This window comes from Anastrepha obliqua, chromosome 1, assembly GCF_027943255.1.
Source record: "Anastrepha obliqua isolate idAnaObli1 chromosome 1, idAnaObli1_1.0, whole genome shotgun sequence".
Classification (NCBI taxonomy): Eukaryota; Metazoa; Arthropoda; class Insecta; order Diptera; family Tephritidae; genus Anastrepha; species Anastrepha obliqua.
Window position 1 is genome coordinate 50226561 of NC_072892.1, and position 72089 is coordinate 50298649.

Here is a 72089-nt window from a genome sequence, read left to right on the forward strand (position 1 = left end):
CGGCATATCGACATTTCAGTTGGCTCATGCCATGCAATATTTTCCGAAATTTTAGGCATGAAGCGTGTGATAGCGAAGTTAGTGCAAAAATTGCTGAATTTTGACCAACAACAACGTCGCATGAGCATCGCTCAGGGATTGTTGAAGACGTCAACAATAATACAGATTCGCTTAAAAAGGTCATAACTGGTGGCGAACGAGAGGCATATGGTTATGACTCTAAAACCAATGCCCAATCGTCCCAATGGAAGAGTCCAAGAAAGCCAACACCAAATAAAGCACGCCAAGTTCAATCAAATGTCGAGGTTTTACTTACTATTTTCTTCGATTACCGTGGCCTAATGCATTAGGAGTTCTTACCACAAGGTCGTACGGCAAATAAGGAATATAATGAATTGTGGAAAAAAATGGCTTTTGCATCGTGATGATGCACCTGCTCACTCATCTCTCAATATTGAGGAGATAAAAACCAAATCGCTGAGAGAGGTCAAGGACATACCAAAAAGAACATATCATAACTACTTCGAGGATTAGAAAAAACGCTGGCACAAGTGTTTTATACCTGAGGGGGACTACTTTGAAGGAGATAAAATAGAAATTGATGAATAAGTAAATATTTTTTAAGAAAAATGAAAATTCACCTCTTGAACATACCTCGTAAATAATTATATATATATATATACATATATATATAAATGGCACGTACACCCTTTTTGTGTGTTTCACCGAGCTCCTCCTCCTACTTGTGGCGTGCGTCTTGATGTTGTTCCACAAATGGAGGGACCTATAGTTTCAAGCCGACTCCGGACGGCAGATATTTTTTTATGAAGAGCTTTTTCATGGCAGAAATACACTCGGAGATTTGCCATTGCCTGCCGAGAGGCGACCGCTATTAGAAAAATGTTTTTCTTAATTTTGGTGTTTGCACCGAGATTCGAACCGACGTTCTCTCTGTGAATTCGGAATGGTAGCCACGCTAATTTATTAGAGCCTTTTATTTTGGGATTTACTCTGTAAGCTCAATGTTGATCAAATACAGCGGAAATGTTATTTCTAAATGCATAAATCGAAGGACTAAGTCAAAATCAAAACGAAAGGCAAAGTGAAGTGTAAAAAGAACTTATATGAGGGTTGCCTTTCATACAGTAAAATAATAATAAAAATGACTTTATTTTTTTTCAAAATATTCTCCTTGGAAGTCAATACACTTCCTCTCAGAAGTGGATACCTCCAAAAAGAGGTGTTAGAAAGACTTCAACAGATTCCGCAAGCATTTACTAAGGTTGACCTCGCACTTTATTTTTTAATTTCCATCAATTCAATCATTAGGTGCCAAATCAAGGCTCTAAGGAGGACGACCCCTTAATTCGATCTTCTGAGTGCTCAAAAACTCTTTTGTGTGAGCCGATGCTCGCATTGCCTAGGTGAAGGATAATTAGCATTCGGCGGTTGTGAACCACTTAGAGTTGGCTGTTTTAAGTTTCTGTAGTGGCACAGTTGGGGCATAACCGGTTTTCTTGAAACAACAGGCGACCATTTGTTTTGAGGTGCGCGATAACAACCTATTTTGGATTAAGCTCGTTTTGAAGTACCCATACTGTTGATTTTTGTGTTGTTTCCAACTCATTTGCATAGATCTAAGACTCGCCACATGATGAATTTCTTCAACATTTCTTTACACCAATCCTTATTTGGGCGATTGTCAAATTATGCGGTATCCAACGAGAATAAATCTTCTTAACGACCAAATGTCCATACAATATTGAATGTTCACGAATATATGCTGGTTTGACTATTGCCTCTATCTCACGATATATCATATGATGATCTTGCCTTATCAATAGACGCGCAGTATCGATGCTTCTGGCTCAACAACCGATTTTGGTAGTCGACGGCCATGTTGCAGCATTTCAGAGTGGTTAAGTGCTTTACTTCACCGCCAAAATTCGAAGTGAGTTGATCAATGCGCTCTTGTCTCGATAATCCATGCCGAAAATCATAATAAATCATCGCACGGAAATTTTCATGTGTTAATTTAATATTTTAGGCGATATGAACTTTTCAACTCACCGAAACAGGAAGTGAAGAAATATCAGACTTTTCGATAAAAATATCGAATTAAATGCAAAGGCGCAAAATATACTTATAAGGCAACCCCCTTACTTTTTTCTCTATCCCCGGCTTTTTAGAGAAACAAATGCACTCCATTCGCAATCTAGCCACGTAAACGCCAATGTCCAATACTCTCTGTAAGCAGCGGTTAGTTCGACTTTTTTTTCTGTTCATAACTAAACAGATTTAAACATCTTTGGTACACCCAGACGACCACAAGCTTCTTAAGACATTTTGGAACTTGATAATAGCGCAGCAGAGGTGCAATGCTGAATATACTGGCCTTAAGTGTTAATTTGGTAATCCATACACATAAACATTTTACTGTTTTCATAGCTTTACTAATTTGTAATACTCACATGGAAATATTTTTATTGATTGTAATGTACAGGGGTGAACGATGTGAAGTGTTACCAACTTCACACTGCTTGTATCTGTAAAACAGCTCATGACATCAACGTAAAAATTGTTCTAATGACAGTTCAATATATTGTTTACCTATAAGCCATCAAAAGCATTTGCGTCTCAGTTTTGTTTAATTTTTTTTTTCTGGGATGGAATTCAAACGTAATAGTGTGATTGCGTTATATTTCAGTCACCTCAAAGTGAATAAAATGTTTTTGATACTGGTAGCATTGCAAAACGCTATGGAGGTGGGTAAAAAAAAAACCGCAGCAACGCCAGAAATGGTTCGGAAAGTGAAGGCTCGACTTGAACGAAATCCACGTCGAAGTGGAAGAAAAATGGCCAAAGAACTGAAAAAATCGCAAGGCAGCATTCGACGCATATTGAAAAATTAGCTCAAGATCAAGGCTTACAAGTTCCGGGCCGCAGTGACCGCTGATGGACGCTCCCCAATCGTTTTTATCGAGCCTGGTGTCAAAATGAATGCGAAATATTATCGGGAAAATGTTTTAGAAGTTGCTTTAGAGCTGTGAATATGCAAACATTTCGGTCGTAGACCATGGACGTTCCAACAGGACTCGGCACCATCTCATAAAGCTCGTGTGAACCAAGAATTGTTAAAAATCATGTTCCACACTTCATTTCGTCCACACAATGGCTTTCGAATTCGCCAGACGCAAATCCGATGGATCCATTGGTCCATTTTGGAGAGCGAGGTGAGGACTAAAAAATATGCCAGTATGGATGCGCTGAAAAAAGCGATTATACGAGAGTGGGCCAAAATACCTCAAGATCACATTCGTGCAGCATGCAACTCATTTTTTGACCGTTTGAAGGCTATAGTCAAGGCAAAAGGTGGTGATATCGAGCTAAAGTGAATATATGTTAAAATTGTAATCATTTTTGAACAATTTTGTCTTTCAAGTCAATAAAAACTAGTTTCTCACAAAAAAGTTATGGCGTTTTGAATAGGTAACACTTCATATCGTTCACCCTGTAGACTAAACGATAGTGAATATCTGAGCTACACGCCAGGTCAGTGCACTTTAAATAAGTGAAAGAACCATTCTTACAGAAAATTTCTTCAGACATTTTCCGCTAAAAACTTTTCAACAAAATTTCACACAATATGTGGGTACCACTCGCAGAAGTAGATGTTGGTGAGTAAGCATCTAAGTATCTATGCAAACTTACTTAAGTTTAAATACGCAAAAATCGGAAATAAGTACGTAAAAATCAATCGATAGCAGTCGTAAATGCTTGCACGTAAATACAAAAACAAATACTTATCCCAATTGAAGCATTGCTTGGATTTGATCACCAGCATCCCCACACACGCAAGAGTTCACAGCACTCTAAGGGGAGACTACTATAGAACTCGTCCTACCACGGCATCACTCGTATTTATTTCGTTCGCTTCCTCTGCCACTTCCTACAAGTGGTTTTCGCTACTCTTCTGCGGCACTAGCGGCGGGAAGGTATTTTGAAAGTTTGGCTAATGGTTTGGGCCATAAATAATGTCCGTTTGTACTTTTAAACGACTTCCTTTCATTTGTTGTTTTGCTGCTTTTTACAGCCATTACCATTGTTATTTCTTTTATTTGCTCTTTTTTATTTCTTCTTTTTATTTATTCTTACTTCGATTACTTTTTTCCTTGTTAAATTGTTTCAACGCCAATACATAATAGCGGACACTCCCCACTTCACTGCGTTGTATGAAAAAACAAAAACTAAGGGTGCAGGCTACCAGGCTTTGGCGAGCGCCACAACCGCCAGTCAACAGCCGTCAAAGATAGCAATCTTCGATTTCTTATGCGAGTCTTTACTTTTTTTACAATTTATTTAGCGCGCCAACTAGCGCTCACACCTCAAGTAGTCGCTGCAATTTCCTCAACAGTTGCGTGTTGGTATTTTTGTAAATCACTTGTCGTATTGATGTTCTAGGATATCGCCTGCGTAATCGAAATCCTGCAAAATGTCTTGTTTTTTCTTGCACTTTATTGTAATGTGGAAATCGGAATATAAATCGTTTTGTATTAAGACACGAGTACGCTGCAGTGGTGGTTTGCTTATTGCGCGGGGGGATGAAAGGTTAGTTAGTTGCTTCGTTGGTTGGCCGATTGCATCGATTGGGTATTAGCTTGTCGGTTTGGCTGGTGACTGGTGGATTTTTGGTTGACTAAAGACGTGTCATGCCAGAGGCATTGGCGCCTGATATGCTGTCGCTTGAGGTAGCGCCAAGATAAATGGCTCACTTAAGAGCGCAGTAGTCGCAGTGGCAAGTAAGTACAAATATGTAGCTGCTGGTGAATAAGACGCTGGAATTGGTGACAAAGCCGAAGCCTCTTAATAGGCGTGCGGTTTAATGCACCGGGTCATTAGTCAAACTTTGCTAAAACGCTGTTAAAATAAAGAAAAATATGATGATGGCAAAAGCAATTTATTTTCAATGATTAACGTTCCATTCTTTTATTTAATATCTTAGTGGATTGATGGTTGATTCTAAGGTGAAAATGTTACTAAGTGCAATATATAAGTAAAGGGTTTTCCAATAAGAGGTGGTTCAAAGAAAAATTTATTTTTTAATATAAATGGTCGGATGTTTATTTCATTATTAAGAGGAAGGTATGCCGTTAATAGTGGCAAATAACATCAGGCAAATGAGCAACATGACCACCTTACAGGACAATATCCTTTTCATGAAATTTTCCATAACCGAATTGCAAAGTGGCTGCCCTATGTCCTCGATAGCCTCACGAATTCCATCTTTGAGGTCTTGAATCGACCCTAGACTGTTGATGTAGACCTTCTCTTTCACGTGGCCCCAAAGAAAAAAGACACAAGGTGTTAAATCACAAGATCTCGTTGGTCAATATTGATCACCTCTTCGAGAGATAACACGGTCTGGAGACTTTTCCCGTAAAAGATCAATGGTTTCGTTGCTTGTGTGGCACGTAGCGCCATCTTGTTGAAAACAAACGTTGTCCAGATCAATACCATCCAATTCCGGCCATGAAAAATCGTTAATCATCTCTTGATAGCGCAATCCATTCACCTGTAATACCTGTTATTGGAAAACCCTTTAGCACTCTTATTAAGATAACTATTGAAAATATTACAATATAAATTATAAATCTTCCTTCAGAGAAAAATATTAGGTTGGGGGAAAATAAATCCATTATATGTGAGTAAATTTTTTGCGCAAATGGTTTGAAACTGTTTTATGGTCGATCTTTAGCTCTTCGACTTATTCTGTGATTTTTTCGACATTTTCGACGACGGGCCTGCCTGATTTCAGAAATGACTGAACGAAATCGACGAAACCTAAATTGCACGTAATTAGCAGTTACAGTATCGGCACTATAAACACCAATCAAAGGAAAACTGTAAAACGTACAGAATTTTCTCTTTGTCGAGTTCCATTGTTAACACCCTGTAAATCACAATAAATGTAATGGACCAAACAAAAAAACAGCACAATCGTTTTTTTCGTGTGAAATGTCACCTTGACAACGAGTATAAACTTTAAATTTTTCAACCGATATTTTACGAGATATCGATCACTCAGCCATCTACCTAGAAAATAATGGATGGTACTCTAAAATATAGTTTTATATGTACTTTTATGTGATTGATGTTAGTTAGTTAAAAGTTGAAAAAGTTCATATCCTTTCCGGATATAAAATTGATTACCAGCTGTCAGGGCCGTAGAGAGCATATTCGGACCCCGGGGGAAAATTGCAAATGTGAAAAAATCCCCCGATTTTCCTAATAGCGGTCGCCCCTCGGCAGGCAATGTCAAACCTTCGAGTGTATTTCTGCCATGAAAAAGTTCCTCATACAAATATCTGCCGTTCGGAGTCGGCTTGAAACTGTAGGTCCCTCCATTTGTGGAACAACATCAAGACGCACACCACAAATAGGAGGAGAAGCTCGGCCAAACACCCAAAACGGGTATACGCACCAATTATATATATATATAATATATATATATAGAAGGGAGTCTACCAAACCGCCAATGACCGGTGACACAAGCAACGATATTCGAGATGTTCTCTCTTGAGAGGTTAAAGCCATTCTTTTGATATTTTCTTATCTTTTTACGGCCAACGTATTTCTCAGGAACACGCAGAAAAGATGGAGCTCCATTTCTTCATGTGCTATTTCGAAAAAGTTTTGGCCCGAGTACGATATACGAAGAACTCAGAAAGTCCTTTGGACTCCTCGCTATTCAATTTCCAAACTCGTAGCTGTGTTTACCGGTCACTGGACGATCGGCACACTCGCGGAAAAGCTATGGTTGCCATTTAACCCCCATTGCAGAAGCTGTGGAGACCTTTCAGAGAAGGAGACTGTTGAGGACTTTCTCTGTAAATGTCCGGGTTTGGAAGCTAGATGACTAAGGTCACTGGGCGCTCCTTTCTTCGACAGCCTGGGGCAGTGCGCCAACCTAAATCCAATCAATCTCCTCCATTATATCAACAGCTCTGGCTGGCTGTAGATATCTGCGTGTTGGATGTCTCAAAATGGTATCAAAACGACGCTTTAGTGCTACTTGAGGAGTGTCAGACCGGCACTTCAACCATTTCACCTACCTACGGCCAAATTAGCCTGGTTGTAACACAATTATTTTCTCTCTCCATGACCTCCTGGAGAATATAATTGTTTATTCTTAATTTGCAAGTTGACATAGGAATTCCAACATTGTCTCTGTTTTCAAGCAGTGGAAGATTAGCACCTTTTTTGGCTAGCTCATTGGCTTTGCAAGTTCCCTCAATCTCTCTATGTCTTGACCTACTTTATCGCTAAGACTTCTGCCTGGTAGACGCTACAGTAGTCCGGAAGACGGACAGATAATTCTAATCCTAATAATTATCTCTTTACATCTGGTTTAATTTTAAGGCTTCCACAAATTGATGACAAATTCAAAGATCTTGTGGGTATTAAATAAAGTACTCGTACATTCATACAAGTACTTCTGTCCAGCTCACTAAAATATTCGCAGATTCGTAGATTAACTCCCTGCCCATTCCTCGCCATTGACTTCATTACCTCATTTCAGTGTTGCTTCATATGCCAACGCTGCACCGCCTACAACCATTTTGGTGTTAAAACTGCTGACAGCGGTCGGTTTTACTGACGACAGGCTGAGCGTTTTTTATATGGTCCTTTTTTTATGTCGTCGCCACCGCTGCCAATTTCTCGCCTTGTGTCGTCTGGTGGTCAGCAGCTTCTCATTGTATTTGTCTACTTGTTTTGGGCTTGGTAAATGTTAATCTGTAATGAGGGTGATTTCAGTTGTATTCGTATTTGTGGTAGATTTGTCCACTTAGTATGTGGCATACCACTGTGGACTTGTATCACATTTTTATCACTGCCAACAGTCGGGATAAAATGGACATCCCAACAAGCAGAGTGCAAACTCATAGTACTGGCACGCAGTGGATTTAGTAAAACGCTTTCACTTGTACTACATCCCAGCTGATGTCCCTTGATGAGGCTTATGTTAATGGTAGTGGCGATGTTGAAAATCATTTGTACATTTTCACAGTGGATTTTCGGCTTTCTCCTACCGCCTTAGTCGCTTACGGCACTTAGATAGAAGCGGTGGGCGGACGAAAGTTTGGGATAGCCGGGATATGAGCTAATACAACGCATGCTGTGCAGAATATGATAATGTTAATAATTCTGCATGTTTGCCATTACCCATTTTGCACTGATGCTGAATTATTGTCTGTGCATAAGTTGCACTTTTTCATGATTTGCTTGTGTTATTTTTTCTTTACATTTCTTTCTTTTTTTTTCGTCTACGCTAATGTGTAATTTGCAAATTTGCGAAATGTGATACTGGACCATTTGTTTTGGGTTTTTCTCGTTTTTTTTTTGTTGAGTATGTGTGAATTATTATGATACGTGCATTTGATTTATTCCGCCTGGACATCGTGCATGTGAGTGACAGTGACAATCTCGATTTCGATTTTGTGCTAATGAGGTAGTACTATTTTTCATTTCGCACTCATTCTGCCTTGGTTTTTTTTTCTATATGTTTTTTGTTTGGCCTTTTTAGTGTGGCAAATCATTGCATATTTATAAGCTTCCGCATAAAACCACTAATGAGTTGCGCTTGTCAGTTGATTTTACATTCTTTTCCCTTTGCATTGTTGTTATCGAAATTCCTCAAAGTCCATTTGTCGAAGATTTTAATAAAATGACTTTCCTTTGTCACCCCAATTTCCGCTTAGCTACACTGTCAGTCGCCAGTGCCAATCGCCATTCAACAGCTGTCCGGTTGCTTGCCTTGTTGTTGTACGCAATTTTATATTCAAATGGTTAAAATTAAAATCTGTGACAGTTTATTTGAACAATTTAGACTTACCGCCATTACTATCTTCACCATTGTTGCCCCCGCCCCCTATAACCTTCGCCCTCCACAAGCATCACTTCGACTTGTCGCTCGCTCATCTCTTTGCTTGCACGCATTGTTCTCATCCACTTTAGTGTTTAGCCCAAGTCTCGCCACTTCATTTTAATTTTCACTCTCATTTCCATTCTAGTTAAAATTTTCATTATATTCCATTTGCTGCTCAAGTGCGGTCCACTTTGTTTAAATATATGGCAAAAGTATGTAGGTATATATTTTTTTATTTTATTGTGCACTCTTCAGCTGTCTTATAAAATCAAAATGAAAATGTGGTTGAAAAATCGGCTACATCCGCTTCGGTTTCCTTCAGAGGCTACCTCTTTCCCCAACCAATTGGTCTTACCTTTTTGCCACCCACTTCTTTATCTGTATATTCACACTTAGTTGGCGTATTGAAAGTGTCATTTCACTGTTGGGTGGATCGCTGTGCCGCTCTCACTGCTCAATTGAGTTCGGTGGGTCGAATTTGAGTTGAGTTCTTTGGGTACGCTGCGATTGACAGTGTGGCAGATTTCGTTTGTGCGCATTGTGTTGTGGATTTCAATAGGAATTTTATTTTATATTTGAATTTTAAAATCCCTTTCCGGACAGGAAAATGGACAATTTGTGTTTGTGGCAATTGATTGGCAAATATTGGCAGCTTGTTGGCGTAGTGCTTGGAAAAAGCTTGATTAATATGCAGCATGGAAAAAAAGGAGATGACCTATTCGCGCAGGTTGATTAAAATATTTATTGAGGGTGGTTTATTTTTAAAATTCTATAAAAAACCGACGTGCATACGTTTCAATGATTTTGGTTTTATTAAAAAGAACCAAACTTCCGATTAAATGTGGAGTATAACTTTATTCCAAGAATGATGGAATAGAAGATTGCGCCCATCAGAGAAGATTTTTGAGAGTAATTTTTGCGTTGTACCGCAATAGTGCAGTTGTGTCGAAGAAATATGAAAACTGAAACAAGAATGCAATAGGAAAAAGGAATTACAAAAATAACAGACGCATAATTTGCCATGTTTACAATTACGAATTGCGTTGAGGATGATAGAATACAAGGTTGTGCTTTTCGAATTCGCTGTGTCGTCATGAATAAGCAAAGAAAAGGAAAAAGAAAAGTAGGCGAAAGCAATAGAAACTAAATACTAAGCTCAAGAAATTATACACACGCGCACAGACATTCTTGCCACTGCGTCATCAGCATAAAAACGGTAAAAAACTGCATATGGAGGCTTTATTTTAATTTATGCTTTCAGAATTTAACATGCGGCACTTCGTTTTCACTAGTTTGTTTAGTTAAGAAAGCTCAAATCACAATATTACCAAGCCATTCACTGAATTTTCACAAGCATACAAGTTTACAAGCTTTGTATTGGAAAGGAGTATGACGTCACACTTATAAAAATCCCGAAAAATAAAGTAACTGTTTTGGGAAGACGTCACCTTCAGTAATCAATTTGCCTTGTCTCGAACTTGAGACGTATAAACATATTAGCCAATAAGAATCACCTTGTGACAAGTAGCAAGTAAGGACTATCCAGTGAAGAAAAAGACGACTGAACAATAATCAAAAACGGGAATAAAGATTCATTCGATTTGAGCAGCCCGCTCTGCATTTTTTTTCTCATATTAAGTTTAAACTTTGCGTTTTTCAAAGGTTTGGTTCAGACTTTACTGATTCCCCTACGTTGAAGGTACTATACACTTCCCTCGTTAGGTATATGGTGGCATATGCAGTCTTTATATGAAAGCCATATCACGATATTATTAAAAGGCTTGAGCGAACTCAAAAGACCTTTGTTTGTAGATCCTTGAAACTTGAGTATTCAATTCCTTCTTAAACTTTAGGTGCTTACTAATTGATTTAAAGTTCTTATTTCATTTCATTTATTTTCATATTCCTCAAAACAAGCTTCTAAGCAACGATATTTTCTTTCTAGAGTGAGTTAAAACTATTTATGCTTCTATAGGGTGATCAATCATGAGGTGCTTTTTTCAATAGTTAAAAAAAAACACAAATGTAAATTATGTTCAAAACCTTTATTTATCATTTGAAAGGACATTCTTTGACAGTTACTTTTTGAATATGACTTCATTCAAATGTTGGCCGCAACTACGCTTAAGGTGGTCCATTCTGAAGGTCCAATTTTCAATCACTCGTTCGAGCATTTCGTGAATAACACGCGTAATGTTGGCTTCCAGAGCTTCAATCGTAGCTGGTTTATCAGCCGTTGTTTTCTCTGGGTGTAAAGGTAGCTCTTGAACCTGTTCTGGTTGCTCTTCATCCCAAATACGGCAATTTTGTTTATTGACGTAACCATTGAGCCAGAAATGCGCCTCATCGCTGAACAAAATTTTGCTCGAAAACAGCGGATCTTCTTCAAACGCTGATTTTCATAATACAGTTGAACAATTTGTAGACGTTGTTGCGGTGTGAGTCTTTCCATGATGAAATGCCAAACGCTGTTCAACAAATTCACGATGACAGTTTGCCACAACTCGCGCGCGATCTGTAAAAAAAACGCAAATGAAAAAAACTCCTCTTAATTGATCACCCTATATATAGAGAGCTTTAAAGGACGCTGACTTATTCTCAAATTTTTTGGCTTTCGATTTTTCATCTTCTAAACCTAGTTTTAATTTTTGTTACGATTAAATGAAATGCTTACGTAACTTTTAGTTGTATGGCTCGATGTGATTCGAAGTTCATAATCTGTAAGAAATGTGTGTATTTCTAGAGTATTACTTCAATAAACAAATTGTGCGTTTTGATTAATATTCAACGCGCTCGTGACAGTACCTATGATGCCAATTTTAAAATCGATAGGTTTCCAATTCATTATTTTGAAAACCAGATTTTGATATGAAATTTCTGTTTTCCAATTTTTAGCTAACAGAGTTTCAGCTTTGTATCACAATGTTCCTTTTATAAATATTTTGTATTATTTTTTTTAAATTTTTTTACTAAATCTGGAAGGTGAAGTCAAAATAAACAAGACTGCCGTCATAACAATATTTTTGATGGCTCCATCTTTTTAATAAGTAAGTGCGTTGGAAGTTACATCCTTAGCTGATTTCCACTGAAAGATTGGTGTCCTTCAATGGAAGCGAAGTTATTGCCTCCAAAGAGTTTCGAACAAAGAGCTAATATAAAATTTTGTTTTAAAATCGGTAAAATGTGTACCGAAACATTTTAATGGATAGAAAAGTTTATGGCGATGATTGTTTATCTCGTGCCTGAGTTCATGAGTGGTTTATACATTTCAGAAATGGTTGTGAGCACATAAATGGCAATGAACATACGGGCCACCCAAAAACAGTAATCACCGAAAACTCTATCGAAAGTGTTCGTAAATTTATCAAAAATGAACCGAAATCATCGTTGAAATTCATGGAATCGGAGTTGAATATCTCTAAAACATCGATTTATCGCATTTTAACTTATCATTTCGACTTTCAAAAGGTCTGTGCACGTTTCATTCCGCACAAGTTAACTGAGGAGCAAAAATTGCTCATAATTCGAAATTCGAAAGACCTCATTAAAGAGGCGAGAAAAGACGAGAACTTCCTTCACAACATTGTGACTGGTGATGAAACGTGGTGCTTTCAACATGAATTTGAAACTAAGCGTGAAAGTGCCGAATGGAAGGCCCCAGACGAGCTATCACCCAAAAAATCGCGTTTGGAGAAGTCAAGTTGATGCTCATTTGTTTTTACGATTCTAAGGGAAGGAGTTCATTACATTTTCATATCGATATATCATCGGCTTACCTTGCGGACTACAAGCATACAATTTTACTTGCAAAGATCAGAAGGAGAAGGAGTCTACGGGCGCGCTTTGTAAAACTTGGCCAATATTGGTTAAATCAATAAGAAGAAGAAGAGAATATAAATGTTAGAGAATAGAAAGTATCAGTATAGAGCATCAATGGAAGAAGAGATCTTGTTTAGGAGCATTGCAGGCATAATTGGTTCTGGACCTACTCAAATAAAATGAATGTTGGTCGAAAAGTAAATCATTTCTAAAAAAGGGGAACAGTCAAATTTACATTTGATAATATTAAACAAAAGAGACAGCGACTAAATCGATCTTATAGTCGTACGTTCGTTGTAGTTGTTTAAGATTAATTAGAAGTAGGCGAGATTTATATGATGGGACAGAATCAGAGAAATTTAGGGAAGAGAGAGCATACTTAAGAAAGAGCATCAATAATAAAGAATATAAGAATATCTATTACATAAGAAAGCTCGCAGCCAATATAGAAAATCTGAGTGAAAACCCAGAAATAGAAGTTTAAAAGTAGATGTTGGAGGTGAAACATCAAAATTTCTTTATCTTTTTTTGAGATTTTATTATACTCTAAAAGTACTCTGGTTAAAAGTACATGAGACTACTGAGGGTCTGCAAGTTAAATTCATTGCCGCTATTAGGTTGAAGGAGATTGGCCTCTAGAGGCAACTTTCGGTAGGACATGGTAGCATCTTGAAGCAGATCTCCTCTTCCTTTTTTGTACTTTGCACTAATCTCTCCATCCGCAAAGTGGGTTTTGATGGTTGTGCTCGGGCTATTTTTCCGAGCAGTCAAGATTGAAAAGAGGGGAGAGTCGACACGGATATATGTAGGTACGTCTGTTTTCACTGACGCACCCAAGATGGAACCTGGAGTGGTAGCGGGGGTTTTCTCTAAATCAGCCAACATTTTGGTCTCCTTTAAACTGCCGGAAACGAGCAGCGTTTTTCAAGCAGAGGTCTTCGCAACCCTGTAAGCATGCAACATGCTTAGGGATCGCTGTTGGAAGTGAGACATAAATATTTTTTCCGATAGTCAAACTGCGATCAAGGCCCTGTCGTTGCCGTATTGCAACTCTCTTCTCGTAAACTCCTGTAAGGAGGAACGCAAACGTCTCGAACGTACAGGAAACATTTCTCTTATCTGGGTTCTTGGGCAAAGGTATATAGAGTGGAATGAAATTGCCGATGAGCTGGCCAGGAAGAGGTCGACAGAACTGGTTTCAGTTGTGCCTTTCTCAGACATCGGTGTCCCCTTGACCGTTGTTAAAGGGAAACTACACAATTTCTGCTACAATAAGTGCTACTTGTAGTGTACTTGGATATAAAATGGATTTTGAACACGAAGACTTTCAATAAAACTAATCATAGTGGATTATATTTCTATAAGCGGGCTCTCCAAATTGTATCGATTGGAGTACAAAACGATCTTGCGTTGCACCCTTTCTATTCTAGTAACTTGCCAATTATAGATCAGGTTCCATATAATAGAGACATACTCGAGTTTTGAACGAACTAAAGAGTTATAGAAAAGCTCCCTGATATACGGATCTTTGAAATCCTTTGAGCAGCGGCGGAAAAATGCTAGGTTAGTAGGTAAGATTCATAAAATTAGTATACCTTTGAAAGGACATAACATGCATAATTTTTGAACGTAAAATCTTTATCGAACACAATTAAAAAATCAACAAAATCTACTGCAATAAGTTGGTGATTCAAGGCAGTACAACACAATTACTGAACCACAATAAACCTAGAAAACATTTGTTAATATTAAACGATAGTTTATTCCTGCGAAACCAATCGCCAAGTTTTAAGTGTAGTTTAGAAATATATGGCAAGAAATTATAACAAATACTTCAGAGTGATAACTAATATAAAGCTTTCTTCAAATCTAATTTATTTTTTATTAAGTAATTTAAATCTTAATAATTTTAAATATTAGTAATTTCAAAGGTAAGTGACTCTAGTTTTGTGGAAAGAAAAATTGCAATTGCTAAACTTAAGGGCGTATTCTGGTCTAGCCCCCTTAGTTTTTACTATCCATTTTTTTAAGGTTTTTATTAATATTGGAAAATTATAAAAAAAAAATAAAAAAAAAGAAAAATATCGTAGAATTACAGGACGGCGGAGTGAGGTCTACATAAAAAACGGTGGTCCATGGTTGACATGATTCCAACCCTTGTAGTGATCTAAAACAAACAAATTTAAAAAATTCTTCATTAGTTAGGATGTCGCTATCGGATAACGCCAAAACAAAGAAAAAAAAATTCACAAAATGGTGTCAACTTGAAAAAAAAAAAATTTACTCTCTTTTTTCCCCCTTTTCAAATCTTTTAAAAATACTTGAAACTTAAATTTTTCAAAATCCGAGGCAGGCGCGATAGACAGTTGTATAATCAAAAATTCTTATCAAACTTCAAAAGCGATCGATCGGTCAAGTAGAACTTGAGATATCATGACGACCACCTCGAAAAAAGTAGTTTTGAGAAAATTGCGTTTGAAGTTTGAGCAACAATTCCAATAGAATAACTTAGATCATAATATTTGCTATTCACTCTGGATTAATCGGAGATATATTTCAAGGTATATATTATTGAAGTATAAAGTATATATATATGTATAGAATAAATACAGGTTGTGTGGGATACAAAAGATCTTCTGGAGAGAACGACTCCTCAAGTCGTCCGGTAACATCTGCCGTTCATTGTGTGATTCGCTCCACTCGGCCTGCTTAGATTAAACAAGGAGACGCTCGCAATAACCGAAATAAATCTAAATGGGACTATATACAACAAGCCGATCCAGCTTTGTGCATATGCAAATGATATACTTATTATGGCGTAAGGCAGAAGTGAATTAAAGAGTGCGTTCTAAGAACTAACACAGAGAAAACGAAGTTTATGGTCCGAACCAGCTCCGGCTTAGGGCATGATGACCTGCTGATCGGAGACTATGCATTCGAGAGTGTACAAGAATTTACGTATCTGGGTATGAAAATATCGAATATTGATACATCATTTACAAGTAGAGTTTTAGCAGCAAATAAGTCTTAATTTTCTAATTTGAAGCTGTTTAAGTCAAAATTATTATCTCGCGACAAAAACTTGAGGATATACCCCTAATCCACCCTATGCTTAGGTTGCGCATTCTGCCTACTGACATTAATCCGCTAATGGTATTTGAAAGAAAAATATTGTGGAAAATATATGGACATGTAAGACTGCAAGACAGTACCTATCGAATTAGATATAATCATGAGCTGAATTTGTTAGCAAAAACCGAAACTTTGATAAGATTTTCAAAATCTCAGAGGATAAGATGGCTCGGACAAGTGTTTAGAACGCCCAAGGAGAGAACAACTCGCAATTGAATTACGTCCTGTTGGAGGTCGAAGAGGAGAACGCCCCAGAAAGAGATGGCTCGAAGACGTAGAAGTTGACCTTGAAAAGGTAAATGTGCGGTGGTGGAAGGAGGTAGCCTTAGATAGAGACAGATGGCGCAAGGTTGTGAATGAGACAATGGATCACCAAGGACTGGGATGCTAAGAAGAAGAAGAAGAAGAAGAAGAAAAATTTCACCTAATGAAATATATTTAATCATTGTTCTATGACCATTCTTCAGAAATAAATGTTAGCGTGCAGTACATATGCATGTACTTAATAAATTTTGCCAGTTCTACTTGGAGCATGTGCCGTTTTCCAAATATCTTATAAGATACATATATGTATGTAAATATACTATAATAAAAATAATCATTGCTCATCGGTATTATAGGAACATGCTACATGGATTATTACCATATAAGTTCACTTGAATAATGCAAAAAAGCCGAAAAATATGGGCATACCAAACGATTATGTTTTATTGAGATATCTCACCAATTCCTTCGCACACGCATACTTGTACAACTATATATCCATGTAGGGAAAACCTACCCCATCAGAATAAATTTCTAAACCGGATCCACTGGGTTTTTGCTAAATGCAAACCACACAGATTCTTCAATATGTTTTCTTGTTGACATTTATTCAAAAGCAGATGACACTAAACCCCAAACCGGTGCGAATTTGGCTGATATATAATACTTTTTTTAATAAATTATATAATTATTTCACATTTTGATTAAACATTTTCCTTCCTGATCAAAAACGGTATTTTGGTTATTTTAGAAGCTAAATTAAATTCTTATAAAGGGTGGTTAAGTTTCAAGGGCCGGTGCTGATTTTGAATAAAATACAATTTTTTTTAAGAAATTATTCTCTTGTTTATGATAATATTGGTATGGTTCAATTACGCATGGAACAAAATATCGGCCGAACGGCCGCCGCGGCCTCGGCGGCACACCTCCATCCGATGGTCCAAATTTTCGATGACGCTGAGGCATAATTGCCGTTAACGTGCCGAATTATCTCATCCTTTAGCTCTTGAACTATTGCTGGCTTATCGACGTACACCTTTTCTTTCAAATAACCCAAAAGAAAGAAATCCAATGGTGTCAAATCACTTATCTGGGCGGCCAATTGACATCGCCGCGACGTGAGATTATTCGGCATCAAATTTTTCACGCAAAATAGCCATTGTTTCGTTAGCTGTGTGACAAGTGGCACCGTCCTGTTGAAGCCACATATCATCCACATCCATATCTTCCAATTCGGGCCATAGAAAGTTCGTTATCATCATACGATAGCGAACACTATTCACAATAACTGCCTGACCGGCCTCATTTTGGAAAAAATACGGCCCAATGATGCCGCCGGCTCATAAACCGCACTAAACTGTCACTCTTGTGGGTGCATTGGTTTTTTGGCAATCACTCTTGGATTATCATTCGCCCAAATGCGGCAATTCTGCTTATTGATGAATCCACTGAGGTGAAAATGTTCCTCATCACTGAAATCACGAAGTGCGCGATATGCATTTTGATTTTAACGCCCGTTTTCATAATAAGCCTGAATAACTTTAATGCGTTGCTCGATTGTGTATTTTTCCATGGTTCAAATTGAGTTAGTCTGAAATCGAAAAATGTCAAATGAAATGCAGAAAAAAACTTGACGTTTAGGTGTGGTTCTCACCACTCCACCCTTTATACATATATACTTTAATTATTGTTGGGGCATTTGGCAATTTCGTATTACTTGTATAGGATAGAAAGATCTAAATTTATTACATGTTCTGAATTCACTATAAATACACCAGTTCTGTGCGAAGGAGTTTCCCTGCAGGGATAATACATGCGCGTAACCTTACATCAATGGAATTCCCTTAGCAACTGTATAATAGCACTTCTCACGTCATTCGCTCGGAATTTTTCCTAGCATACTTTTAGTGTTTTTGTTTTTTTGTACTGTTATTGCTTGTCTCTCAGGCGACTACAAGTCAATTCAATGGTTGTGTATGTTTTTGTTTTTTTTGTAATATACCTTCCAACTTTGTATTCCCAAGATCCTACTAGTAAGCATATGTACATATCAAGCATGTGTTGAATGTGTTAGGAAGAGGAAGAATATGTAAATCAATTGCGCCTGGGATGAGTAAAAAGCCAACATACAATCCGTAACTTGTAAAACGGCAATAGGAAAAGGAGTAAAATAATCATAAAAAATGTCAATGACAACGACAGAATCCTGAATTGAATTTTTATATGCAAAATTTCACATTTCTTTTCACTCACCCTTGAGTGGCAATAAAATAACATTGTCAGTTGCTTATTGTTTCTTTGTATGCCTATTTATTTATATGATAATGTGCAGGCAGCAAAAACATGAATATTTGTTGTGTCAAAGCGTCGTATTAGTACGAGTGCTTACTTACTACTCGTGTGCTCGTATAGTGTGATTATTGTTGCTATTATTATCCATGTGTTTATTTGTAGCGGTTTATTTATTTTATATGACTGCAGAGAGGCAATATTCGCAAATCACTAGAATGGCACGCATTGAGGTCCGTTATTTCTTTAAACACATTTTGTATTATAAGGCACCCCCACCACCACCCACACCGCGCCACCTCTTCTCTTCTAAAACAAATCATTTTTATTGCTTATTTTTCTATTTATTTTGCGTGAATTCATGCGGTTACGCAGTTATAATGAGTATGTGCGCACATGCACACTCTTACAAACACATCATGCGAATTTTACATTCTCGCTTATCTTTTGAAGTTTAGTGTTGGAGTCTATTTTATTTTTTGTCTTTTCAGTTCACATGACACACTTTAATTTGATTTAAATAATTTTTATAGTTTTTTTAATTTTGAAATTTTATGTTTAAAAAAGTTCGTTCGGGCTCAACCGGGATTTGAACCCGGGACCTCTCGCACCCAAAGCGAGAATCATACCCCTAGACCATTGAGCCGCTTGCACTGAGGCATCTGTTTAGCGCTTATAAGCAGATGATGAACTAATTTAAAAAAATTGTTAATTTTTTCTTCTCTTTTTCTTTGTTATTTTAATAATTTTATACCATTGAGGCGTTGAAGCTTTAATTAAAATAGGAAAACTAAAAACAATTTTATGATAGAAAGTGAAACGTAAAGTTGTATGCACTGTTGGGAGATAAAAACTCTATCTCTATTGGTTGCTAAATTATCTTACATTGTTTTTTACTCACTGAATATATGTATGTACATACATACATACTTTAACAAAATGCACATACGCTTATAAACATTTTTTTTTTTTTAATTTTACGAGTGCAGCCGACAATTTGAAGTTCGGGCGAAAGTAATTTTACATTAACTGTTTTTAGATACAAAGTCGTCGCAGTGTGTTTTTGGTTGGATTTTAAGAATTCACAAAAAAGCAATTGCCAGACAAATGCTACTGAGGGTCAGTGAGTATTTTGGTAGCGATTGTAAAAAGCATACATCCATACGTAAACATACATTAGGGTGCCTCACCATAAAAAGGTGCGACTTTTCCAACGGAATTACAAGATTTATTTTATGTCTTTTAGTCCTTCGCAAAAATACTTCGGAAAGTATTAAGATTCAGATCAGCTGGGGCGATTTGAAAATTCCTCAAAAATTCGCGTTTTTTAAGTAAAACCACTTAGGCGTCGATGGACGAGCGTGAATGGAGAGTAAAATTTTCAAGGCATGCAACGTTTTGGGTATTTTAGATCCGCGAGAGAAAAAAAAAGTGTAACGTAGAGGAAAAGGAGAGAGAGAGCTATACCTTATATATATATCTTAGATACACTTTAGGCTATTTTTCCTGGGTTTTCCTTGTGATTGCTAATTCTAGTGAGAAATAACACTGCCTACTTTTTGGCGCTGGTTTGTTGGTGCAAACTTATAAGAAATATATTTTTGGTGCCTACTTTTCGGCGTTATATTTACTTGGTGCCTACTGTTTGGGGCGTTTTTTGGTCCCAAGTTTTTTGGAATTTTTGTTTTTTTGGTGCCTACTTTTTGGCACTTATTTCCGTTTCCTGGCTAGTGCTTGTGCGTACTATAAAGTGCTATCCATTACGGCGTCGGATTTATTGGTATTGCTTTCATGTGCTATTAAGGATTTCATTTTGCGTAAACCAAAACCAAGAAAATGCCTAATAAATATTATGGCGACTCTGTACCACCAATTTCAGTTGTTATGAAGTGAATTACTGAATTCCGTTGTAGTCATAGTCAAACGTTCACGACGCTCTAAAAGAAGTCATCACGCCAGAAACCGTCGATAAGATCCATAGAATGGTATTGGACGATAGGTTAATTAAAGTGCGTGACTGAGCTGCAAATGTACACATACCAACTGAGCATTTACATCAAAACTTACTCGCATATTTGAACATGAAGAAGCAATCCACGCGATGGATGCAGCAATTGCTTAGGCTTAGTCGTGTGACTAATTCTAAGTAGTGTTTAGCCCCGCTCAAATGTAATCCGGATGAGTTTCTGCGCCGTTTCGTAACGGGGGACAAAACGTGGATCCATCACCATATACCGAAGATAGAGCAACAATTAAGACAGTGGGTTCCTTCGGTGAACATGTCCCAAAGAAAGCTAAGGTGTGTATGTCGGCCAACAAAGTCATGGCGTTTTTTGGGATGCAAGCGGTGTTATACACATATTTGGATTATCTTGAAGAGGGTAAAGTGATCACCGGCAGTTTACAGCAAAAACGACCACACTTGGCAAAAAAACAAAATTATGCTTCATCAAGACAATGTCCATAAGTACACTTATACCTGCAAAATCCGAGCCCATGCAGCATATTATCCAGGTTTAACCGCCTGCGACTATTTTCCATTTCCCAATCTGAAGAAATGGCTGCGTTGTAAGAAATATAATTCAAATGAAAAGGGCATCCCTCAAACAAATGCCTATTTTGACGCTATTAAAAAAATGTATTATTTGGAAGGGAAAAAAATTTCGAAAAACGCTGAACGAACTGTTAAAAAGAGCTAAATGGAGAGTATGGGCGAAATAAAATGCATTTTTGTCTAAAAACTATATTTTATTCAAAAGTAACGAATTTATCAAACTACCCTCGTGTAATAATATTTGTAATTCCAATGGAGCAACATCATCAATTTTTAGAGTGGTACACCCTAATATACATACATACATACATATGCACAAGAAAATGTTTTTCGAAGTAAATATAGCTATCACTAAAACTAAGCTATCAATCATAAAAACTGGTTTACCCATTGAAAGAAAACCACCGCAATAATTTGTTTTTTGTGTCATGCGAGATCTTGAATTTTTCGACTACCTGTATATGTACACGCATAGAGGCATCCACAAGTATCCACACATAATGCAAACACACCCTGCAGGAAAAGACCAAGCTAGTATCGTTTTCAGATACTGGTATTTAATAGAGGAAATCAAACCAGACCGTTATTGACTAGAATATTACCAGTAGTCAAATTATCAATTTGTCTGCAAATTAATTATTTTTTTTTTTTTAGAAAATAAGTCTACTTATGTATAAGTAGATACTGAGGAATACCCTATTTTCAAAAAGTACCGGTAATGTTTAAGTAAAACAAAATAGGGTTAAACTTCAGGCACATTTTTTTTCTCTTCTTCAAAATTTGACCCGTCTAAAGCAACACACATGTGCCAACGTTTAACCCAGTCCTCCAGGGATGACCTTCAGCTCCTTCGTCACATTCTCTTTGATCTCTTCAATTCACTGAAATCTCTTTCCACGAAGTGGTAACTTCTACATGGGAAAAGAAAAGAAGTCGCATGGGGCCATATCAGGTGAATACGGTGCTTGCACGATGGTATTTACTTGGTGTTTGGTCAAATAATCCAGCATAATTTGGGCTCGGTGCGATGGCTCTTTATCATCATGCAAAATCCAAGAATTGTGTGCCCACATTTTCGGCCGTTTGCGACGTACAGCATCTCTTAAACGCTTCAAAACGGATAAATAATATTATTTATTGACTGTCTGGCCCGATGGAAGGTACTACGCGCGCGACTCGTTTAAATTAAACATTCCCGGTAATTTTTGATCATAGGGTCCCCTACTTCCAAGTCTATCAAATAAGCAAGTCTTTAAGATTAGAGGAACAGATTCAAATTTTTACACTAGCTCAGTTTAAGCTTTAAAACTTCAAATTATATAATTATTTCGCACCATTTACGTATGAACTATTTCATACACTTACATAACAACGCAATATTCACTAGTTTTGTGACAACTAAATTTTTTTTGCAAACACTCGAATCAATTTTATTCGCTAGTAATAGAAATTTGAGTAGAAAAATGCTCGCAGTAACTGGACACTTAAAATATGAATCCGTAATTTAATTAACATTATTTTTATTCATATTCCTAAAATCAAGACTTAAAATTTTACTTATTTATTATGATTTTTTTTTAAGAATTTGTTATAATTTTTTTAGTACTTCGTTAGGGTTTCCCTTATAGGGTAAGCTTGAACCAATTTTTGAATTTTTTTACTGGAGCTGAAAGAAGTTTGTTTTAATTTTAGGAAAAACATATTCTGAGTACATACACTTTTAAAGTGAAATAGAAAATTTTAAAACATTGCAGTGGAATCGAATAGATGCTATTTTTTATTATATTTTAACTGGTCAAAACTGGTTATATACATGACAGACTAGATTTTTGTGGCTAGTATGAACTGGTAGCCGGCGTAGCCGTTGGTTGATGCGTGATTACCTTTTGGAAGTGCAGGGGGGCAAATCGTCGCACATGAAACACCAAATGATGAAAAAAGTGTTTTCTAACAGCGGTCACCCCTCAGCACGCAATGTCAAACTTCCGAGTGTATTTCTGTCAAGAAGAAGCTCCTCATAAAAAACCATCTGCTGTTTGGAGGCGACACAAAATTGTAGGTCCCTTCCTTTTTTGGAAAAACATAACTACTAGCATCACAATACAATACGCCTTTAAAAGGGTGAGAGGCGCCAATTATTTATATATGAAGTGATATTTTTGTGATGCATGTCAGACATCTCTGTGTTGAAAATATCACTTGCTTATATTGATAAAATATATAACATGGTTGAGCGGAAAAATTGGAATCTGAACAGCAAAATTTGCAAGTATTTTTTCCTACAGGGTACATACATGTAAATATTTGTACGTACGCCTTCATATAAGTTTGTGTAGCATTCAGCTAAAATATTTAATGCGTCCATTGATTTCTACAATAACACAATAACTTTTTGTTGCTAATTCAGTATCGATATGTGACGAAGTAGAGCGCTCGCTTAGCATGTGAGAGGTACGGGGATCGATGCCCCGCATCTCCACTACAGTTCGAAGAACGGAATTTTTGTTAAGTTTTTAATCGTTTTTTTTTAAGGATTTGTTTTTTTTTATACCAATTCAAATTCGTGATGTTATTTTTGAGAATGACTTTCTTGTTATTTTTATAAACATTAGTACATGTACAGTCGCACAGAAAATTTACGTAAATAATGTGTTTGATTTTATTAAAAAAACTGAATACTCCAACGCAATACTAAAGAACACAAATATTTATGCCGATAATAAAATTTAAAATTAAATATTTTGAAATTATATAAAAAAACGAAAAAATAATTAATTCACAGCACAGAAACTCTTGCTCTATAAAAAAATACTCTTACTCTATAAAAAAATTATTTAAATCTAATAATAATAAATGCAAATGTTTTAGTTAGTACCTAACTAGATGAGCTTCCCTTTTGCTTGAAAAAAACTAGTTTCTTTATTGTTTCGGATGCTATTTGATTCCATTCGCGCTCCAGACCATCCTTCAGTTCTTGTTTGTTGCTATATGCTCTTTTGCATATCCGGCGTTCTAATTCGTGCTGTAAATGTTCTATAGGACTGAGGTCCAGTGATTGGGGTAGCGAATGGAGTTTGTTTGGTACGTTATAAAGTAGCCAATACTTTATTATATGGGATGTGTGCTTCGAGTTGTTGTCCAGTTGGAAATACCATCACTCACTCAGACCAAATTTGCTTGCTGATTCTTTCAAATTACTTTTCAGAATGTCTAAATACGCAAAGACGGTCCATAATTATTTCAACAAACTGCAACTTATGAACCCCATTCACTGACATATATGTATGTATGTAGCTCTATACCATCACCGTACCCCTGACATGCTTCACAGTTGGGATATGATTTTTCGGTTGCAGCTCTGCATTCTAGTCCAGTCAAAAGAGACGAAAAAAATAGCCAACTTCATAATTTTAGGAGGATGCGAGTTTATGGTTTTATTATGTAAAGCCCATCACTGTGAACTTAAATTTGAGTTTTCGGGGTCGGGGGTTGTGTCCCGCGGCCGCCATCTTGGAAATAAGGGTGCAACTAGTTTTTGCGATTATCTCGTGAATTTCGAAAGTTACGAAAATTTTGTAAAATACTTTTTTGTAGATAATAATATTATCTACAACTTTCATTCAAAACTTTTTTTTGTAAAATTAATAATAAAAAAGTTATAAACAAAATTACGCGAAAAATTAAGGGATCAATTGTTTTAAAGCGTAATAACTTCTTTTTTATAGATTTTATGGAAAATATACTTTAGAGCTTTTTTATAGAGCATTCTTTTGTGAACATTTTTGTCTATAAGTTTTTTCCGCTATCTTTATTTAGTCGTATGATTTTGAGCTGCTAAGCGGAGCAACCAACACATTAGCGAAGCGCGTACATGATTACACAGGCCGACAAAATTTAACCAACATTCAGACCCAGAAACCAGACTATATATTTCCGAAGGTTTATGATGCGCTGAATCCAAATCTGGCCTCAGAATTGCTCTATCTGCTCTGGTTTTCGAGATATCCTAACCTAAAAGGGCAAAAAACTCCATTTTTGCCCATATTTGAGGTTATGTACCCTTGCAGATGTTTTCTTTTACCAAAATTAAAGGATGGCATCTTTAAATACAAGCCTTCTTTTTTCAAATGGCGTTTTGTTTGCTCAAATATCATTTTTTTTCGCAGAGATATCGCATTTTGAAATTTTCATGTTTCGAAATTTTCCTACACCTGAAAATCGATTGAGATAACATAGACATGATATAGTCGATTACTAATTTTCTTGGGCTTGAGGGCCTGATATATATGGATTAATAGTATGTAAATTTGGAGTTTGTGGGTAAGCCTGCTTGCGGTTAAGTGGGTTAGCCTGCTCGCGGTATGATAGGGGTGGTTTCTAGGGGTTAGGGCTGTGTGTGACACACTTATGGTGTGAGACAAAATTTTAAGAAAAATAAGACTCAATTCAAGAAAATTAGTAATCGACTGTATCATGTCTATGTTATCTTAATCGATTTTCAGGTGTAGGAAAATTTCGAAACATGAAAATTTCAAAATGCGATATCTCTGCGAAAAAAAATGATATTTGAGCAAACAAAACGCCATTTGAAAAAAGAAGGCTTGTATTTAAAGATGCCATCCTTTAATTTTGGTAAAAGAAAACATCTGCAAGGGTACATAACCTCAAATATGGGCAAAAATGGAGTTTTTTGCACTTTTAGGTTGGGATATCTCGAAAACCAGAGCAGATAGAGCAATTCTGAGGCCAGATTTGGATTCAGCGCATCATAAACCTTCGGAAATATATAGTCTGGTTTCTGGGTCTGAATGTTGGTTAAATTTTGTCGGCCTGTGTAATCATGTACGCGCTTCGCTAATGTGTTGGTTGCTCCGCTTAGCAGCTCAAAATCATACGACTAAATAAAGATAGCGGAAAAAACTTATAGACAAAAATGTTCACAAAAGAATGCTCTATAAAAAAGCTCTAAAGTATATTTTCCATAAAATCTATAAAAAAGAAGTTATTACGCTTTAAAACAATTGATCCCTTAATTTTTCGCGTAATTTTGTTTATAACTTTTTTATTATTAATTTTACAAAAAAAAGTTTTGAATGAAAGTTGTAGATAATATTATTATCTACAAAAAAGTATTTTACAAAATTTTCGTAACTTTCGAAATTCACGAGATAATCGCAAAAACTAGTTGCACCCTTATTTCCAAGATGGCGGCCGCGGGACACAACCACCGACCCCGAAAACTCAAATTTAAGTTCACAGTGATGGGCTTTACATAATAAAACCATAAACTCGCATCCTCCTAAAATTATGAAGTTAAATGCTCTTTTGACTGGACTATTCGTTTTGCGAATAAATTGAATTTAGGCTCATCACTAACCAACACATTCGTCCAGATATCAGTCGATTTGTCGGCATACAGTATTTTCTCTCATATGTTTTGAACATTCGGTTATATTTTTTGAACATTAATATTGTGATCGATTTCCAATGTATTCCGAATTTCTACGACTTTCTTCAAACTTTTACAGACCACCACTACTCAAAATGTTTGTTTAATAATTTCGAACCATAATAAAAATTTAAACCTTAAACCAATGCGATATTGTAAAAATAATTAAGGGTGAATTTAGGGTATATTTAGATTGAAAATGCGCTGCTTTATTAATTTAATTATTACTATTTTTCATTTTATTATGTCCAGCCAGTGCTTCTTCAGTTATTTTGTGGAGTGTCAAATCAAAACTGTGCCCTTTTTATGCCCATGCCCACCATGTCTTCCTTACTGAAATCCTAAATTTTATTTTAAATACATCAATTCATAGTTTAAAGAAGGCGTTTCTCGACTTGCTTTTTAATTTTCTATTATTTCAAATTCTTTATTAATATTTCGAACCCTTATCATTTTGAAAATCGCTGAATTATTGACATTTAATAGCAGCGGCATTTTTAGAATCCTTTTTTTTCATCTTAATAACACCAAAGATGTTTGAGTCATCAACAATGTTTAATTTAATTTGAAAACTTTTGTGGCGCTGATTTTATTTTATTTTTGTTTTTTTGTGTTTTTTTGCTCCAAACTTTTCCCGGCCATTAAATGAGTTTAACCCTTTGCAAATAAGCAGCGCACAGCAAAAAAGTTAAATGCGAACCATAAATAAAAATTATAACTTTTTAAGCAAATAGGCGACGTCCGTCGTGGTGTCATATTGGCTGTCAGTGCCGCCGGCTGTGTTGTTTCGCAGCAATCTCAGAAAGTGGCTGAGGCGATAGTCATTTAATTACATTTCACTTTAACCCATTCGCTAGTTTTTTTCTGCTTATTATTGTTTTAAATATTTTTTGCGTAGTTTTTCAAGGTCTGTCAAAAAATGTCAATTAACTTAAATGGCAATAATTACAGTGATTGCTGCATTGCGTATAATGAATCTTTCATGCATTAAAAAGAAGACCAACACAGCGCTTTGAGACAGTTAGGTGATGCAATTAGTACCTCAACGTTGGTGCACTGATCTGACAGCTTATGCGTCAAAGTAATTAGAAGCTCAATCAAAAACTTCATATTTCATTTCTTTTATTTGATTAGAAAAACTAAATGAATTCAGGTTTAGTTAAACCAAGTCATATTTTATAGTACCACACTAAAAAAAAATAGTACAAATCAAAGCACATCTAGTGAGGTACAGTAGTAGAGCAAGACCTACAATGGCGTGTATTTTATTGTTGCTTGAGCTCTCTAGAAAAGGTAAACCAAGTTTGCCATTTTAGAGAACACATAAAATAATAAAAAAACGCAAATGAACTACTCTACTGCTGCTACCTCATTGATGTGCCTTGATATAAATACAGTGCACTCTCTCCTAACGGACACCTCTCTTAAACAGACACCTCCCATAAGCGGACATTTTTTTCCGTACCGAAAAAATCCTAAGGGATTTTTTAAAGCTTTCTCTTTTGAGCGGACAACCCTCACATAACAGGACGCGGGCACTTTTTTCCCTTACCAAAGATATTATACAACCAGTTCTCTCATAAGCCGACAGCTTAAAAACTCTGTCTTGGTTATATATATGTTGTTAATTTCATTCAAAAAGCGTGGGAGCAAGTGAGTCCATACAGAGTGAACAATTTTTAAGGGGAAGTTGACTTTGAGAAAGCAAACTTCCCTAATGGCGATAAGGACGGTTATAACGCAGATGATGAGCTTCCACTATCGGTAGTTGCTCAGTTCACCAACATTATTAATCTACATAGCCCAGAAACCATTTCAAGTTGTCGTCAAAACTGCATATGTTTATTAATTTAGGTACTCAAATCTTCACAAATGATGAAAAAACAAGTACTGAACTGACAACTCTCGCTGGCCTACACTTCTGAAGTGGAACTAGAAAATGAGATTGACGATTAATTCGCTGCTTAATAAAAAGACTTATTCAGCAATGAGCAAAACTAAACCCTCTTTCTTATATCACAGCATCCTCACAGCGTTGAATTGCTTAATGATCTTCATATATACCACCAAGTTATTGAAATTAAAGGAAAAACTCGCAAAACTAAAATGTCTTACTTTTTTAAATGAATTTAAATACCTTGCGTAACAAAATTTGTTTTTACATTTGTCGTTTGTTTACAAATTCTGTTTATTTTGTCAAATATTTATGTGTACATCTGTTCTGGTTTTGGAAATAAAACTGATTAAGTATTAAAGATCAGTCACAAATTATTTTAACTTTTTTTACACTTTTCTCATAAGCGGACGCCTCCCATAAGAGGACAAATTTTTCAGTCCCTAAGCTGTCCGCTTAGGAGAGAGTACACTGTACTACAGTTTATGATTAAAAAATGTGGTAGTTTCATTACTACTATTTTTTTATTGTAAAACAGATTTTTAACATTTCTCCAGATGTAAACATTAAATATTGCTTTGCCACATTGGAATTTTTCGAAAAGGGAGATTTTAATGAAATATTTCGGATAAAATACAAGAATAAAATTTTCATAATAAACAATATTTACAAGTGCACAGAAGAGAAAATAACTTAAAGTTCAAGTTAGGTATTATTACTTATTATAAGATTTTAGATGGTAATAAATATTGAAATTTTTGTTATCCAATTTTAATCTGACTCGCTGATGATGTGGTCTTAATGGCGTCAGAACTGTGTAATAATACGATCAGTGGGATCATCCAAAGGGAGTTAGGTGAGCTTATCTCTTGGGCTACAGGCTGTGGCCTCAGTTTAAGCCCGCGTAAAACAGAGTTTTTCAACCAGATATAAGCTACCAACTTTTACCTTACCAAATATTAACTAACAAACTCTTTTACTTTCACCCAGTGCAAAGTAGTTAGGGGTAATTCTTGACTCCAGATTTAGCTGGAAATTAAACGTCAAAGAACGGGTAAGAAAACAGAAATTGCTTTATATGCCTGTAAACGTATGCTTGGAAGAAGATGGGGTTTTCAACCTAAAGACACATTATGGTTGTATGAAGCGATTATACGACCTATTTTATCGTATGGTTCGGTAGTTTCGTGGAAAGTTCTAGGGAGAGAGTACAATACCAAATTACTTGGCAGAATATAAAGATCAACGTGTGCAATAACGGTCGGTGCCATCAGATCGTGTCCTAGGGAGGTTTCAATGCACTGGCACACGTTATTCCAATAGACCTACATATTAAGAAGACGGAAACCTTGAGTCGATTTAGGTTAAATGAAGCGGGTCGCTGGAAAGAAAAAACTTATGGTCATGCAAGTCTATTATTGCGTCAAACTCAGTTAACCTCGGAGAGAACTACACACTACATCGTCCCAACGGTAACTTTCAACAGGAATTTTGCCACTCTCTTTCCATCTCAGGAGGAATGGAATAAGGGATCCTCACTAAACAACTTGGCTACTACAGTTTATACAGATGGCTCTAAAATGGATTGTGGTGTTGGAGCTGGTATATATTCTCATAGACTTGAAATTGAAAAATCTGTGCGTCTCCCTAATACCAGCAGTGTCTTCCAGGCGGAAGTACTGGCAATTGGGTAAGCCTGTAGGCTACTAGTTTTTTTTAAGGACAATATCGCTATTCTTTCGGATAGCCAAACTGCAATCCAGGTACTGGATTCGGCTAAAACAACCTCTAAACTGGTGGAACAAAGTAAGAATAGCCTTATCACCTTGAGTGAAAACCATAAAGTTACGTTAATCTAGATCCCGGGACTTCAGAACATTGAAGCTAACGAAAAAGTAGATGAACTGGCAAGAGGGGATACATTATTCACGATCGCTCTTGCAGAATCGGTATTTGCACCATTAGGTGAGCCAAGAATATAATTTCCCTAAAATACCTCCGAATCTCGGATTGTAGATGAAGAGACCAGACGAAATGCAAAATTAGCAGAACATTACGGCCCACCTACAACCTCAAGCGATCATCGACATTGATAAACATGAGACCTGGAGACTAACGACAGTCATAACTGGCTTTTGGTCTGTCGGAGAACAAGTATCCAAAATGGTCATCCCTTATAACACATACTGTCACAGTTGTAAACAACCAGAGAAAAAGGAAATAATCTTCCACTTCCTCTGTGAATGCCGTACCCTATGGAAGGACAGAATGTTAACCCTGGGCAAACCGGTGTTCGACAGTCTCGAACAACCTCCTGGCTTAGATGTCAATAACCTATGTAATAAGTTTCTTAAGCCGCCCAGACTGGATATAATTATGCTGTAAATAAACGTTAAACAAGTTGGTAACGAGGATTTAGCAGCTAGTTGGATTCTGGATGAATCGCCACTTTAACCAACCAACCAACTTTGGCTTTGATTAGCAAAATTTTCATGTAATTCATCCTGTTCCTAATGACCATTCGTATTGATAAAGATTCAATTATTGTAGTATCGTCTAAACATTTCAAAACCTCTACATTTGATTTAAATTGGCTCACTTCGGAAAATAGATTTACTTACGTAAAATTTTCTGCATTCTCTTTGCATGTTTTGTCCCCATACTATGTTAATTTCATTTTATTTATAACTAGTAAAACCCGTTCATGCTTCCCTGCAGCTCAACCAATTTTGGAAGAAAATATTCCCTTTATTTAGCCAATACATGTTTTGAATTTGAGCCAAATTTTATAGAAGTCTTAGCTTAGGTTAGGTTAGGTTTGGCAACCGCATCGCACATAGAGACAACGATGCCACTTAGACTACGAAATTGGTCCGTTGTGAGCCGCGGGGGCTGGGCTACATTTCCCTTTCCATATTGAACCATCCTGAGCTTTTGACCAAGCGTAAAAGGTTGTTGATACCTAAAGTGTATAGATTATCTATATTCGTTAAGAAGTAGGATCATAAATATCGGTTCCTGCTTCTGGATAGAGCTGGGCATGTGCTAAAAAGGTGTTAAATTGTTTCCAGCTCCTCCTCATTTCTGCAGCTACGACAGAAGGCATGCGTGTAAACTCCTTGCATGATTTCCTATGAGACAATGTCCTGTGAGGGCCCCTACTAAGGTCCGAATTTGAACCCAGCATAAGATGATACGATATTGTTTGGCCATCTCATTAAGAGATTGGCGACAACGTAAGACACTCCTTAATGTTATTTGGAATGCATCCTGGGCCCGTAGGGTAGCTTGGCTGTCTGATAGAATGCAGATATCTGTTGATTATATTCTGTTTATCTCTAACCATTTTAAGGCTTCATGAATAGCGTTTATTTCCGGTTGAAAAATATTAAAGTGATCCGGTAGCTTAAAGGATTCACTGGTAGAAAGCTCTTCGCAATATAACCCTGATCCTACACCGGTGTCCAGTTTAGATCCGTCCCTGTAGATCATAACGGGTGTATTGGGAGTTGGATCTTCTTCAAGTCATTCCAGTCTAGAAGGGATTTTCATTAGGAAATTCCTTTCGAAGCAGAGACTCGACATCGCTTTTCCTTCTGGTGCGTCTGATGTCGAGTGGCACTCGACATTGCTTTTCGTTGTAGCACGTCCGATGTCGCGTGCGGCTCGTCCTATATCAAGTTTCACTCGAATTTAAGTTTTACTATGTCTCAATTTTAGAATAAATAAGATAAGAGCTACGGCACAGAAAATTTCAAATGAGCCATGCATCTTGAACTTCACGCCTTCGCTTTAGTCTTTTCGAACACAGCGCAGTGTACAGTTCGAACTCGTAGCAGAAAAAGGCATTTTCAAAACTTACATTTTTACAAGAACATTTTATTTTGTAAAGAATATGGCTAAACAACAAAATGAACAGAGTAGAACAGTCCGCGATACTGAATTAGAGAGTGATAAAGCTGACCCCCGCAAAACAATAAAATGGTGAAGGAAACGGTTTTTCTGGGGCTTCGAAGTGTCACTAATTAATGCTTATGTTTTGTAGAAGCATCTCCGAACACCAATAAAAACATTTCCCACAAACAATTTAGAGAGAACTTTTGAGTTGATCTTGTGAAGAACTTCCGAATGACACTAAAATGTGGAGTACCGTCATCTACCGACAATGAACAACGACTGAATGGAAAATTTCATATCATTACACTGAATCCCCAGCATAAACATTAGGATTGTGCAGTTTGCTCCAATTAAAAATTGTTCCAGGTGGAAGGAAAGAAACTTTTTATATATGCGAAACATGCGACAGACAACCGGGATTGCATGTTAGAGAATGTTTTAAACGTTATAATACGGCGGTTAATTATAAACTGTAAATAATAAAAACATGTTTATATAAATCTCGCCCTGCCTTGGTGCTTAAAAGTTTTATAATTTTATTTTATATACCCACTAATTCATCTCACTAATTCACATCGTACGCACTTACGAATCCAGCTCGGTCCTGCTGGAACGAAACGGTAAACAGCGTTCACTCCGCAAAGGGTTAAACTAATGAGTCGATAATCATCGCATTTGTTAGCTCTGGATATTTTAGGCAACGGCACGATGGTCGACTGTAGGCTCTCCTTTGGATATACCCCATAATCGTAGATTTTATTAAATATTTTAACCGTAATTCCTATATTTTCTTCATCTACAAGTTTATATATAATTGAGCTGGAATTTCATCCGGTCTTACGGATTTTTTATTTATGAATTATTGCGAAGAGCAAAGAGTTGGCAACACTGCACAACTACACCAAACGTCAAGCACTCTCTGATGGATGCTTGGCATGGATGCACTATTTTTACGCTTTAAAAAATGTATTACATAAATAAAAACCCAAAACAAAGAAATTATCGATTTAAATTTTTGAACTTTGAGTTGGTCTTTACCTCAATGAATTCATAAAAATTTTATATTTCATGTTTTTAAAAAGCGACGGAATTAAGCTGAAGTACTGATTAAACCATCTTAGAGTTCTGAAACTGTCGCCAGTCGCTAAAATAACTGATTTTGCTTTTATATAGATTTTATCTTGCCATTTCATCTACATCATTTTTACACGCAATTATATGCATTAAATATGCACAGAGATACCAACATCTATACAAATTCCAAGTATTTTTGCATATTTTTGTGCAAAAACTTTACATCGACATAAATCACATTGCGAATCCGTGAAAGATTTATGTGGTGCTAAATATCCAACCAGCCAGCCACAGCCCAGCGCGCTCAAGGAACCAACCGAGAGCGGTGACAGGCGGAAGGAAGTTGATCCGTACACATACAGAAAACTACTGCGTTGTAAAGGCTGCACAGTATTAGGTGGGGTGGCACTTGCCAAATACGAGTGCGACTCCCACACCCCCATAAAACTTACCTCAGATTATTTTATTTCCTTGGAAGCCTCTGATGAGAAATGTTGATTTTTGTCTATTATTTTTGTATGCTTTATTTTAAATTCAATTTAACACTTTTATACATTGCGAAAATTGAAATATTTTCACTCGCAGTTACTGGTTACTAATGTATTATTGCTGTAATGTATTTGGCTTGTCTACAAACAGCCACATATGTATGTAGGTGTGTATGGAAATATACATACATACATATACATTCACTCGCACTTTTCCATTTTTCCACATAAGCATTTCGCAAAGTATTATTGCGAGCATCCTAAATAAACAAAAGTCGTAGCAAAAGAAAAACAACACTCAGCCAAGCCAGACAAGAAAACAATTTGATTTTAATTGAAAAATAGCATACGCGGAAAATTTTTTTGTCCATCGGATGTATTGGTAAATGAGTTTGGGGATGAAAAATACTAAAAAGGCCTTATGAGAGGTGAACTTTTTCTAAACGAGGTTAGTAAAAAATTAAATATTAATTATTTGAAATGTTTACTAACCTAAATTTGGTGAGTGGATCGGCAAAAAACACATTAGGTTAGGTTGACCTGGCTGGCTGAAAGCCATCACATATACCTATTGGCCCTAAGTGGTACCAAATGGAGTTTAACCCTTACTTTTCCTTGTAGTAGGCTTCTTGTAATATGCCTGCGTTGTGAATCTAAGTAGCTCTGAAGCTCTAACCACGAGAAACTTTCTAACCTCTTATATTGTCGAGCTCCTAAACATTTCATTCGGGTTCTAGTTAATGCAGGGCAAGACCATAGAAGGTGCTCTAGAGTTTCCTTCTCTTCTAGTTTATTGCAAAATCTGCAGCTATCATTGTTTGCAATTCCCATCCTACCGCTAACAAATTGTGGCCTGTCAGTATACCTACGATAGTTCTGCTGTCTTTTCTAGACAGGGCTAGGAGAATCTGGCATATTTATCTGCATTCTGCATGATTTTCGCTGTTTTACAAGTGGTTAGATTATTCCACCTCCTGTCTATTCGTCTTTTCATGTCCGCAGCGATGCCATTGTATACCGTATTTAAAGGTTTCAGTACGTCGTTTTCTTCTTCGAATTGTGTGTAAACAGCGCTTTTGGCAATTTCATCTACAATTTCGTTTCCTGCAATGCCCTTATGTCCGGGTACCCAATAGATGTGTAACCGTCTGTGGCTAGTCTTTCTATGGCTTCCCTGGCCCTAAGAATGTTTTTAGATGAAATTAATTTCATATGAGTTTATTGCCGCTTCACTGTCACCGTAAATATTTATGTTGGAGTTGCTCGATGTCCTTGCTATTTCTGCAGCCTTTCCTTGAAAAATACTGCAATGGTCTGGAGCTTAAGTGGCCGCTTGATGTCCAGCTCTGCGCAATAAATCCCTGCACTTACTCCGTCCATCATTTTCGAGCCGTCGGTTAATATATTAATCGTATTTTATTGTTGTTCGGAATCAAAAATGTGGAACGCTTCACGATTTAGCGTGCCATTTTTGCGCAGGGTGTTGTTAATGAGTTAAGGGGGTGGTAGGGTTTAGCGCTAAAAAAAAACACTTTTTTTTGAATTTTTTACAGAAATATGGCTTAAGATACTTTAATAAAATCAGTTGCATGTTATTGTACATCTTTTCAATAAGTTTTTAAAAAATATTAATAATAAAATATTGACAAATAAGCCCATGACAGAGTTTTTTTGGAGATATGTTTTTCGAGAGGTGCTCTGCGGTGCCAATCGGCATTCGTCGTAGAATCATCTGAAACCAAAAAAGTCGAATTTTTCAGTTAAAGTATGACGTAATGCTCCCCCCCACATGAATAAAATTTTTTTTTTCATTTTTGTAGTTTTGGTGGCAAAAAAACGTAAAACGAGCATTTTTGGCGAAAAATTTCGCCATATTTGTAAGTGAAAAACAACCTTAAAAAAAAATAAAAAAAAAACAGTGGGGGGAGGGAGGTATTTTTGATTTAGAAAACGTGTGCCAAATTTGAAAAGAATCGGTTGAATAGTTTCGGAGTTGTGATTGGCACCGACTTTTAAGAAGTCGTTTCGGGAAAAACGCGTTTGAAAAAATGACTCTGAAAAATTATCTATGCTCCGCACTCGAGGTAGAGTGCCTACAAAGGCTATAACTTTGAGAGTTCTGCTCCGATCCACTTAAAATTTTGACACAACATTCTTGAAATGATTTACTATAAGATGAGTGAAGAAAAAAAATTCGATTTTGTGAGGGGGGGGGCCCTTAACATAAAATAAAACAACAATTAAAGAAAATATTGCGGATAAATTTAAACAGTTACGGACCCGTCGAAGTAAATCTATTTATTTAACTTTTAGAGAGCTCCATTTTTACAGTGGCGTTCAGTACAAACTGCTGATAATTTTTAGTGTATCATTTCCTGATAGATAGTAGAGTGCTCTAGTAAGTGATAGAGCAGCGATAAGTCTAGAGCAGAAAAAAGGAGGTGCAATACTGGAATCGCTTCGCGTCGAAAAAAGTCCTACGGGGATAATAAAGTGGACTGGCTACAAAACAACTCTGTTTACGGCATTGGCTAATTTTTTCGGGAGAGAATATGTCCGTATTTCAGTAAGACTCCTCGTTACCTCACAAGGCAAGGAAGACTAAGGCTTGGTTTCCTACAACTTGCCTCTAGATTTTTTATACCTTCAAGCCCGGACAGCAAAGCCCTTAAATATTACCTGTGGAAATATAATGGAAGTAAATACTAACGTAAAAGATGATTTGTAGTAGAAGCATGGAACTGAAGCCCACAATAGATATATAAAAGCTGGCTCATGCGTATAGGTGCTTCTGATCCCAGCTAAAGCAGGTTATTGCAGCTGATGGATGCTATATTAAATAAACTAAAAAAAAAGCATTCAAGGGCATATAATGCAATTCAAGTTTATAGTTGAGTTTATATTTGAGGTTATGTGCAAGTGCAACTTCAGACTAAGTAGGCAATTGAGTAGTAAAGTCCTCTATCGACGAATAAAATTAACACTCTACAAGACTCTCATCATGCCCGTCCTAACGTATGATGCAGATGCTTGAACGATGACAACATCCGATGAGGCGTCCTTTGGAGTATTTGATAGAAAAATTCTGCGGAAGATTTTTTTGCCTTTGCACGTTGGTTCCGGCTTCGTTGGCTGGGTCATGTCGTCCAAATGGATACAAACGCTCCAGCTCTAAAAGTATTCGATGCGGTACCAGCTGTTGGTAGCAGAGGAAGAGGAAGGTCTCCTCTGCGTTGGAACGATCAAATGGCGAAGGACTTCGCTTCACTTGGTGTGCCTAACTGGCGCCGGTCAGCACGAGAGAGAAACGACTGGCGCGCTTTGTTTAACTCGGCCAAAATCGCGTAAGCGCTTATCGCGCCAATTAAGAAGAAGAAGATTTGAGGTTATGTAGCAAAGTGAATATCGTTGAATATGCGTCAATATATTTATTCTTTGATCTTAGTAACAGACTATTTCATTGTTAGATGTCTACGTAGATTCTTGAATACTCAGAAATTTATGAATTCGGCAAAAAAAAAAGATATTGGAGCAAACTCAACGGTATTCGCAAGAATAATACTTGCACTTTAAGAGGGTTTATACTTTTTTTTATCGAAACTCTTTGAAAAAGTGTACTCTGCTTTGTGGTAAAATATTTTCTCTGAATTTTTTTGGTCCATGTTATCGTAACAAGTGCTTCCAAAATGAGACAAATCAGCCAAGCATACCATTCACAGGAATTAGTAATTCTTCAATCTCAATTGTAGTAAATTTTGCATAAAGAACTTGGCCTCACCATTTTCATTCACTGTATTCAGTTGTCCTAAGTAGAAACTCTTTGACAATTCCTAGTCTTTCTCATCGATCAGAGATTTGAAGATCAACAGGAAGTTATTTTTCATTTAGCGACTGCTTGAAGTACATTTTGTATTTTAGTGAAATAATTCAGCCATCTCGTGACATCATCTCAGCTTAGTAGTCAGAATGACGAAAATAGAAAGAGATATCCAGACATTCCTCACTAACACTATTTTTTAGCAGAAAACCCACTTTTCCACAGGAAGAACTTTTGAAAGTCACATGAAGAGCTTTCGGTGCTGTAGTTCAAGCCATCTGCAGCAATTGGACATTGTTAATTTCTTTAATATTGGTATCCACCTCAAGGGCATTCTATTGCCTGGTTATGAAGTTGAGTTTCATCTCCAAACTTTATCAACAGATCTGCAGCAAAAGGGCTTGCAATTTTGTCTCACCGCCTCGTATGAAGCCTAAGTATTTAGTCTTTTTGGCTTCACTGGAGGATTACTTTTTAGAGTTATACGCTCGGGGTCAAGTGACTCATGCCTTAAATTTATACATGAATTTCTTAATTTTTCAAAATTATTTTAAACCTTTTCCTTCCTATATTTTTGGAGGAATGATTGATAATAAGCTTATTTCGGCAATTCATGTTTGTTGAAGAAAATTTTCATGACTTAAAATTAAACCAAAAAATATCTGACACACTAAAAATAGCTGAAATAAATAGTCACCTTAATAGCTGAGGTTACAATTCAGGTCTTTAAAAAGCTTTCAAACACTCCCATATCTATCATTGCCAATTAATTTCCTACTAAAAAAAAAAAGAAAAAACAAAACGCAAAATTTTTAAACTCAAATCTAATCTCCAAATTGTGCACATCTTTTCCTCGAAATCTTTGCTCTGCAACAACAATTAAAACTGATGGCCAAAGTTCAAGTCCCTACAGCAATTTGTTTAACAACCATTAAACGAATGAAAGAAGGAAGAAAAAAAGATACCACCGTACCTATGTAAAGGGTGTTTTTTTCGAGACGGAGAACTTTAAACTGGCAACACTGTATTCTGCGAAATTCCTCATTTCTCGCTTGTTTTGAGGTTATTTCGGCTTGGCGATTCTACTTTTAGTACTTGAATAGACTAGCGCTGGAGCAACGTGTGGGAATTTCTCAAATTAAATTTGAAAAATATCGTCCAGATCGCTATTATAATACATAAGCCGTTGTTGGCACACCATTGAACCAACAAAAAAATCAGTACGCTTTATGGGCCGGTCGAATCACAGGCACCTCGTTAGTGCGGGTTAAGGGGTTTGGAGTAGTCAGAATTTTCAAAAACTTGGATTTTTTTCTACATTTTCTTGAAGTTTAATATCTTCAAAATATTGTGTGAAAATTTGAAGTGAATCCGACAAATACTTTTCGAGCTATGTGACAATTAATAAAGAGCGCTCGGGCGCTCCGAAGCGTTCGCAAAACTTTAAATGCGCTTTTCTCAAAACTATGTTTTTTGAACTGGTGATCACTGTAACTTGAAAACCGCTTGGTAGATTTCAATAAAATTTATACTGCTTTGGAAAAACATAAAAAACTCGTGCCTGAACGAAGGATTTTTTTTTCAAAAATTTCGATTTTTTTTAGACAATTAATTGTCGGTTTTTTTCTCGAAAATCGGAAAAATATTTTCTGAGGCCGCCACATTGTTAATTTTGAAAAAAAAAGCTTCGATCAGGCACAAGATTATCTATTAATAAAACTAATTTCTCTTGACCGATGTCCAAGGACTTGTGATGATCACCGCAAGCGACTTTTGGAGAAATGAACTCCACACAAACAGCGATAACTTTTACAATTATTATTATGATTTTTTTTTTTTGCGATAAAATGATATGTCGCCATAAAGCAAAATTTATGGATATTAAAAATATTTTTCTCTGTTTTATTTCCATTTATGATTCTTCACATCTTAAACGAACACCCTATATATTGTATTTATTGTGTCGATTTGTTTTGGCTGCTGACTTTACTTCGGCGCACTTAACTTTTTCCAACGATGTACCTTTTTTCTGTAACCTACGATTCCCTCTTCTACTACCTTGCCCTCTCACTCATTGGTATGTTTCTGTATGTACACGTATCCCTTTTAATGGTAGTTCTTAAATGCCAGCACCACCCTGTGCACAACTACATGCTCACAATATGTAGCTATGTTAAGCGAAAGTGGGTGTCCACTTCAGCGAAAACTTTCAGATGTTTTGTTATTCTTAGCACTTTTTGTTGTTATTGCTATTTGAAAGTTTGTTGTTATTATTTCGTTTTTTTTTTGTATACTGTTTTTGTAAACAATTTTTTTTTGCTCACAATGACCTTTGAGAGAAAGAAGGTGTTTTTCTTTGTTAATGGCTTTAAGAGGGTTAAAAGTGTTGCGGAATCTAATTAGAAAAAAAGGTGGTATGAAGAGCGGCAAGTATGATTTGTTGATGCCTGTAAAAAACAAGTACAATATTATAGTGATTTTAGGGCTTAAAAATTGCATGTCTTGAGGTCACAATCTTGATGGGATTGTTTCTTTTGCTTTTGAGGCTCTGCAGTTAAGGAAATTATGCAAGCGAAGCTGTTTCTTAGTTCCTTAGCTTATGTAACTTGTGCACATTTCTTTTTATTTAAATAACAGCAATTATAATTTACATATATGTTTATTACAGGGTTTGATTGAAAAGTAATGAGCCTTATTTTTTTTAAGCAGTTTTTATAAACCTTTTGGCTTATACAACTAATATTCTTCAAAACAGGAGCCTTGAGCGTCAATACACGGCTGGCAGCGGTCCTTCCTCTGCAGGAAAAATTTTTTAAACTCATCCGCCGGAATCGCATTCAATTCGGCTGTCACAGTTTTTTGGATCGCCTCGATGGAGTCGCCCTTCAGCTTTCTTTTCAGGCGCGGGAACAAGAAGAAGTCCGGAAGGGACAGGTCTGGGCTGCAGGGAGGGTGGGGAAGCACCGGAACCCCCATCTTGGCCAATGCAGAGGTGCAGAGGAAGGCGGTGTGCGCCGGTGCATTGTCGTGATGAAAGGTCCAATTGTTGACGAGGTCGGGCCGAACCCGGGCGACGCGGTTCTTCAGCCGAAGGAGCACTTCTTTGTAAAATTCCGAGTTTACAGTGCTTCCTGGAGGTACAAACTCCTTGTGGACGATGCTCCGAGAGTCGAAAAAGATGATCAGCTTTGACCTTGGATTTCGACATGTGCACACTGCAAAATCCTAACACACTTTTAAAACAGCTTTCACGCGCGGAGCGATGTGGACTGCACCGCTGTTGCCAGCGAACTGGGACCGGTTTCTAATGGAAGGGGAAGGTCCAACGATTATTTTTCCCCGCCAGCCGATTCGGTTGATCGCTTGGCCCTTGCATAAGGATCCGATGTCTAATGATGAGTTTCTACCTAGGTGCGAACTTCATGTGATGTTAAACAAAAATATGCACTGCATAAGAATCCGATGTCTACTCATTACTTTTCAATCAAACCCTGTAAAGGTATGTTTTTTAACCACACTGAAGCTAACCAAAAATGTTTTTTAGAGGCAGAGACATAAATAGAATAGGCATAGACAAAACGCCTTGTCTATACTAATGTTATAAAGAGGAAAACTTTGTTTGTTTGTTTGTTTGTTTGTAACGAATAGGCTCAAAAACTACTGGACCGATTTTAAAAATTCTTTCACCATTCGAAAACTACATTATCCAAGAGTAACATGGATTACATTTTATTTTGGAAAAAATAGGGTTCCGTAAGATATTTGGATTTTTCGGACACAAACTGAAAAAAATCTTATATATAAAATAAAGTCAACTTTTTGTGTGTGTTCGCTAACCGGCCGTGTCTGCACCGAATTAAACCAAACTTACACACATTGTTAAGAAGGTATTGAAGATGGTTTCCGTATAGTTTGGATACCTATTGGTGGATAGGGCTCGAGATATAGGTCAAAACGTGGACCCGAGTAACCTTCGGATGTGTATGTACAATATGGGTATCAAATGGAAGCTGTTGGTGAATGCTTTAGTTCAGAGTATTTTTCATGCCGCTCCGTGACTAGGGTCTCGAGATAGAGACCAAAACGTGGACCCTAGAATGTGTATGTACAATATGGGTATCAAATGGAAGCTGTTGGTGAATGCTTTAGTACAGAGTATTTTTCATGCCGCTCCGTGACTGGGGTCTCGAGATATAGGTCAAAACGTGGACCCAGGTAACCTTTGGATGTGTATGTACAATATGGGTATCAAATGGAAGCTGTTGGTGAATGCTTTAGTTCAGAGTACTTCCATTCGCTCCGTGACTAGGGTCTCGAGATAGAGACCAAAACGTAGACCCTAGAATGTGTTTGTACAATATGGATATCAAATGAAAGCTGTTGATAAGTGCTTTAATACGGAGTAATTTTCATACCTACTGATGAGGGTCTCGAGACATAGGTCAAAACGTGGACCCGGGTAACCTTCGGACGTGTATGTACAATATGGGTATCAAATGGAAGCTGTTGATAAGTGCTTCAATACGGGGTAATTTTCATATTTATTGATGACTAGGGTCTGGAAATATATGCCAATACGTGGACCCGCCGTGTCTTTGCACCGAATTAAACCAAACTTACACACATTGTTAAGGAGGTATTGAAGATGGTTTTCGTATAGTTTGGATACCTATTGGCAGATAGGGTCTCGAGATATAGGTCAAAACGTGGATCCGGGTAACCTTCGGATGTGTATGTACAATATGGGTATCAAATGGAAGCTGTTGGTGAATGCTTTAGTTCAGAGTATTTCCATCCGCTCCGTGACTAGGGTCTCGAGATAGAGACCAAATCGTGGACCCTAGAATGTGTTTGTACAATATGGGTATCAAATGAAAGCTGTTGATAAGTGCTTTAATACGGGGTAATTTTCATACCTATTGATGACTAGGGTCTCGAGATATAGGTCAAAACGTGGACCCGGGTAACCTTCGGACGTGTATGTACAATATGGGTATCAAATGGAAGCTGTTGGTGAATGCTTTAGTTCAGAGTATTTTTCATGCCGCTCCGTGACTAGGATCTCGAGATAGAGACCAAAACGTGGAGCCTAGAATGTGTTTGTACAATATGGATATCAAACTGAAACTGTTGGTGAATGCCTTAGTACAGAGTATTTTTCATGCCGCTACGTGACTGGGGTCTCGAGATATAGGTCAAAACGTGGACCCGTGTAACCTTTGGTTGTGTATGCACAATATAGGTATCAAATGAAAGCTGTTGATAAGTGCTTTAATACGGGGTAATTTTCATACCTATTGATGACTAGGGTCTCGAAATATATGCCAAAACGTGGACCCGCCGTGTCTTTGCACCGAATTAAGCCAAACTTATGCACATTGTTAAGTAAGTATTGAAAATGGGTTTCGTAAAGTTTGGTTGTAATTCGTAGCAGTGGCAACGGGTACAGCGTTCTTTTGAGCCAGCCATAATGTCGCTTACTTTTTTAACGCTTGGGGCGGAACTGAACTGTCAAATTGACAGTGTTAGTTACAATGTGTCAATATTTCTTTCTGATTTGGATGCCATAAGGAAAAAACGTAAGTGCAACATGTAAAAATTGTTTGTGAATTTTTTTGGAGTGGATTTTGGAACAGTGAATAATTTCTTACGAAATTTGAGAATTTAATGTGAAATCCGAATGAAATTATGTGTTCGTGGAAAAAACAATTTTTTTTGTTTTTTTTTTTGAAAAATATAAATGGATAATGGTTAAAAAAGCTCCAATGCTTAATAGAACATATAAATTGAAACGAAAAATTCATGGATGATCAGGAAAAAAAGACGATTGTTTATTCATATGCGTTGATTTGAAATTTAAAAACAATCTTCTTTTATCCTGATTTTCAATTTATATTTTATATTTACTCAAAAACAAATAGAAAAACAAAAAATATTGTTTATGCCAAAGCGCTTGAATAAAGAATAAAGAAATAAATAATATGAAAACCATATATTTTCTGTTCTAAACCATATCTATTCTATTTTAGTGTGCCCAGCGAAGGAGGCCGGGTTTGCTAGTACTCCATATATTTAGTCCGTCTCTCCCACCATGCATTTATACCGTCGTAATGGATTACGTCTCTTAATCACTCAAAGTAAGGCAGTGTCTTATTTTCGAAAAAAGATGGTAGTATCTTTGATCGAAAGCATTCAGAAACATTTCACTCTTCAGATAGCCAAACATCACTCTTAAGACTGGTACGAGTATTAGTAAGAAAATCGTTAGGGATTGTAGTGAATCATGCGCTTCGCGGCCGTTTCAACAAGAATCTCACTCGTCTAGTAGATACCCGGTTGGAGAATATACATACATATATACACTGTAATGAGAAAACTGTACTTTATCAGAGTCAAAGCATTTCTTAATGAATCCGAAGTAATGATTATATAATTCATTTGCTGAGTGGCTGAATCAAGTTGGATCAAACTAAGAAGCTGCTACATGCTATGTAAGTATATTTAATCCAATTACGATAAGCTTAAAAAGCATACTTTGAACGAAAGTCCAAAAGAGATATTTTCAGACTAACATGAATAATGGATATGTAATTAAAATGGGCTTCCCGCACAACACTTAATGCGGCAGCCTTTCACTGGATGACAGTAAGGAAACGGTATTTCAATATTTTTGGGAGTAATCAGACTTGGTGCGCAATAGACTGCCGACATTAGACAGCTTCTGAAGGGCAAGCCTTTAAATGCTATTTGATTAGCATATACTCGTATTCAGGTAGCTTGAAGTTAGCAGTGAACTGTGAAGAAAAAGCGATAAAATATTTCAACAGAAAGTGTAATAAAATGCGCTTCACCCGCTAATTAGGCCTCCCAGACGAGAAATTATTTTTTAATGTGGTTTTTTTATTGATCTTTCGCGCGACCCCTGCTTTCATTGCCTAGTTTGTAAGATTGCCGAAGCGCAGATCTTTTTAACCGCAGGAAGCATTGGTTATTTACGACGTCAAACAATTCATTTTCTTCCTTACCCATTGTCCATCCATAATTCTTGACACCACATTCCCATCACTTAAGAAATATTACAGTTTGATATAAATTATATGCCTTGTTTCTTAAATATTTCCTTCAGATATGATTTTGGTTTAGGCCTATTATTTTTCAAAATTTCTTTTATTTTATTACGCAGCTCCAAGCTCAGCCCGGTATTCCGTAAGTCCAAATGCTGTAGAACTTTATTGAAACCAATGATTTTGTAGAGCTGCTTGCCGAATTCCTGAAGGAAAATAAAATATTTTACTAAATTTAATTAAAAGAAATTCTTAGAACAATTTAGTATTACCTCGCCCAATTCGTTATTTGAAATATCAATGCTTACTAATGATTTATTTTGTATAATTAATTGCATGAATAGCTTTGTTATCGATTCACAAATTGAACAACCGCTGATGTCGAGCGTTTCGATAGGCAAATTTTGTAAGAGTGAAAAAATAGTAGCGACGCCATCACTTTCAATAGGATTTAGGCGTAGTATTAGTTTACGCAGTGAAAGGCCTTTAATGGTGCGGCTGAGCACATAGGCACCCTCGGAAGCTGAAGTAAGAAAAATTACAGTGAAGATAGGTAAAAATGAGGAAAAAACCTTGGGTGGTAACACAGTTCAACAATTTTACTAAAATGTTACTCAACACGAACAAAGGCTAATAACTATGAACTCTGCCGAAGACAGTACTAATTCCGTGATCAGAATTTTTTGATGGGGTGGAAAGCCCTACAATTTTGAACGACTATGCGAATAATTTATCGAAAATACTGTGAAATCTCCCTTGGGCGGACACTCACCGTCGGTCAACTTTTGTTCGCCCAAGAGAGGTGTCCGCTCAAAACTGTGTATAATTTTTTTAAAATTGCATATTTAATTTATTCCATAAGTGCATATAAAGTAATAACAAAAATGAAAATAAATATTACATTTCAGTCAATAAACTACATAAAACTAGATATATTAGATTCATTACATAAAAAACTAGGAAAAAAACATTTTTTTTTTCAAAAGGAAACTATTTTGCAGATATTTTGACCGAATAATCTCTTAATTTTTCACGATGTTTTTTTTTAATTTTAAAACTAATAAGGAAAAACGGACTTTTCTCTTAAAAAATTTCTTACAGAAACTGATTGATGAATTAATTATTTTTTATCTGAAAAACTGAAACTGATTGATGAATTAATTATTTTTTTATCCCATACCAAGTTTTAAGTATAAATTTCGCAACAAAATACTCTCTCTTAAGCGTACACTATCATGGCTGGACGCGGAGAGTTATTTTTCATAAAATAGAAACAAAACCTTCTATTAAGCGGACGCGAACTTCTCATAAGCTGAAAAATTGTAAATTATTTATTTTTTCAGATAAAAAAGCGGACATTTTTTCCTATACCAAGTTTTAAGTATACTATACAATTCGCAACAAATTACTCTCTCGCGAACTCCTCATAGGCGGACAAATTATAAATTAATTATTTTTTTCGCGCCCGCTTAATAGAAGTTTTTGTTTATATTTTATGAAAAATAACTCTCCGCGTCCAGCCATGATAGTTTCCGCTTAAAACTTGGTATAGGCAAAAATGCCCGCTCAAGGGAGATGTCCGCTTAATAGAGGTAGTAGAGGTTTCATTGAATTCAGACTTTTATAGTAGAAATTAATGAAGAATTTTGTGGATTACATTTGAGCTCCATATCTTCTACCTAACTGGGTATTTTATACCTTTAATCAAACCATATTCATTAAAAAAGGGGTTTAATTGTTTCACAAACATTTAAAGCAGACAATTTTACTGGAGGCCACCGAAGTCGAAAAACTCGCACGGGCTAAGATGAGTGCGCAAGCTTTGCCCAAGCTAAATATAGATGCATTGCGAAGACAACCAAGGGCATTAGAGAGGATCGATCGGAAATTATTTTCAATAAAATGAATTTGAAGCAATTTTCACAAATAAAGTAGAGAGCAGGTTGCATTGATCAAGTATTTTTTTTTTTTGGCTACTAAATATAATTAACTGTACTTGCCAAAGTTGCTCTTAAAAACTTCGAACAACAAACTACTTAAGTAAGCAACTGAATAACCACATTTTCGTCGAACAAACTACTTCAAATTTATTTTTATTTCAACCAATGCTATAGGTCAAACAACTGATTTCCATACAAATCGATCCTCCCCCTAATGCTCATAATTGCATGTACTTACAATGTATCTATACCAATCGTGGACTCCTTTAAAATTCTCTTTGAATCAAGTTAACCCTCGAACTGCCTTTTTAATGAACCTTCGTTTCCTGTTTCGAGCAAGGGTCAAAAATACCTCAAAAATACCCATTTAAGTAAGAGTAACCCTCTATCTCTGTGGTGGTGGTCAGAGTGTTGTTTGAGTAACACAGCTCAGACCCAGTTAGCACAAAAGATGCCATTTTGTTACACCACTTGTAGAACCACTACTTTTTATTAGTCGAAACATCTTGATTTGACTATGAATCTGCCTATGCTGTCTATTTTCTTTCGTTGCTTTCTTTTACTACTTGTCTTGGGCACTCACACAGAAGTGAACGGCTATTTTTTAAATTCTTCTTAAGGGCAGCTTCTACATACATCTATCATTGTACGGCCACCCAATCTTCCTGGCATGGTCTCCCAAAGGCCAGTGACCGGTTATTGCTCACATGATTTTAAATATGTCTGCTAGTGGCCTTCTTACCAACTCGTAAGTTCTGGATTTGTTGAAATTGGGCCACGTTTGATAATTATTTTGCAGGTATCCGTGATAGTCCATCTGTCAGCGGCCGGCTTCTGGAATAGCGAGAAGATCTCCCTTCTGCACACGCCTTGGTGACAGCCTATTTCTACGTCTTCGATTCATCAGCTGTTTTCATCCCCTGTCTTGTCAGTTCATCAGCTTTCTCAATTCCTTCTATGTTCCTATGCGAGGTAGCCAGATAGTAGTAGCATTAAGTTCTTCTATGCATTGTCTGACGATTTTTAAATTGGTTATAGGTGACTTTAAAGCTAAGATGAATAATAAAAAAATACGTAATTCCGATAGTTCTTATGGATGGTTTCTAATTATCTTCCCTTAGCCCGAGAAGTTCTGATTTTCAATATTCTATTTCAACTTCTGTACTATCATACAAAAAAAAAAATCCTTGTTTCATTTTTCTACAGAAGTTTGAGGATAGAAATTATATTTGAAGCCATTTAAACATAATATTTTCTATAAACTATTCATACTCTGTGGACTAGTACTGCCTTCGGTAAAGCTGATCCAGCATATACATACATATCCTAGTTCGTAATTCTTAATGTTGAGTAACCAGTGTTGCACAGTGTAATCATTACAGGAAAATATTGTAGGCAATCGTAAGCTATCGATTTGGACACTTACTGATTCTATTATCTGTTAGATCGAGCGTCTCCAGTGTGGTAAATGATTCCTTATTGCAAATACTCAAAAATTCTCTAATCCCAGCATCGCGTAGCGCGCAGTGAATTATAGCGAGCGATGTCAGCTTGTGACAACCTTTATCCAAAGCACGCGCCAGAAAAGGCAGCTGATACGACTCCAGTTTGGTGCTATGAAGACTGCCTCAGGAGAGTGGGAAAACAAATGAAAATATTTAAAGGTGTTGCCCAACATCTTCGGGTAAAGTGCGTAATGCTGCCACCTTCTTCAACTTACCAGAATGTGTGCAACTCATAGCACTGACTTAGTCCGCGTGACAGCGTGAATATGTCCTTATGTGAGAGTGTATTACTGCCCAGGCAAAAGTTACTGCCCACCGTCTTGGTGGCGTAAGTCAGGCGTAGCATTTGCAACTCGGGCAAGTGGCTCAATATGAAATCGAGTGGAATGTGATCTGTGTTGTTAAGACAAAGGCAAGGAAGTCAACAAGAACGTTTGCAATATTAATACACTTTCCGTCTGTTTCTTTTCATCCCCAACACCTTTCCTCAACCTCTTACTTACCATTGCGCCCATCGGCGGCCGGTTGCAAATACTTTATCTCTAGTTGATTTACATATGGCGAACAAATGTCCAATACCGCCTGCGCCTGCTCTTGCTCGTAATCGCACGTCTCCACGCATTCGATGAACTCCTGCAGATGTCGTTGCATGTAGATACTAATCCATGACTGCGACTGTGACAGGCGATTTGTATGGTGATGAGGCTTCCAGCGTTGCTGGCAACAGCGGCGCCAAAAGAAATTGTCACGTATGCGTTCGCTGAGCAACTTGAGCGGCAATTGTGTGTCCAGGTGGGCGAGTAGATAGTTGCGATCTTCTTGCCGCGTTAACGCCTCGAAGATGGGATTGTCTGGCAGGAAGTGAACAATCGCATATAAGCGATACAGTTATAAATATGTTATACGTATGTATTCGTAATGAAATTATTACCATTCCAATTGGCAATGATGGCATCGAGCGCCAAATGACGCAGTGATTCCGGTTGATTTGGCTGCTGCTGTTGCCTGCCTTCGTTATCGGTTGTGCGCTGGCCATCGCTGGCAAGCAGGGATTTGTTAGCCAATCGTGGCAGTATCACATTGTTTAAGCTGAAGTAAGGTTTAAAGGTGTTCGAATCGACAGTAAAGGGAAACTCGACATATGAGAAATTCATTGTTTTTTATTTTACGTTAATTAAAAATGTTTATACTTTTCGATTGGATTAAATTGTTCTAGCGAAAATCTATTTACACAAATCAAACAAATAGTAGCAATAAACAGTAAGCGGGTGTGCGTTGTCAAGGTAATTCTGCCATGTTTATGCGGGTGTATATTAGCCTCGCCAGGTTGAGAGCGTTGTATTCGCTACGGCAACGCATGCGAGTGATATCAATGAAACTTTGGTATCGAAATTGAAATTTGAATAGGTCGAGCCAAGGAGCACCAAGAGATTTGGTGGCTCCTAAAACACTCAGGCTGAAAAAGGCCATTGTATTTAGGGCTCTGGAAAGAGGGTAGATAGTCAAGGAGGTAAGGAGAAAAGTATCAGAGAAAGAGATAGGAAAGAATAGAGACAGAAATAAGGGTAGTTAGTCCTGTGAGAATTTTCTATATTCTTTGGCAAATCTGTAAACATCCTCCAGTTTTAGAGAACGAATGTTACTCATTCTCACGACATCGGAACCCAAAACTCGTAGTCTTGCTCTAGCAAAGGCCTCCCCCGCCTCCGCCACCCTCAACCAAGACAAGCATACTGGGTCCTCAATGATTCCATTGGTGGTCATATGCTGGCCCCATGGGTTGTGTCCTGTAATAATACCGATCATCAACCGAACATCTTTCCTTACAAGTTTTAGTAGAAAGGTTGACAGTTTTCTGTTCGGACTTGTCACAAAACACTTTGCAGTCCTGCAGCGTTCTAGACCGGACCATCGCTCTTTATGTAAATTGAATACATAATCTCTAATCCAATTTTTGGTTTTGGCCCTTGTGGGGGACCCGCTGATCCACGGTTGGCCAATTCATCAGCAATTTCGTGGCCTCGAACATGGGAGTGTCTTGGAACCCATATAAGTAAAAGCCTGTTCTGTCTTGCGACAGAATTAAGCTTCTTCTTAATTTTTGAACTTTGGTATCACAAAGGTCGAATTTTTCATTTGCGTCCAAGTGTGGCCCAAGTGGGCAACCATTTCAACCTAACCTAGCCTGATATCAATGAATTGAAAAAAAACGGCGGAGAAAAAAGGGGAAGCAATGTTGTACCAAAAAAACCTGTCTTCGGAATCTCCTGTATGAACAGTTCGTATGGTTATGATACAAATATAGCTGATCGCCTTCCACATTCTAGTCTTCTCCGTTATCTGGCATTTATCCTATTGGAAAACGTCAGAAATTTTGTTTGACGTAATGAAATTACATTGTGTTGCCATAAATTCTGCGACAAATTTTATAATGCATACGGCGAGCACAAATTCACAGAAAAAAGTTAGGTTATTTTTGCTTTTGTTCGTATACATTGTCTAAAAAGTGTAAAATGTGTAAAAGTGAAAGTGAGATTAACGAATTGCTGAAAAATCATAATATTTCGAGAATGTTTCCTTATCGCAAGATCAATAATTTTTCTCGAACGACTGAAGTGACAGACAGAAAAAAAAACGGTCGTCCTCGCGTGGTTCAAACCAGTGAAAGAAACAATTCACAGAAATCCCCTTTGAAAGTAGGAAACCATGTCCAAGGAAAGGAATGTATCGACCAGATCTATGTCAAGACTAATTAGAGATGATCTCTATATGATAGCCTTCCGTCGCTCTACTGGTCATCTTTTGACAACGCGCTTGAAGAAAATTAGACTCGGCAGATACAAGCAGCTTCTTCGGTGGCACGCAGTCAACGGCCATGAAAATATTCTTTTCACAGATGGGAAAATGTTCACTGCTGAAGAAGCTTTTAATAAGCAAAATGATAAAATCTATGCTAAATCTGCCAAAGAACAAAAAATGTTGTGTCAAGAGTTCAGCGTGACACCAACCCAACCGCCGTAATAATTTGGTGTCTTGCAAAGGCTTTACATCTCTGCAAAAGAGTTAATTCCCGGGCAAAACTGTACCAGGAGCAGAAAGCGTGATGAAGCAGTTGAATAGTACTCTCTTCAAGGGAGAGTGTTGGATCTTCCAGCAAGATTCCGCTCCAGCCTATAAGGCAAAAACCACCCAGCAGTGGCTAAAAGCAATATTCCTGGGTTCATAGCTGCAGAAGATTGGCCGTTTGGAAGCCCAGATCTGTATTCATTTGATCGGTATCCATTACAGTTTGTGGTACGAATTGGAGAACATGGCCTGTCGAAGACCTCACAGAAATTTGGAGAGTCTCAAACAATCTTCGGTTCGAGCAGTGACGTCAATATCCGTGGAAACCATGCATGCTGCAATAGCTGAATGGGCCAATCGTTTGAAGGCTTGTGTAAAAGCAAAGTGGCAGCCTTATGTCCTCGATAGCCTCACGAACTCCATCTTTGTGGTCTGGAATCGACCCTGGGCTGTTGGCGTAGAGCTTCTCTTCCACATGGCCCCAAAGAAAAAAAGTCACAAGGTGTTAAATCACAAGATCTCGGTGGCCAATTGTGATCACTTCTCTGGGAAATAACACGGTCCGGAAACTTTTCCAGTAAAAAATCAATGGTGGCTTGTGCGGCACGTAGCGCCGTCTTGTTGAAAATAAACGTTGTCCAGAAAATATCGTTATCATCTCTCGATAGCGCAATCCATTCACCTGTAAGACCTGTTATTGGAAAACCCTTTATTATAATTTCATATCTATAACGGACTTAACTTGTAACAGAACTTATGGCAGGACTAACTATATGTCTACCGATGTTTAAATGATAGGTGTTCATATTGGGTTGATAAGTAGGTATCAGCACCAGTTACTTAAGGCCGTCTCCTCGAGACAAAAACAGCGATGTATCATACTTAAGATGCGTAAATGCCGAAGATATAATGAAAAGTGTAAAAAGAGGCCTCGACGTTCGGCCAAAAAACACTTTTTTTTTAAATTGCCTTGCAAGAATAATTAAAAAATTTGTTTATACGGTTTTATTATACGGTTTTTAAGTTCATCGGGTAGAAACTGCAAGCGTTATGCGCTACTCATCATTCAATAAATATGGTATGCCGCCCAGGCCTGGAACTCACTTAGTTGTGCTCGCCACTGTATGTATGTACTTAACCTGGTTTATTTGTATGCATTTTTGCTAGACATTATACCGCTGAAATTGGCCCCTGCATCATAATATGCTTACGCATCGAGACGTTAAGTGCCATAAAAATAATTCAAAATAAATTGCTTTGCATAAAAAATGTAACTACATACGTACATATACTTGTGTAATAATATACGAGTAATAGGCAAAGGAGAGGGCGAATGAAATTTGCTGATGTCCTTATGTTTACCACTAGTCACTTGCGAACTGACAAGCGAGATGAATGAAAAACCTTATAAAATATGAGCGTATACGACACCTCAGCTATTTTTGCTGTGCTTTTTTGTGTGTTCGTGGCTCATAAGGTGTATAATTTGGCAATAATAATGCGCATCATGAAAATTCATCGACGTTATTAATTTTATGTGAAGGATTTCAACGCCAATAACGCTTGAATTGAATGCCTGGCTGCGTAATAATAATTTTATTTTACTTCCCAATAACGAAAATACGAAATTCCTAAATAGCTGAGTGGCCGCTGTATGAAGTTAAAAAACGGAGTGGGGTTGAACCCATCTCTCCGTTCAACCCAACTCCAGAGTCGAAGTAAGAAATTTTGAAAGTCGCCTTAATGCTGCTGTCGCTAAGCCATGAAAAATTATTCATCATCTTAAGGTGAGCAAAATAAACACTACCAACTCCGAAAGGTGTTTTCGGTATTGACTTTTGCACAAGTTAAAATAACTTAATCATCAAATTTTGTGAAAGTCATGTCAGCTGGCGTAATCTCACCATAATCTAACGCATCTTTTGGAGAGCTTGAGTGGTTGGGTGGGTAGGGTGGGTTTATTTATATTTTTGCTCGCAATCTTAAAAGTCAATAATATCAGCTAATGCGTGTACCTAGCAAGAGTTAGGAAATATGCATTCATTCGCTACAAGTATTCAGTTACTTTTAAAATACATACATACATATGTACTCATATATACTCGTGTAATAATATGGGGTAAAATGTAGCGAAAGCTATGGAGGAGAGTTTACCACAACCACGAAATGCGTGGCATTTCAATACAGCCCAATAGCTAAAATTTTTGTTGATATTTAGGCTGAGCAACGCAAATCCATTGTCGACTTAGCATTCTTCTCCTTCGCTTTTTCCCCGTTTTTGGTGGCTTTAAGGCGCATTTTCTTTGTGAGAGTCGTGTACTTCTTATTGCCTCTCATAGCTCTTATGCAAATTTCTTTTCTTTGTACTTTTCTTTGGTGGCAGATAATCGCGTCTTTATGTCATGTAATTATGGTCATAATCAACTTGTCGTGTCGGACAATTTTCTCTTGTGGTTATCTTTGGCGGAAACTGTGAACTTTGGTGGTTTATTTTTATTCGCTTTTTTGTTTTGTATCCCATGACAAGTCTAAACGTTTCGTAGTGTGTAAATTGCTTTATTATGCTAATTTTATATTTTCTAGTATGGACATGCATACACATGTACCAACTTATGGATGTTAAGAGGTGGAGATGTCCACTAGAGAAAAAAGCAGATAATATGGCATTTGATTGTACGGGGGAAAATTTTATTTAAAGAAAAAGTTTTTAGAGTAAAAAGACTGGTAGAAAAGGTTTAGAGGGCATTTTAGTTTATTATTTAATGCTATATTTATTTTCCGAGGCAGCAGCCAGTAATCAGTAACCAGCTTCCATATAGACAAAAATTTTGTTTCGGCCTGACCGAATATATGCAAGAATGATAAATTACTAGGATTGGCCAATAACTATGGTGAAAAACAAAATTTTGAGGGGAACTTCGGCTGCCACGAGGGCTATTCGCCAGCGGAATTCTGCACGATCACTTCATATTTATCCATACACTCGTCAAATCTGTATTTGTTCAGAGGGCAACGAAGTGACATTGAGTTAATTTTCGCATATTACTAACACATTCTTAGTATTTTCGTAAACAAATCAATTCGTTACTCGGACTACGTCAGTCCATCCGCTGATTCTGCCAAATTCGCTGAGAGCCGGCTAACGGTCTGATATTAGCCCATCATTAAAAATCTTTTCACCATGGCCTATTTGTATACCGATTAAATAATTTATTATTTATTACTACTTGAGAAAGCGGTTTTACTAAAATGCGAAAGATTGAGAGAGAGTGCTGAGAGCCTGGAAGAGCTACCCATAACTTCTGAGAGACTGACTAGTACCTTCAAAATGTGGAAGACGACATTAAAAAAAACCAAAAAATAGCGAATCATTTACAACAAAACCTCACTTCAAACGATCTTATAACAATGTCACAAAAGTTGGGCTGATACATTTGACATACTTTTTTTTAATGTTGAATCAATCCAGGTAAACGTGATTAGTTTGTATTATCTAATTTAAATATTTAGAGGGTAAAATAAAAAAAAATGTAAATGCTAAATAAACAGGATATTCAAGAGCCACTTAAGACTACCATAATCTGCCCAAGGTGATTTTTGCGACCTCAAAAGGAACCAAAAAACATTCAAGTTCTGCGCGTGCTATTTCTTGCATGCATATGTATATGTACATATACTCTTATAATAAAAAATATGTCGAATTAATCGATTAATCGGCCGCCGTAGCGTGGTGCGTGGGTTGGTGCGTGATTACCATTCGGAATTCACAGGGAGAACGTTGGTTCGAATCTCGGTGAAACACCAAAACTAAGAAAAACATTTTTCTAATAGCGGTCGCCCCTCGGCAGGCAATGGCAAACCTCCGAGTGTATTTCTGCCATGAAAAAGCTCCTCATAAAATATCTGCCGTTCGGAGTCGGCTTGAAACTGTAGGTCCCTCCATTTGTGGAACAACATCAAGACGCACACCACAAATACGAGGAGGAGCTCGGCCAAACACCCAAAAAGGGTGTACACGCCAATTATATGTATATATATATACCTTCTACTCAAATATGAACGAAATGGTATCAATAAAACGGTCCGCGGATGACATATGGCAAAAATAAATTTTTTATTTTTTGGTAGGATTGTTATAAGCTTACATGGCAAATTTCAGCGTGATATGTCACATAGTTCGTTTTCTGTGCTACTGTAAACAAGTCAAGCTCGAGTGTGTTCTTCGAGTTTAACGATGGAAATTCAAAGAATTTGTTTGAAATTTTGTTATTCCAACAAAATGTCGGCTTCAGACGCCTTAAAAATATTGTAGCACAGTAGCACAGAAAACAAACTATGTGACATATCACGCTGAAATTTGCCATGTAAGCTTATAACAGTCCTACCAAAAAATAAAAAATTTATTTTTGCCATATGTCATCCGCGGACCGTTTTATTGATACCGTCTCGTTCATATTTGAGTACAAGGTATAATCGACTATAGTTCACTATTTTCAACTCTTCAACTAGGCTAATACTGTTGTAGTCAGTCTGTGTTAAAAATCGATTTTCTCGAAAATTTGACGTGATTCAAGCCTTTCCCTAACCGACAGAATTTTCTAGAATGTTGGTGCAATAATTTCGTGTTAAAAACTATATTCTTTGGAAGTCTCTTAATTTTTTGAGTTCTTCTACAACTTGTATTTTCCCTGTAAACTCATATTAGAACTAAGTTTTTTATTCTCATATTCCTTTTCTTGATTCTAATTCATGTGTTTTAGAAAAAAATTTCTATAGACAAATCTAAAACGACGTTGAAAATGCTATATTTAATATCTCTTAAACAACTTAAAAAATACATATTTACAAGTACAAGCATATAATTTTATTTATTGTACCCAAGTATACTTGTTGTTTTGCGGCTTTCGCCGCAGTGTGGCCAACATCCAAAAAACTAAGATCAACAGTCACTGAACTGCATTTCTCCTCCGTAGAGCAATGCTCAAAGCATTAGCAAAAAAAAAAAACAAAACATTTTGAATTGCTACCTTGGCGCTCTCTAGCATGAGAGATGATATGAGAGAAGACTATTTGCCGAATGATAGCAATAATGCAAGAGTGACGAAGACGATGCGAATGGAATGCCTTTGGAGTTTCATTTGTATTGCGCTTAGTCCGATGGGAAATGTGATTTTCATTTATTTTTTTTATTTATAAATTATAAATATAATTATGAACAATATTACATTACGAAGGGCTTTGGTAGCTAAGATTATCAGCTTAATTAACCCTTTGGCAAACAGAGGTAACTACTAAATTTTAAAGATTTAAAAGCATTGTTGAATCGTTTAATGTTCTACGAATAAACGAGACTAAATAAGTAATGCCACCAAATTTGATAGTTATAGTTTTTTACTAATGACTCATTGGCTGCTGTCTGGCCATTATTGACGTAAATACGTAAGAACTCAATATTCAACTTGTCAAATCCCTCAACATATACAGTTGGATGCTAAATATGTGTACATATGAAATATGACAGAGACAGAGGTAGTTAGTCCTGTGAGAATTGTCCGGATTCTTTGGCAAATCTGTAAATGTCCTGCAGTTTTAGAGAACGAATGTTACTCATTCGCACGACATCGGAACCCAAAACTCGTAGTCTTGCTCTAGCAAAAGCACGACACTCACAGAGAATGTGCTCAGTGCCAATCGCCTCCTCCAAGCAAGACAGACATACTGGGTCCTCAATGATTCCAATGGTGGTCATATGGGTTGTGTCCTGTAATAATACCGACCATCAACCGAACGTCTTTCCTTACAAGTTTTAGTAGAAAGTTTGACAGTTTTCTGTTCGGACTTGTCACAAAACACTTTGCAGTCTTGCAGCGTTCTAGACCGGGCAATCGCTTTTAATATAAATTGCATACATAATCGCTGATCCAATTCATAATTCCTGCGGATGATTCCGATTTTTGGTTTTGGCCCTTGTGGGGGAACCGCTGATCCACGGCTGGTCAATTCATCGCCAATTTCGTTTCCTTGAACACCGGAGTGTCCTGGAACCCATATAAGTACAAGCCTGTTCTGTGTAGCGACAAAATTAAGCTTCTTCTTACGTTCTTGATTAATTTGAGATTTGCTTCGCGTTCTCCAGGGCCTTCAGTGCAGCCTGACTATCACTGAAAACTCCAATCTGTTTACCGCTCCATCTCCAAAGGCTCTGCGACATTGCTGAAAAACCCTTAATGTGCGATTCACCTTCAGTAAAACGTGTGTCCCCCAAGTAAGCTTCTTATCTAATAAGATTACTTCTAGATATTTAATTTCATCGGAAAGACCAAGTGTCCCACCTTTCAGTGTTGGAAGACTAAGTCAATCCAATTTCCGTTTTCTCGTGAACAAAACTATGGTGGTTTTGTTCGGATTGACGGAAAGACCTTATCTCGTGCACCAGTCATCAATTTTGTCCAAAATCCTCTGCACTTTCGTGCAAAGCCTCCTTAGGAATTTTAGCACACCAATTACTAGGTGGTTTAATAAGTTTCGCGGTTCAATAAGAAAAACACAGTTTTTGAAATGCAATTTATTACTCAGAATCGTCTCCCTGAGCATCAATACACTTTATACCAATACCATTCCAGAAGTGAGAATCTGGAAGGGCTGCAAAATACGTTTCCACAGCTGTTATGACCTCATCATTTGTTGAAAAACGCTTTCCACGCATGCATTTTTTTAGGTCTGGAAACAGATGGAAGTTGCTAGGGACCAAATCTGGTGAATACGGAGGATGCTCCAACACTTCGAAGGGTCTTTTTCACTTTTTAAATAGTTATAAAAGGATTTACTCCGTTTACGTAGAAGCGCCAACCAAAAGATGAGCCGTCTCTGGCTCCTTCCAGCAATGCAATTCTCGATACTAGAAAACTTTGCTTTCCTATCGATCTGGGCCGATCTCTGAGCCGAAAAATTATACCCGCAAACTTTCATGCCTGGTTTCAATGAGTGCCGCACGATTTCACCCAATATTTTCTTTACATTTTGTCTTTTTGGACACGAACAAACTTAACGCTCTCTTATCCCCACGTTTAGTGACACAACAAAAACAATATTGATTGCTAACTTTTTAGCAAGAGTTTTGCTTTCTATGCTTTTGAGTATTTTTTCTTTAGAATTTGCGCTGAAATAAAAAGTAGTTCTTCGAAGAGAACATCAGGGATTTATTAGGTGCCAAAGATGGCTGACAAAAGGTGAAAATTAGACATCTTACCTTTAATTATTGCTTCATGTTCTATACCGGCAACTAACTCTCAATTCCTCACAATGAAAACTGAACTCTCACATTGACTGATGTTTACTTTATTGTCGTTTTGATAAAATCTAATAATATCATATTAATACAAAATTTTGACATGCACGCACTTTAATGACAATTATAAAAAAATTTTGTAAATACCTATAATGAATGCATTTATAAAATGACGCTGTAACAATACAAGTAAAATATCACATTTTTATGAAATTTTAATAGATGCAGAGAGATTTAATACTGTTTTCGAAAGCCAAGATATCAGCTGTGAAAGCTCTCACTGATTCTTTGAAATTTGTACTCGTATACTTTTCAATATCGAAGAGTTTGGCACTCAAAAGTTATGCGAAAACCTTAAACTTCCGCCAAAAGCATATCTTCCAGCTAATGGGCCTCTAAAGTGGCGTGTCACAACTACTGCTATTCCCAATGTGGTAGCCGAACTTATTGAGCTCCAGATATTCGCTCTAGCTGCCACAGCGATTATGCCCATATTCGTTTGCGGGAATTCAGAGGCAGAAAATGAAACACTATGACCCCGAGCGTGAGTATAAGACAATCCAGAGCTGGTATGATCAAAGCTGACGCCAGAAATAAATTTGGTTTGCGAGTACATTAAAAACGTGGAAAATTTATGCGTTTTATTATTGAAAATACTTGCATGAAAGCCACCCGTAAGAGTGGTACCAAAGTTGTGCATTATTATACGCTGTACCGAAAAGCCTTGACCGTGGCTGGGTGAGAAGTGTATGAAAAAACAACAAAAATTAATGCAAGATATTTATAAAATATTATTTAATAATATCTTCAAATTTTTTTTTTATATATTGTAATATTTTTGTAACTTACGCATTAACCTCCGCAAAGATACCCGTGCAGCCTTCACCCATGGTCGCGTTGCTGGCAATAAACGCGCCTGCTGTCATATTAACTTTTTCATTTCCAATCTTTTTACTTGCTTCCGCTCGGGTACCATTTCCAGCTTCTGTTGTTGTAAACCAATGCATAGTTTTTAAAGTGACAAATTCAATTATTTAACTATTTAATAAAATGACTTTTTTTGTTGCTTAGGAATTTTGTCAAGCACTTGTTGTGCTTTCTGCTCTGTAACTGTTTGTAAAATTGCATTTTTGGCGATTCTTTTATGTCGTTATTTTTCTTTTACTTTATGGGGGCACATACGTACAAATATATTATACTTAATCCCGATTCACACACAGCGACAATTGGAAGAGAGACACTGGAAGTTCTCTTTAGCATCTTTTTACATTTGCATATCTGGACATATCACTCATTCGTGCAGCCGTGATTTTTCAAAGTGAAGAAAATAATTTGTTTGTTGAACTTTATTTGTTGGAAAGTGGCGAAGCGTGGACAAAACAAAAGCAGTATAACTGGTTCGGTTATATTCAACAATCCGCAAAAATGTAATACGGAGAACTTTTGCAAACAGCTTCTGAAATATTTCAATGAAAAGGGCAAACTGAATTGGTAATAAATATCAATAAATGAATGTAATAAATAATTCGTTTCTATTTTTTTATATACAGAAAAACATTTTTCTAATGGTGGTCGCCCCTCGGCAGGCAATGGCAAACCTCCGAGAAAAAGCTCCTCATAAAAACATCTGCCGTTCGGAATCGGCTTGAAACTGTAAGTCCCTCCATTTGTGGAACAACATTAAGACGCACACCACAAAGAGGAGGAGGAGCTTGGCCAAACACCCAAAAAGGGTGTACACGCCAATTATACATATATATATGTATATATAGTTAGAAGGCCGAAAAAACGAATTTACCAGAAATTTTTCTGAGAAACTTTTTTAATTTATTGAACTAAAAATTTGTACACATATTTTGTTATTTTTTAACTGTATTTTAAGACTTAGTATTAGTAAAAGTATTTATTTGGAAAGGAGTTACAGCGGTTCTCCGGGAGCTCCTCTCAAAAAAGACGTTTTGCCGTGACCACTATAACTCTGAACTGGATTCTCTGAAATAAAAAACCAAACAGATTTCGTTAAATCTAGTAATTAATCGAAGAAAGAAGCCAATTAATTTTTTTGGACAAAATGGCGGTTTCTCAAAAAAGAAAATCCATTTTTGACCAAAATTTCGGCCTTAAATTGTTTATAAAAAATATTTATCGGTGAGAAAAAATCTTATAAAAACTAAAAAATATATTTACGAAGATTGTGTTAAAGTTTGAGACTAATCGGCTTAGCTGTTTTCGAGTAATGTTGGTCACCGACTTTGAAAACACCGTTTTGAGAAAAACGCGTTTAAAGTTTGAAAAGCACTTTACATAGAATACAAGCACCCTGAAACGCCTTTTCAAATTTGCGTGTAACCTCGAAAATATTCACCGGAACGATATTAAATTTTCTGTGTGTACTCTTAAATATATTTAAGTACCTTAAGAAAAAAAAAAATAAAAAAAAATCAATTGTTTTTTAATTCTAATTGTATATAACCCCTTAATGTCTTTAAAGGGACAGATAGATACCTGAAAAATTTCGAAAATTTTTTTTCATAAAATGTTAATATAATCCTTCAAGAATATGTAAAAAAATTTTAGAACGTAATTTTAAGTATTTCTTATGTTATTGATCGTAAACCGTGGCGACTCTATTCTTTGCGTTCGAGGGGTGGTAGAGGTATGTTACGTATTCAAACTTTAGACGCGTTTTTCTCAAAACTATATTTTTCGAATTGGCGTACACGATAACTCGAAAAGTTATTGACCGATCTCCCTGAAATTTCGCACACATATTTTTTATGATATTACACATACTTTCTATGTGTTTCAAGTTTTCGAAAATTTTTCGAAAAAATATTTTTTTCGAAGCAAAAATACTAGGAAAATTTGCCCCAAAATACATATTTTTTTTGTTTAAGCATTTTATTCCGCGAATTTTGTATTTTTTTCCATTTTTGTTTAATTCATATAGAAATTATGACATTAATAAACAGTTAAATTTTTTGGTTTTTTGTATTCAGGTCACTGACGCCAATGCTACAATGCCCATAGCAAAAGAAAATCTCCACTTGCGCTAAATCTTTTTGCGAAGTTATATATATATATATAGTGCTTCCCAGTGTTCAGTGACAACAACAATGAATAATAGCAAAGATATGAATTTGCTAACCATATGTTATATTAATATTTCGATTTCTATAATAATTACGTATTTTTACACATATACCAGAGACCGTTCTCTGGTATGAACTACATTAACGTTCTTTGAACTACATTTAAACAAAAAACAAAAGAAAAAAATCTAAATTTTACACTATGTCGCGTTGCTTTTATTGTGAACACAGGTGTATTTATTTGTAAGAAATATTATGTACAAGTATATATAATATATATGTATATCTATGTATGTGTGTAGCAAATATAAAATAAACCGGAATTATTTACAAAGATCTTTGAATAGCAAAGAAAGGGAATATATGCAATTTTTATTTTACCACTTCTTTTTACCCGGAAGTACTAGTAGAATATTTCTCTTTTTGTATACTAATTACAATATTTTTTGAATATTTATCACGCTAAATTTAAGTTTTGGTTTCTTCTTTACCTCTATTTCATTTAGACACATATTTCATATCCTCTGCATAGATGTTTCACACTTTAGCCAATTGGTGTCACTGTGGCGCCGTGGCTTAGTTGGTTAAAGCGCCTGTCTAGTAAACAGGAGATCGTGAGTTCGAATCTCGCCGGGGCCTTCGAAGTCTACATTATTCGATTATAATGGACAGGACTTCAGATTTCTTTTTAATCCATTTATTATTTATATTAAAAGAAAAAAACTATTATTTAATGTTAAAGACCTCGAAGCAACTATGACTGTATACAGGTACTCGTACAAAAACACACGAGTATACACTGCGTTAAGTATCTACATACATATTTCACAGAGACTTTTTGACATTTTGCCTATTTCTTATTTAATTTTAATAATTTGTCGATAAAAATATATGTAGTTCATAATCCTACAAAAATCATATGAATCCAAGTTTCAACCATAGTGCAAGTTAAAAAAAAATTAAATAAATTTTCCTCAAAATTGTACATTTTTAATCAGAATTCTTAGAGAAATTTTCGAATATTTTTGAATTTTATAATAATAAGCTGCACGTTTTTTCTAATGGCGGTCGCCCCTCGGCAGACAATGGCAAACCTCCGAGTGTACTTATGCCATGAAAAATCAAATTTTGACATTTCTACGTGATTTAAAATATTGTTTGTTTTTCTGCAATCTAACGGATATGTGAATATGGGTAAGTGAATTCCAAGTACACTTACTATCTGAAGTATGTAGTTTAATAAATAAGCGGTACGCCGTTCCAATAAATCTTACGACGCTATAAATTATAAGAAACTAATTCTACACATTTACAGTGGGGGTCACGAAATTAGCACTCTATGCAAAAATAATATTCTCTTTATAGTTTTTCTTCTTAATTTCATCATTCTTCATTTCTCTTGGAAAGTTATTTACTAAGTAGGGGAAAAAGTACATCAATAATCGCTGTTTCATGTATTCCCCCCTCATCATAAAACTCATTTTAGTTTTATGTATCTTGTTCACTTGTTTTCCTATACCTACTTCGTACCACATTGGTGGTTATCGATTATCTTGGTGTGGTATTTGACTTTGGATTCTCTTTTCAAAAACATTTAAATTACACCATTGCTTTTATTCGAGGTTTTAGTAGATTCGTATACTCTAAATCTGTTTCAGGTATATCTGTCTTGTACATTCGAAACTAGAATATGCTGTCTTTATTTGGAAACCACATTATGCATGACATATTAGTAGGTTTAAACGTGTCCAAAAAGTCTTTGTTCGTTATGCTTTGCGCCCTTTACATTTCATTGATCCAATTGGAGCACTCTAAAAGTCGGTGATTACTCATGCATCTAAGAAAACTAGAATGACTATTCTCACTTTCGTTTTTGATTTTATAATAGAGGTGATTGACCCCCTTTCGTCAGCGAAGCTTACGAAATCATGATACTTTCTGGTTAGGGTTGGTTATACTTCCAATGCTCCAATTTTCAGAGCTTTGAGGGAATTGATTTCGCTCTGAAATCATATTGGCCTAGAATTTTTTTTCATAAAATACTACTTCAAAATGTCACTAAATGAATTGTTTAACTAATATACATTCTTAGTAGTTTCTAATATTCTTTCTCTGTAAACTGTAAGAAATGTATTTTTTTTCTATATCAAATGAAATAAGTAAATTAGAAGTTGAATTTAGTTTTCATTGAAATATAAAAATCAAATATAATTATTTAGTATTCATTTGACATAAATTGCATTTTTAGATTAATAATTAAAATAAATAAACAAATAAAGGTGGTACCAGCTAAAGCGGATTCGAATTCAGAAGAGAACTTGTTTTCATCTTACTCAATTTAGCTGATTCATATTCTTTGGCAAGTATTAATGTTATATTACTTGTATAAGCTGAGATAAAAAAACAAAAATTTAGTTAAAAATCATGGCGTGTTATGGGTGTAGCGGCAGCTTAATCAGAACTTAAAATCATCTGGCAGCATAATGCTGGGAATTTGCAGTGTTAAAGAGATGATATATAATGCACCTAAACATGTCACTGTATGCTATGATATGACCTTGAGTTGTTATCGTCTGAATATGCTGCAAACAGCAAGATGCTATTTCTACCGCATATCTAGATGCTACAGTTTCTTCCCATACATACATGCATATGAATTCTATTGTTATGAAAATTATGAAAATCTTCATTAAGAATATACATACATGCTTCGCTTTCGGTTTTCCAATTCGGTTTCCCAAACAGAGAATTTTGATATTCATAGAAAAATGCTATTTTTTAATATAAATGATCGGATGTTTATTTCATTATAAAGAGATAATAGTGGAAAATAACGTCAGGCAAATGACCACCAGGACCACGCTTACAGGACAATATCCTTTTCATGAACTTTTCCATAACCGTATTGCAAAGTGGCTGCCCTATGTCCTCGATAGCCTCACAAATTCCATCTCTTTCACGTGGCCCCAAAGAAAAAAGTCACAAGGTGTTAAATCACAAGATCTTGGTGGCCAATTGTGATCAACACTTCGAGAGATAACACGGTCCGGAAACTTTTCTCGTTGGTTGTGTGGCACGTAGCACACTGGGGATTTTTGTACAGAGATGCGGAAAAAAGTATACATCCCAAAAAATATTTACATTTTTACTACTAACGAAGTTGTATATATTTGTGTATGAAAAGAACATGTCTAAAAACTATTTTTTATTGTAACAAAATTAAAAAAAAAAAATTTTTTTAAATTCATAAATTTTTTTTTTTTTTATTAATATAAGCCAGCAAATATTTACGCACAGGATACATGTAAGTTCATGATTCTGAATTACCCTCAAAATGTCAAAACAAAATTAAAAGTGTTTCGTTATCATTATGCGCACACTAGAAAGCGTTTAGTTATTATCATTGCCAAAAAATAATCAGTGGCGCCTGGTGGCACCTGCAATTGATTAAAACTGAAAGAGACGTTATTAAGCAACACGTTGATACTAGTTTCTGACCGTAGGTAAATGTAGCTCAACTTGCAGATCCAAGAATATGAAGGAATATGATTTTTTTTTTTTTTCGTAAAATTAATTATAAATAGATAATCAAATGCTTTACAGCCTTTCTTCTTCCGGCTAAAATATATAAAAATATCGTACCCTAAATGAAAAATAAAAAAATGGAAGTCGGCTCAAGCAAAAAGAAAAAAAACCACCTTGGGCTTTGAAGTTTCTTCTTCGTCAGTTCAATACCATAAAAAAATTATACTTTTGACATATCTATAAAAAAAAACTGTAAGTCGGAGTTTAGTAATTCTTTTTGATTTTATTGTTGGTTCTATTCTGGAATTTAGAAATACCATTAAACATTGCGTAGGTGGTATGTTGCAAATTTGACTTTTTTCCGCAAAATCCCCAGTGTGCGTAGCCCCGTCTGGTTGAAAATAAACGTTGTCCAGATCAATACCATCCCATTCCGGCCATAAAAATCGTTAATCATCTCTCGATAACGCAATCCATTCACCAATAACACCTGTTATTGGAAAACCCTATATAATGCAACATAAACTGTTCATTTGGGATATGGAAGGGTTTTTTCTAGATCAATGGAAAATGCAAAATATTTATCTGAGTTCTTTGGTGCTCAGTTTTGATCTTCTTTTAAAGATTTTCTAGCCGGTTCTGCATTTTTCAAATGTATGTTATGTTCTTCTAAAAGGTTGCTTTTTTCATTAGGGTCTGAGGTAGTTTTAATTTTCAAATTTAAGTAACCGCATTTTTGACAAGTATCTTTATGTGGGGGATGAAAACTTAAATTCAAATTATTCTTAAAAATTTTCCTATATGTATATTCGCTCGCTGAGAAATGTTCTATGGTTTTCTTGGCACTTTTCAACATACAAGTTGTAAATTTTTCTTAAGTTCAAATCAGAGCTCAGGTATTTCCTGTTTAGATTATTAGAACGCGTGTAATGACTTTCATAGTCTGGAAAGTTTTTTATATGATCCTTTACGATATCCACTAGTTTCTCATCACTATTTATGCACGATCCTTGCATTTAAAAAATCGTCAAAAAATAAATCTATATATCTGCTCTGTAGAGCCTCTCGTCCATGTGCGCTGTGCTTTTGGCTTATGCATTAGAGATATGTTGGCTTATGCATTAGAGATATGGAGACTACCTCTTTATGAGAAGTTTTCTGAATTGAACCTCAGTGACAATTAACAAAACATTTTAGCAAACAAGTATTGCAATTTCAGCTATCTTAATTTGACGTAGATGTTTAGCTACACCTAATCTGCAAGGAGTAGTAGCAATACTCCCTCACACACATTTTAGAACCGATACTTGCAGCGTTGCATTGATTTTTTGATATTCATGTGCGGGGTTTCCGATTTCCATCAATTCAATTCATTTAACAACGCCTTTAACTGTTGACGTAGTTATCAATTGAAAAATGAAAAACAACAAACAAAGTCTATGCATGAAAAGTTTAGAAATACGTTACGATAACGGTGTACCGCCATTTATTGACGTATATATCAGATATGAGTTCATAACTACATACATAGAAACGTTTAGACGGGGATATCAAAAAAAAAAACTAACTACGATGTCAAAATTGCAAGAACTCCTTCCTCAATATACTGCCATATAGTACATTAGCACATACGTAGTTGGTTAGACGCAAAATTTCTAAAACAAAAAGCAACAACAGTAAAAGTGGCATTCAATGACACAAAAAAGGTTCATCTGCAACAATAAACACATTTTGAGCAAACAATGTAGACATTTTTTCACTTTTTGTCAATTTCATATTTTTTCGCTGATTTCGTTTCGACTGCTGTATGCATTTCACTCCATTGTGGACATTTTACGACAGACAAGGTTCTGTAGCAGAGGGGACAAATCGAGTTGGAGTCCAATTGTTGACAGAAGCCCATGGCCACCTGTTGTCCTAACTGCAATACGTATCGCATGACAGGCGATATGAAATATTGACGGTGGGATTGGTTTGTCGTTGCAACGGTAGTGACGGAATACATCACGCTATTTTTTCCACTGGAATGTTCGTTGCGGTGTACCCGGAAATGTTCGACAAGATGTTGCGTGCATTTTTGCATATGGTTGTATTATCGCGACAGTTGGGAGGAATTAAAAAAAATATACAAAAATCACTGGCTCTTTCGGATTTGTGATGTAAATTTGCAAATAAATTGAATGTCAACTTTGGGGATGCAATGTTGACTTTATTAAATATTGAATTTTTCAATTAATAATACAACAACAATATTTACTATTAGCTTAACTTTTACAAGCTTACTTAATTACAGAAAAGGAGAGCAATAAAGCTGTTTATTGCATTCAGGCGATACCTACCCGCATAAGCATAACAGCCGCCGCTCTATTTAAAGATCCAAAAGAGTCAACCAAAAGTTACATACAAAACTTGCTGATGCCATAGCCCTTGGAGATGAATGAGTACTCCATATTATTAATTTATATTTTTTTGTTTATACAATTTTGCTTATTTGTCGTAAAACAAGTTTTGCAAAGCTTTCGAAAAAATATTGTAGAGATCGTAAAATTTTATTCGAGCTTCATGGGAGTAGGTTAGGTTAGATTAGGTTGCAATGGCTGTCCACTATGAGACATACTCGGGATTCAAACCCATGGTGATACCGCATGGGGAACTTTTCTGAACCAAAGTTAGCTTCTCGAAAATTTTAGAAGATCCATGATTCCCGCAGTGCTAAGTTTGGAAGATCTCATTCAAAAATTGTCTACCTAAAGTGCCTATCTTCGTCTGGGTAGACCAGGATAGTGGTACAAAAGGACCGAGAATGACCTCTTTCGTTCAGACAGCTTATACAGATGTCATGTGTCTACACACCTAACCTCTGAGCGGGTCTGTCTATGAGGCAGTGCCTCGGTATAATAAAAATCGGTGTGCTAAGTCCATGTTCTTTTAGGCTTAGCAGGAATGATGTGCGTTTAGCATTGATAGTTGGGTTCGTTACGCCATCTTTCATCAAAAATAAGTATCTTGTATGCTAGTTTGTAAAGGGTATACCAATATCAATTGCAATATTCTCGGTAGGAATGGTGGTGCTGAGTCTTACTAATTCATCGACCTTACAGCTTGTCTCGATATTACAATGACCAGGAATTCATGCTAAATTTGAGCGAAATTACTTACCCATCTTTTTGCGGCATTTCAGGGTTACTTTGGAGGTCACCGACTGCTTTGTAAAAGATTTTATCGCCATCTGGCTGCCAGTGAAAATGTAGATATCATTTTCCGGTATTGCGTTGTAAAGGCAAACACCGTATCAAAGTCACGGGACTAATAATTGCCATCAGTTCAGCTTTAAACACTGCAGTAGTCGAGGAGTCGAAAACTTAAGGAGATCCCCACATGTTCGGAATATACATACATCTTCACCCACCCTACCCTCGAGCTTTGATTCATCTATTATACACGGATAGACTCGCCCTGTTTCATCAAAAAGACAGATAATTTAGAGGCCTTTGTAGAAATTAACACAAGTTGGAAGGTGTTTACCCGAGATTGCTATTACAGTATCATCGGCGTATGCCGTCAGGTTTCACAGCAGTTGTGAGATTACCTCGTCCTGAGGCGTAAGCCGTCTAATTCTGCATTTATCGTTCGCCCGATTAGCATTCGTTCTATAAACGATACTAGCGCACTATTTCTACCTATTCCCGTAAGCGATGTTGTTATTACTTCAGGAATTTGTTAATGAATGTGCGCTCGATATCTAAAAAGGCAGCAAGGTATACTCGTATTCTCTATAGTACAGTGATTTCTCAATTGTATTGTATCATTCAGCGAGTTAAAGTAAGTATAGGGTTATTCAATAGGTGCGCTTCAACTTTTTTCCGATAGGGAGGGCGAACGACGCAATATTTTTTTATTTTTCGCTTGTCATTTGTAAACTTCATTAGTATACATTTCATCATGGAACGCTACACACTTGAGCAACGATTGCAAATCGTGCAAATTTTTTATGAAAATAATCGTTCTGTTGCTGCTACTTTAAGAGCATTACGGCCATTTTACGGTCCATTTAACAAGCCGTCCCGTTTTGGGGTTATGTGAAGTCATTGGTCTACAGTAACAAGCCGGCGACGATTTGTGAGCTCAGAGCCAATATTGAACGCGAAATTGCTGGAATTTCGGCCGATTTATGCAAAAGAGTGGTCGAAAATTGGGTTCAACGATTGGACTTCGTAAAACGTGCACGCGGTGGTCATGCAAAGGAAGTCGAATTTCATACTTAAATGTATATGTTCAAACTCGATAATAAAAAAAAAATTAGTTAAAAAAGTCAAACCATTTTTGTTTTATTCAAAAAAGTTCAAAAGTTGAAGCGCTCTTATTGAAAAACCCTATAAATACAGTGGTTCAATAAAGGACACCCAAGTGATATGGTTTTAATACTAAAAATAGGACTATGAATAAGTTCGTGCGGGTTTTTTCGAAATTTGAAACTTTATTGACGTAAAATGGTTAGAAATTTAATATTCAAAGTATTGTCCATCGCTTACTACTACTTTTTCCCATCTTTCTGGCAATTCACGGATTCCCTTTGTGAAAAATTCGGTCGGTTTTGCCGCAATCCACGAATCGATCCATTTTTTGACTTCATCGTAATTACGGAAGTGCTGGTCAGCCAGGCCATGTTGCATCGATCGGAAGAGATAGTAATCGGATGGCGCAAGGTCTGGACTATACGGCGGGTGGGGTAGGACATCCCATTTGAGCGTTTCTAAGTATGTTTTGACCACTTGTGCAACATGTGGCCGAGCATTGTCATGTTGCAAAATAACTTTGTCGTGTCTATCGGCGTATTGCGGCCGTTTTTCTCGCAGTGCTCGGCTCAAACGCATCAATTGTCGTCGGTAGACATCCCCCGTAATCGTTTCATTCGGTTTCAGTAGCTCATAATACACAACACCCAGCTGGTCCCACCAGATACACAGCATAACCTTCAGGCCATGAATATTCTGCGCCGACGTCGATGTTGAAGCATGGCCAGGGTATCCATACGTTGCCCGACGTTTTGGATTGTCGTAATGGACCCACTTTTTATCGCCAGTCACAATTCGATGCAAAAAACCCTTTCTTTTGTGCCGTTGAAGCAGTTGTTCGCATGCCATAAAACGGCGTTCAACGTCTCTTGGCTTCAATTCATACGGCACCCAATGGCCTACCTTTCGGATCATTCCCATGGCTTTTAAACGTTTGGAAATGGTTGATTGATCAACTCCCAAAGTTTTTGCAACCTCTTCTTGCGTTTGAGCCGGATCTTGATCGAGCAATTCCTCCAATTCGGTATCCATGAACTTTGGCGGCGCACCCTCGCGTTCTTCGTCTTCCAAGCCAAAATCACCACTTTTAAAGCGTGCAAACCACTTCTGGCACGTTCGCTCAGCTAGAGCATGCTCACCATAAACTTCCACCAAGATACGATGACTTTCGGCTGCTTTTTTCTTCATATTAAAGAATTCCCCGCAAAAACACATTATTTGGCACGAAATTCGACATTTTCAAGTGTGGTAAAAATATTGTTGTTTACGCTTCAAATAAAAAACTTATACTGACGTTTGTGCCTTACGACAGTAGCTCTCCAATGAATGTTTGGAAATGTGGATCGATGGAATAATAATCAAGTTACGCCATCTGTTGTAAAACCGCACGAACTTATTCATAGTCCTATTATTAAAATGCGAATCTAATGCGTTTATGCGGCACATTTATTTTCATTATTCAACTTTTCAAAACTACAAAAAACATAAACAAACTTCAACTCCTTCGTACGTAGCAAAATACCAACATAAAAACTTAGCCAAATACATGACAAAAACGAACTCGGATATGTATATAAAGTGGAGCTAGGCAAACAATATTTAAGAAAAAACAATATAATTAATATTTAGTCCGCAAGCCTTTATTTTTTCTCACAGCATTCAGTCTTCTTGGCATGGATTCTATCAGTTTCTTGCATGTTAAAGGATCTTTTTTCCTCAACTCTTCTTTGATAGCATCTTCAAGGTCTTTTTTGTTTCTAATAACAAGCCTTTTCATTTGGTTTTCCAAATGAGCCCAGAGATGTTCAATCACATTGATGTCTGGAGATTGTGGAGGTGTTTCAAGTACTTTAGGGCAGTTGCACATAAGCCATAGACGGACATTAAAAGCCTTATGCTTGGGATCGTTGTCTTGATAGTACTGAAAATTGTCCTTAATTCCCAACTTGTCAGCACTTTGTATTACATTTTCTTTCATAATTGTTAGGTATTGTTGTATTGTGGTCCATATTGCCCTTAGCGAGGCACAAATTTCCAGTAACAGCAGCGGACATACAATCCCATACCATTCTGACCCACCCTCATGTTTAACTGTCGGACGTAAGTTTTTTCCAGCAACTCTTCATTAGGGCTGCTCCACATATATGATTGTCCATCTGACCTAAATAAGTTAAACTTGCTTTCATCTGCAAATAAAACGAGCTGCCAGTAATCGAAATCCTCATCCCTATGACGCTTTGCGAATTTTATTTATTTCGGTTAATCTCGTCGGTGAAAGGTTTTTTTCGCGCAACTCTTTCATTATAAGTATTTCTTCGCAACACTATACGTATACTTTCGCGGTTGCAGTTAATATTAAGGTGTTGGGCGACTTCTATTGCGAACTTGGGATTTTTGATTTTTCTTAATTCGTTGCACCGTTCATCTGTATCCGAAAACGGGTTTAGTCGTCTCGATTTCTTGTTCTCTTTTACGGATTTTGTTTTTTGAAACGTTTTATCATGTCGTAGACAGTGGAACGGGGTCTATCCACAACTTCTTCGATTTCCCAAACGGTTTTATGATGACTAACAATTAAATTTCTGACTTCAATTGAGTTTTGTTCATGCTGTCCATTCATGTTTATAATTTGGACTTTTATTCAACAAAACGTGACTAAAATTTTACTTTCATTTATTACGTTTGGTTCTTTCTTTGCACTGTTCTACCGA

General features: G+C 36.6%; 2 protein-coding genes and 2 non-coding genes across 5 annotated transcripts; 1 reads left to right on the forward strand and 3 right to left on the reverse strand.

Annotated features, from left to right (window-relative positions):
* Nucleotides 1-19004: 19004 nt before the first annotated feature.
* Nucleotides 19005-19076, reverse strand: Trnap-ugg (transfer RNA proline (anticodon UGG)). Its single transcript has one exon. It is a non-coding gene; the product is annotated as a tRNA-Pro (tRNA).
* Nucleotides 19077-44696: 25620 nt separating this feature from the next.
* On the reverse strand, nt 44697-49266 carry LOC129250954 (dynein regulatory complex subunit 5). The gene is made up of 6 exons (XM_054890490.1): nt 49044-49266; nt 48616-48963; nt 48328-48505; nt 48034-48230; nt 44940-45190; nt 44697-44873 (listed from the first exon to the last, which is right to left on the reverse strand). The coding sequence occupies exons 1-6, from the start codon at nt 49264-49266 to the stop codon at nt 44697-44699; spliced, it is 1374 nt and encodes a 457-aa protein (XP_054746465.1).
* Nucleotides 49267-58644: 9378 nt separating this feature from the next.
* Nucleotides 58645-59566, reverse strand: LOC129252721 (attacin-A-like). 2 transcript variants are annotated; one of them, XM_054890955.1, is made up of 3 exons: nt 59316-59566; nt 59124-59200; nt 58845-59047 (listed from the first exon to the last, which is right to left on the reverse strand). In XM_054890955.1, exons 1-3 carry the CDS (start codon nt 59471-59473, stop codon nt 58950-58952), a joined length of 333 nt encoding a protein of 110 aa, XP_054746930.1. In that variant the 5' UTR covers nt 59474-59566; the 3' UTR covers nt 58845-58949. The 2 variants fall into 2 exon arrangements, with proteins under 2 accessions (XP_054746929.1, XP_054746930.1); XM_054890954.1 differs by having other exon boundaries at nt 58645-59200.
* Nucleotides 59567-62123: 2557 nt separating this feature from the next.
* Trnat-agu (transfer RNA threonine (anticodon AGU)) lies at nt 62124-62197 on the forward strand. The gene has a single exon. It is a non-coding gene; the product is annotated as a tRNA-Thr (tRNA).
* The last annotated feature ends 9892 nt before the right edge of the window (nt 62198-72089 follow it).

What these genes read in the sequence shown, in the direction of transcription:
- LOC129250954 (XM_054890490.1), bottom strand. Translation starts at nt 49,266, where the DNA reads ATGAATTTCTCATATGTCGAGTTTCCCTTTACTGTCGATTCGAACACC. An exon ending in CATCATTGCCAATTGGAATG is followed by an intron (nt 48,964 to 49,043) that starts GTAATAATTTCA and finishes ACTTCCTGCCAG; the next exon opens with ACAATCCCATCTTCGAGGCG. An exon ending in CAAATAACGAATTGGGCGAG is followed by an intron (nt 44,874 to 44,939) that starts GTAATACTAAAT and finishes ATTTTCCTTCAG; the next exon opens with GAATTCGGCAAGCAGCTCTA.
- LOC129252721 (XM_054890954.1), bottom strand. Translation starts at nt 59,473, where the DNA reads ATGCATTGGTTTACAACAACAGAAGCTGGAAATGGTACCCGAGCGGAA. An exon ending in ATCTTTGCGGAGGTTAATGC is followed by an intron (nt 59,201 to 59,315) that starts GTAAGTTACAAA and finishes CTTCTCACCCAG; the next exon opens with CCACGGTCAAGGCTTTTCGG.